This window comes from Podarcis gaigeae (genome assembly GCF_964106915.1).
Source record: "Podarcis gaigeae genome assembly, chromosome: 16".
Classification (NCBI taxonomy): Eukaryota; Metazoa; Chordata; class Lepidosauria; order Squamata; family Lacertidae; genus Podarcis; species Podarcis gaigeae.
The window spans coordinates 20085279-20156128 of NC_139693.1; the positions used below are offsets into that span (position 1 = coordinate 20085279).

Here is a 70850-nt window from a genome sequence, read left to right on the forward strand (position 1 = left end):
TTGGTGCACTGTGTAGGTTGTAGAGAAATGACATGAAGTAACCACTGATTTAGGATTTATAATGTATTATTATAATGCCATCAGTGCATGTGGGCTTTACAGAGGACACAGTGACAAGCTCCCTTCCCTGAGGAGCTTAAGCCAGCCAAAGTTTGACAGGTCATGGATAGGCTGCCAAATAAATAGCTCATATTTTGCGGAAAACGTGCTCAGTGATTATTTTCCCTCCTGATCCAGAGCTTTTGATGATTTTTGGCTAGGCGTGAAAGAGGGGCATTTGAAGTAGAAGACTTAAGTCAAGAAGGCACACCCCCACCCTCAAGACAGGTAGCAATAATGATAATAATAATAATAATAATAATAATAATAATAATAATAATAATAATATCTAGAGAGTTTCTCTAGAATCTATGGATTTTCTAGAGTGCCATTTCTAGAATGCAGATTTCTAGCAATTCTCAGAGTGTCGTTTCGACAGTGCAGTTCTCCAGATTTCCTAGAATGCAAGTTGTGCGGGAACTGACCAATATGGGTGCATGTGTAGCATTGCAGAGACACAACGGAAGATGAAGGTGGAATGTGAGAATAGCAGGGAGCAGGGAACATTCTTTTTTATATTGGAGCACACCTCTTTGTAGGTGTGAAATGGCTTTCTGCCTCGCTTGTGGCCTTCCAGGCAGCGTCTGCCTGCCTGCAAACAGAATACTGGGTTAGATCAGAGTTTCTCAAACATGGGTTTCCAGCTCTTTTTGAACCACAACTCCCACCATCCCAAGCTAGCAGAACTAGTGGTCAGGGATGATAGGAACTGTAGTCCAAAAACAACTGGAGACCCAAGTTTGGGAAGCCCTGGGCCAGAGAGACCTTGGGCCTAATCCTGCAAGCGTCACCTTCCAGGCTTCTACATGCCAGACATGGGGCAGGACCAGTGGCAAAAGTGGGTGTAGCAGTAATTGCAACCCCTTATCTCTGTATTGTAAGCTAGTTTCTGCACACACAACCATCTCCATCATCCAACCAACCAACCAACCAACCAACCAAGAGGCATGATCAGAATTCTAGGACACGTTCCAGCCAGGCCAAAGAACTGAAGGAGGAGGTGAAGCAGAGTCAGTGAGGGTGTGTGGCCTGGGGAGAAGGGGTGTGGTCTGGAAAGACTCCTTAGCGCCAGACAGAGGCTTGCAGAAGAGGCTTATTTGGCCCCAGATCTGAGGCACCCCACTCATGACATAGAGCATGCCATTACATATTTCCCAGGCGGACTTTGGTTATGCTGCCAGGCTGCCACGGAATTTATTGCCAGTCCACACCTGCAAAAATGCATATCTTTCTCTTGATCTAACAGCAACATATCGCCTTGCGACTCGTATCTGAACAAGCAGAACTGCTCCTGCATTTAAAAAAATTATCATCTGGCCGGGACAGTCTCTCCCATCAGCTCATCCCTTGGGCCCATAACAGCTGGCTCAGCTGAGCCATCACTGTCATTTCACATGCGGCAGGATGTCAGCGGATGTTTCAGTTGCTGTGTGTGTGTTAGTGAACCGTTAACACACAAAAGCAAGTGTACGCTTCATCTCTTTATTCTGAAACTAAGTCCACATTTAGGAAATGATTTATCAGATACTCCATTGTCAGAACAGAATGATAGAAGCCATTCCTTCATGCCAGGACCCCTTTAGTTAAGAAGGGAAGGGGCTGTAGCACAGCTGGGAGTGTCCTCTGCCCAAAACCCTGCCGCACTGCTGCCAGTCAGTGCAAACAGTAGTGAGCTAGATGGATCAATGCTCAGACTCAGTAGAAGGCAGTTTCCTATGTTCCTAAGCACAAAGGTGGGTGTGTTTGTGTGTTTAACCCAACATCTCTCTCCCACCCCACCCCACCCCACCCCACCCAACAGGTTAACTTGTTTAAAATCATAGAACTGTAGAGTTGGAAGGGGCCCTGAGGATCATTTCGTCCAACCCCCTGCACAATGCACGAATATACATTTGTCCCATACTGGGATCGAACCTGCAACCTTGGCATTCTCAGGCACCATGCTCTAACCAACTGAGCTATCCGAGCTGTTGCCAGTTAGCAGAAGACAATACTGAGCTAAGTATAAGCTGCTTTGGGAGCGTTTCTGGCCTTGAACGGCAAGGCACAAATTTAATTATTTTTTTAAAAATCTGATCTTGGAGTCCAGTTTTGACTGCAGGGGATGTAAAGTCAAAAATAAGGTGAGGGTCAGTTTCTGGGAACTGTATGTGTGTGTGTGTGGAGGGGGAGAGAATTGCTGTTGCGTTCAGGTCCTACTTGCATGTTTCCTAGAGGCAGCAGGCTGGTCATTGTGAGACCAGGATGCTCCAACTATAGGACAACTCTTACGTTCTTAATCAGTAGGTACAGAAGGGTGGAAAACCCCTTCCCTGCCCACCGACTGTCCCCTGAAAATAATTACACACACACACACACACACACACCCTCCATTTGCATGACATGGCAACATGTAGCTGCTCCCAATGCCCCAAATTTAAAATGTTTAAATAGAGTTCAGAGAACAAAGAGTTCAGGGTGCTGGAACGGTGTCAGTTTTACAGCACATTGTTTTGCCTAGAGCAGAAGAGATGAGATTTTCACGGGCACTGGTAAATTTCCCGCTTCCGAGACAGTCAAGATGCTTTTTGTTGTTGCAAAACTTAGAGAAGAACAGTCCACGTTCGCTGTATATAAATGTTGCAGTTTGCCCACGGATGTATAGTTGTTGATGCCTTACATTTTTTAGGGCGGTCAATTTTCTTGGGCTGCTCCGTTTTTTTTAGGAAGGAGGGAGCGCTTTTTTTAACAAAAACCGACACCAGCTCCTTTTCGGCCGGTATTTGCAACAGGGTTCCTCTCGTATCTTCTGTCCGCCCTCTTTTGAGGTGGGCGGGTCAGTTTTTGTACCGAACCGCACAAGCCCCCCCCCCCCCGCAGTAACACCCTTCCCCACCCGCAAGCAGGCGAGATGAGAGATGACGGGCAGATTTTGCAATGACTGGGGGATGTTCTCTAACCGAAGGGGAGAGAGACACCTTCTAGCGAGTGGCCGCTGGTGCAGGCACCAGGCGCTAAGGCATCCGGAGAAGATTATGAGATCATAGTCTGCCCACAGCGTTGCATAATGCGCTCTGGAAGGAACATCATATTAATTTTTAAAGCAGCGTTTGATGGCGCAGGCATTGCACTCACACCTCCCAAGTAGCAGGGCATAAGGTTTTTGAGAAGCTGGTCCCCAACAGCTCCGGTTATGATGTCATTCTCCAGACTCTGGCCTGGTGCTTTTCTGTTTCTGTTTCCCAAGGCTGATAGCAGACCTCTCTCTTCTCAGAATGAACCCAGCCTCCCCCTTTACTTCTGTTACTAGCTAGACTTCTGCGAGCACTGAGAAATCTAGGGTCAACGTTGCAGAGGTTAGTTAGTTTCCTTTGAATGAGACGCCGGAGACTTAACAGTGTGAGATTTGCAGAGCGGAGGCAGGATGCATTCCTGCAGCAGACAGCTCAGCTACTAATCCTGCATCACATTCCCTCCCAAAGAGGGCAAATGCTCTTCAAAGAATTGTTTGATCTTCAGCCCCCTCTCAGATGAAATAAAATCACAATATGAAAACACAAAATGTGTAATAAAAACAAAAACAACCCAATAACCCCCCCACTTCCCCAACACATTTTAAAAGGGCATTGGATGTCAGTCAGCCCAAGGCCTGGTTAAAGAGGAATGTTTTTGCCTGGCACTTTAAGGTGTATAATGAAGGCGCCAGGCGAACTTCCCTGGGGAGAGCATTCCACAGACATGGAGCCACTGCAGAAAAGGCCCCGTTCTCGTGTTGCCACCCTCTGGACATCTCGAGGAGGCGGCACACGGAGGGCCTCAGAAGATGATCTCAGGGTCCGGGTAGGTTCATATGGAAAGAGGCAGTCCTTGGGGTATTGCTGTTCTGAGCTATTTAAGATCTCCCTGATCATTTCTCCATTAAGACTGGCTCCAGGCTTCCACCATGCAGCTGGAGGGACATCATTGCCCCAAACTCCACATTGGAAGGACTGTAGCTCAGCAACAAAGCACATGCCTTTTGCATGCGGAAGGTCCCAGGTCGGACTGCAACTCCCATCATCCCTGACCATCAGCCACGCTGGCTGGCGTGGATGGGAGTTGATATCCCGTGACACTGAGAGCGCACCATGAAGTTTGCTCCTGGTCGAGAGTCGTGGGGAGCTGCTGCAAAGTCAGCAGAGATAATAATGAACTACCAGTGACCTGACTCGCGATAAGGCAGCTTCCTATGTTCCTAACTTCTTGATGGGTATGGCACTCCAAAGGCTGGAGTGAGGCTCCCAGCCATCAAGGAACATACGGCTTCAGGAAATGTGTTGAGAACTGTGTTTCCAAAGTCACAAACTCCAGAAGGGCGGCTTTGTCAGTCTGTTATGGCAAACTCGCCTGGCAAACGCATCCCTCATTGCCGGCTGATGACGCATTCAACAGAAGCTTCTACCATATTGAATCCAATAATTTTTGATGGTGCTACAAGACACTTTTCTGTCCCTATGTGTAGATTTCCAGAGCAAGAAAATGCAGCTCAATCAAGGCATATATTTTCTTCCCTTTTTTTCTTCAAACATTAATGTAACAGTAGATGGGGGCTGGGGTGTCAAATGTGATCAATATTGATTCCCCCCTCCCCAAATTCAAGGGCTCAGATGCTAATTCTCAGAGGGCCTTGCTCAGATATTAGCTTATTAGTTCATTTTCTGAATAATATCCTCCATCTTCATTCAAGGACCTTGAGGCAATATGCTGGAGGCTCCATCCAAGACCTCCATTTTAACTTCACCGCAACCCTGTGAGGTAGCTTAGGCGGAGAGATCATTTATGAGTGGGAAAGGAGATTTGAACCCCCGATTTCCAACCACTGTTCCACACTGGCTCTAGCTATGCAGAGTACAGTCTGAAGAGTTGCATGTCTCACCCCTGCTCTCTACTTCCTCTCAGGTCTCATTTCCACAGGTCCCATCTGCTGTAGTCCCTACTTTGCCTGCAGTTATAATGGGCTGCAATATTAGTGGATGGCATTACTCAGGACACCAGAGCTGACCCCGACCCACCAATTGCTAGCTTGCAAGCTGCTCTGCATACTGCATTTCTCAAAAGACCAGCTGAGTCCCAGCATTTTTATTACTTGCAACATGCCTAATGCCTGCCTGTAAATGGCCGCTCCCGCTTGCCGTACCTGCAGATTTTGTGCTCTCGTGCAACGTACACCAATCCTCCCACCACCCCTGTGCGTTAAAACAGGCCTTGCACCCTTTACCACTTTTGTATGTGAGCTGTATACCCTCTGCAACAAGCAGAGCCTTGACAGTTGTGGCCCCGAAGCTATAGAACAAACTCCCCCCTGGCACGGTGGAATCATCCCTCTTTTGCTTGGCAGGGCTGTGAAAAATGGGGAAAGGCTCTTGATTTGTGCGCTGGAGTTTGCAGGTTCAATTCCTTTTTGTCTCTCAGAGCAGGCGATGGGATAGGCTCCTCTGAAACCCAGGAGAACGACTGCCAGTCAGAGCAGACAACACAAGGTTAGAGAGACAAATCCTTGTGATACGGCCATTTCGCTCTGCTCCTTATTCAGCAGGCCTTGGGGATCTTGCCCTAGAGCAAGGAAGGGGAGGTTTTGACCCTCTGGTGTTGCTGAAACATAACTCCCACCATCCCTGCTTATTGGCTATGCCGGCCAGGGTTGATGGGAGTTGGAGTCCCAACAAATTCTGGAGGGCAAAAGGAACTGACAGCTTGGTTTCTTTCTAGTTATTTATCCATCTGTTTCATCTTGCTTTTAATGATTTCATATTGTTGTTATTTGGAGTGCTTCCCCTCTGTTGTTTCACACCAGGGTGGGGAACCTTTTATGCCTGAGGGCCGCATTTCCTTCTTGGTAAGCTCCCGAGGGCCACATGGCAGTGGTAGGCGTGGCCAAATGTGGTGGGAGGAGCAATGAATGTAAATTTTACCTTTGTACAGTGGGCTGGGGTTGTGGGGTTTTTTTTACACACACGCCTCTCTTTCCTCCATTGGGAAAACGAGGCCTTATCAAAGTTCAAGGGCTCATTCCAGCCAGGCAAAAACACGGGGCAAGGGGCGTGGCCTGGGGAAAGTTCCAAGGGCCAGACAGAGAGAACTGGAGGGCCGCATCTGCCCCATAGGCCAAAGGTTCCCCAGCCCTGTTGTATGTAAGCTGTTTTGAATACTTGCAAAATAAATAAAAAAGCAAGATACAAATATTTCAAGTAAATGTGGAAGGAGTCATGGGTAATTGTAGTTTTTGGGTACTTGTAACAGGGCTGCCTGCAATTTTCTAATGTGATCTGAACATGAGTTTTGTGTCATTTTGTACATGGAGGTGAATTCCATGAAACAATTCAAGAAAGTTAAGCGTTGATACCTAAGCTGCAGTCAAAAGGAAGCCACGATGCTCAACTCTCCTAGGGACAAAGCTGAGGTCAGGAAATTGCCACGCCATCGCTCAAAGATATCCAGTGGTTCTTTGGGTCGAAAATGCAGGCGCGAAACATTGTCCACACCCAGTCATGCGCTGCTGCCTTGCAAGACGCCTGTCTGGGCACGCTGCAGATTTTATTTTATATTGTATTTAGATAAATTTATAAACGACTTAATAAATAAAAAAGCCTCCAAGCAATGTACATAAGATGGTATAAAACAATTATCAATGGCTCACAGATGAAATCAACAGAAAATTAAAGAATAAGAAGTATATGTAATGAAATCATATATGCCTGGGAAGGCTTGCTGGAATAAAGAAGTTTTTAACAGGGGTCTGAAACAGTATATCACGAGGGTGCCTGCCGAATGTCAAATCAGCAGGGAATTCCACTGAAAGATCAACTCCTTGCAGACACGGAACGAACATTAATAAGTCACTTTGTAACTTTCATTTGCGGCTCAAGGTGGCTTTTTCTTGCCCTTTTGTAAATGGAATTTCCTATGCTGGAGACTTTGTACATATTTATATTGACTTTATTAAAAAAGGAAAGAAAGGGAAAGCAATTCGAGTTGTGTGTACATTGTCCTGTCTTCAAAATATTCCAAGATTGGTCACTGTAAATGTTTTCTTTCCAACAGATTGTGCAGTTGAGGGAAATGTGGGTGTAAGTCCAATGCACACCAGGAGTGCATGTTGCCTGTTTGCTGTGCATTAGTGGTGCTGCGCAAGGAATTCTGACCTCTTCCACCAACAGACAACTTTTTTCTGAGCTCTGGGCTTCCAAGGCTGACACACCAGCTTGCCTGGGCATTCCGTCAGCTGACCACCAAGGGCCAATCCCTGCCCACCGTTAAAAAGCCCAAACTTCAATACTGTGAAATATGCATTATGTGACATTTCAGTGAGTGCAAGTTCCACAGATCATGGAGAAAGCAAGGCAATCCCTTAGGGCAGCCTTTCTCAACCTGTGGGTCCCCAAATGTTGTTGAACTACTACTCCCATCATCCCTAGCTAGCATGGCCAGAGCTCAGGGATGATGGGAGTTGCAGTCAAACAACATCTGGGGACCCACAGTTTGAGAACCGCTGCCTTAGGGTCAAAGGTGCCGAACCTGCGGCCCTTCAGATGTTTCCGGACTCCACCTCCCATCAGCCCTAGGCAGCGTGGCCAACAGCCAGGGATGATGGGAGTTGTAGTCATGTAATATCTGGATTGCCACAACCTAGCCTAGACCAAGGTTTCCCAAACTTGGGTCCCCAGCAGTTTTGGGACTACAACTCCCATCATCCCTAGCTCGCAGGACCAGTGGTCAGGGATGATGGTAATTGTAGTCCAAAAACAGCTGGAGGCCAAAGTTTGGAAAACCTTGCCTTAGACTGACCACCAGCACCATCAATCCCAAGCCATCTGGAGACCTGTCCTTGTTGAGGTGTGGCAATTATTTCCAGTGGGGTGGAGGTTATATTTTAGTATGAACACACACACCAAGACTTGGTCAAACACGGAGGCACAACACAAAAACTTATTTTCCAGTGTACCTAGAGCTAAATCGGGGTAGTAGGGAGCAGAAACCATGTGCGACGCTACCATGATCACAGAACCAAGTGGAACTGCCCAACACAAATGCGTTTCCAACACAGGTTCATACGTCAAATAAATGCCACCGGTGCAATTCATTCTAAGCGCAATATTTGAAGTTTTTATGGAACTGCATTTTGGGGGATTAGGATGGAGGGGTTACCAGGAGAGGCACGGAGAAAGGAAAAGCATCACTGCCTCTCAGCCTACCTCACAGGGTTGTCGTGAGGATAAATAGGGAGGTGGGGAAATGATGCAAGCTCCATTTCCATTATAATCACTATTACAGTGGTACCTTGGTACTCAAACTTAATCCGTTCCAGAAGTCCATTCCAAAACCAAAGTGTTCCAAAACCAAGGCACGCTTTCCCATAGAAAGTAATGCAAAATGGATTAATCCATTCCAGACTTTTAAGAATAATGCCTAAATTTTACTATCTAACAAGACCATTGATCCATAAAATGAAAGCAATAAACAATGTACTGCAGTCGCACAATCAATCAATCAGTAGCTGAACTGGGTTCCACACAGTCACAAAAACAAAACAAAAAGAGCCACAAAAACACCAACACAAAATAAATAGCAAAAACAGACCTCAGCATAACACTCAAAACAGAAGCGTGGCACTCAAAAAGGAGCACGTTTGGCTTCCGAAAAGCATTCGCAAACCAGAACACTTACTTCCGGGTTTGCAGTGTTTGGGTTCCAAGTTGTTTGAGTACCAAGGCGTTTGAGAACCAAGGTACCTCTGTAGGCTTATGAAACTCTGGACGGGTGCCAGAGTCTGGGGAAGTCAGACTTAACCTCGGTTAAAACACCAGGAAGGCAAAGGCCAAAGACATCCAGCATCCTGTTTTTACAGTGGCCAAACAGGTTGCCTCCAACAGGGGAGGCACAACACTGTGGCTAGTAGCCATGGGTAGCCTTATCCTGCACAAATTTGCCTAATAACCAAGTTGGCCACCATCACAACACCTTGTTGGGAGCAAGTTCCACGGTTTAGCTTTGCAAAGTACTCCCTTTAAGCTACAGGTTCCCAGGATCTTCTTGCAGGAGCTGGTGCATCACAAGAGGGATAGCTCTGTCGGTAGAGCACGAGACTCTCAATCTCAGGGTTGTGGGTTCAAATCCCATGTTGGGTGGAATAATTCCTGCACTGCAGGGGAGTTGGGCTAGATGACCCCTTGTGGTCCCTTCCAACTTTACCGAGTCTGCCTGTCTACATGAACTGAGGAGAAAGGCAAGAGAGGAGCAGGGAGCCTTGGGCCAATACAGTAGTAGTGTGTGGTAAGATGCTAGATGGGAAGGGACCATGACACAGACACACAGTACAAAGTTCCATTTACACTGAAATCCACACACAGTGGTAGCTTGCAGGACACTCAACGTCCCCATTCAACGGAGCAAGCTTTCTTTAATATAAGTTCGTTGGCAAGAAGCTTGTGGAAGCTCCATGGAAATGCTGCTAATGTTAACAGAGAGCTTACATATCGGACTCATGGATTCAACTTAAGGGCGGTAACACCGTCGCTTAGCTTCAGGGTTACATATGAAAGAATACAACAACAAACACTGAATATTATACTAGCTCAAAAAAATGAATTCAGCTTATTATGTTTAAGGCAAACATTTTGGGAACAGGGAGAAAGACCGACAAAAATTCTAGCTAATCTAAAACAAGAAAACGAACAAAATAATACCTTTAATAAGAAAGGAAAACAACATCACAGCGACCTCATCAACGGATATAAATAACGATTTTTTTTAATTCTACAAAAAGCTATATGAAGGGCCAGAAAATATACCAGAGGAGGAGGTGGAAAACTTTTCTCAGGATATTAAACTACCAACCATTGAAGAATATAAAAAAGAGATGCTATCAGCCCCCCTGAAGGTATCAGATATTGAGAATGAAATAGAAACAATGGGAAATGGGAAATCACCTGGACCAGTTGGCTTTCCTATAAAATGGTATAAGAGCACTAGACTCTTAATCTTAGGGTTGTGGGTTCGAATCCCATGTTGGGCAAAAGATTCCTGCATTGCAGAGGGCTGGACTAGATGACCCTTGTGTCCCCTTTCCAATTCTATGATTTTATGATCCTCAATAACAGCCACCTTGAAAACAGCATCATTTAATCAGAGGAAGTGATGTTTGGCTATAAGAGTTAAAATTTCTGTTTCATTAGCCACCATGACAAATATATGGTTTGTGAGTGATTAACTGCACCCTTCCAGGACCCAGAAGCTTTTCTGATGTGCTGTTTGATGATTTCATTCCACACCTTCCTTATATATACTAGAATCCGAAACACCTAGCTGGTTGATGCAAATAACCTTTTGTACCATTGTTGATGATGCTGGAGGAAGTAAAAATCGGAGGTGAGGAGCCTGTGGTCCTCCAGGTGTTGTTGGACTCCAAGTCCCATCATACTTGACCACTGGCCACAGTCTCTGAGGATGATGGGATCTGGAGTACAACAGAATCTGGAGGACGAACCAGGCTGCCCATCCCTGGGGAAAAGGAAACTCTGGTATCTGATACTGTTTTCTCAAAAGAGAACCCCATGTTAAACACAGGGGTGATGTTGACGACCCTGTGGGCATGCAGGCCAGAGGTTATTGGTGATCAGGCTTCCCCAAATCTCATGGAAATCAGCTCTCCAGGGAACATGTAGGAAACACAGATTCCCCGACCAAACAAAAGAGCCCGGATGGATCAAACCAAAGCTCCATCCAATGCAGCCTGGATAGCTCAACTGGTTAGAGCAGGCATTCCCAACCTGTGGCCCTCCAGATGTTTTGGAATACAACTCCCATGATCCTTAGCTAACAGGACCAGTGGTCCGGGATGATGGGAATTGTAGTCCAAAACATCTGGAGGGCCAAAGGTTGGGGATGCCTGGGTTAGAGCATGGTTGTGATAATGCCAAGGTTGCAAGTTCGATCCCCACTTGGGACAGCTGTATATTCTTGCATTGTGCAGGGGGTTGGACTAGATGATCCTTGGGGTCCCTTCCAACTCTACTATTCTATGATTCAATCCCATTTTTAAAAGTGGCAAACCAGATGCCTCTAGAAAGCCCATAAAGCAGGGTGAGAAGGCAAGAGCCCTTGTTGCACCCCTGAGGCTGGTAGAATGCCTCTAGACAGAGAAGCTCCATTTTGCCATCACAACCATTGATAGGCGTATTCCCTGTGAAATATCTGTCCAAGACCTCTTTTAAAACAGTATTAACTGAGTGGCCATCGCTGAAGCATGGGGTTGCCAATTCCCTCGGTTAATTATGAGCCGTTGTGAACAGGTCCTTCCTTTTAGGTCACCCAAAACGTAAGAGAGGTGCAAACAAGGTGTTTGGTGCCTCCATTATGAACACAGAAAGCTACCTTAACACTCAGCGAGATCCTTGGACCATCGGGCTTATTACTGCCGACAGTGACTGGCAGCAGCTCTGCAGTCTCTCTCAGCAGTACCTGAGACCTTCTGCACATAAATAAGGTGCTCGGCATTCAGAAGAAAAGCAAGTGATGTGCCCATCAGATCCCCCACTCGCTTCCGAACATCTATAGGAACATGAAAAGGTGTGTAATACTGAGTTGGTCCATCACCTTTAAAGCCCTAAACGGCCTCGGTCCAGTATACCTGAAGGAGCGTCTCCACCTCCATTTTTCTGCCCGGACACTGAGGTCCAATGCCGAGGGCCTTCTGGCGATTCCCTCACTGCGAGAAGTGAGGTTACAGGGAACCAGGCAGAGGGTCTTCTCGGTAGTGGCGCCCGCCCTGTGGAACGCCCTCCCACCAGATGTCAAAGAAATAAACAACAATCTGACCTCCCTTCCCTTAAGAGCCTAGTTGGTTCTGAGCAGATGAGGCCAACGCAAACATCAAATGTATGAAGGGAGGGCATTCTTCACAGCTCCTGGCAGGTCCTGAGTGAAGATGCGAGGCTCCAGCAAACAGGAGGGGAGCAGGGTTGAAATGACTTCAGGTAAGCATACAGGCAAATGCTCCTTCTTTCCACCACCAAAGAAGGAGAAAGAGAAAAGGAAAGAAAGAGAGAGAGAGACACCATTCTATTCATCCTGTTTAATACACCTGGAAATGAGCCGAAGTGGTACCGTCTTTCCAACACCGCAAGGTCTCCACGGCCACAGAGCGGCACAGCGGGCAGGTCTTCTCCCGGTCAAACCAGAGGCAGAGACACTCTTCGCAAAAGACGTGCTTTATAGGCAAAAGGAGGAAAGGTTATTGTCATTACTATGGAACCCAGGACCTTCTGCAGAGGCAAAGGGTGCTGAAAATGCAGGATGGTGTACAATGAGCAGGAAGCAGCACGAATGTAGCAATGGAAAGGACCGCCAGGAGGGGCGCCAGAGTATTTGAACGAGTGCCCCTCTGTGGCACTGTGCGGAAATTCATTTTTTAAAAATAAAAAAATATTGACTAGTAACTTCCTGCTGCTCGGGAGCCACAAAGAAACGAGCGCTGTTGGGTGATGGCAGGTGCCCGAGGCTGCTTGTTGCTGGCGTCGGACCCAAATCTAAGGAGGCTGAAATCTTTACCCTATCCCCAATTCTTTTTTTTTCTTCCATTTTTTTAAAAAATGAATTTCAAAGTGTTGACATATGCAAAGGGGGGGGGGGAATAGCTTCCCAAGCATTCAAAAACTAAAGTACAGTGGTACCTCGGGTTACATACGCTTCAGGTTACATACGCTTCAGGTTACAGATTCCGCTAACCCAGAAATAGTGCTTCAGGTTAACAACTTTGCTTCAGGATGAGAACAGAAATCGTGCTCCGGTGGCGCGGCAGCAGCGGGAGGCCCCATTAGCTAAAGTGGTGCTTCAGGTTAAGAACAGTTTCAGGTTAAGAACGGACCTCCGGAACGAATTAAGTACTTAACCCAAGGTACCACTGTAAATAAAAGTAATTAGGATCTAAGCTTGTCCAATGCGCCCCCCCGCCCCACTGGCTGCTGTAAGACAAAAAATCCTCTTTTCAGTATTAGGAACTAACAGTGTACTCTTCCCAGACAAATCAAGAGCATGGCACTCTTAAACTCGGCGTCGTGCGTTCCAGCCCCATGTTGAGCAAGATTTCATGGAAAGTGCCATTGTGCGTGTCTGTGTGCCGCTGTGACACCTGATTTGTATGATCATTCCCCCCTCCCCCCCAGTTTGGCAAACTAAGCCCAGAGGCGACTTAGCAAGCCGGGTGAGGACAGCGCCACTTTGCCCAGGCTGCCCTGCACCCAACCAGTCTGCATTACCTGACATAAGAGGATCAGGGGTTCCCGGAACTCAGCCTGGCAGATGGCACAGATGTCGCCAGCCTCACTGCACTGCTGGCTGGTGGCACGGACCCCGTAGGTCTGGAAAAAGGAGGCAGAAGCATGTAGTCAAAATGACAGGATGACACCGTTCAGTTTGACATTTCGATCCTGCCTTCTCCCCTGTCTTTTATACCCACAACAACCCTGTGAGGTAGGTCAGGCAGCCACACACAGGCTGGGTCACCCCGTGTCGGGTGTCAGGGAATCCGATCCTCCCCACCCACCCCACAGTAGGCTGCCAGGAACAAATAAACAAGGGGAATTCTTACCACGGTCTTTTATTCAATATTCACAGAGAAAAGCAGCCTCTTGGAGTAATAGCGTTGCTCCGAGTAATCACCACCCCACTTCTCTCCTCAATCGTTAACAGCACCACCCCTATTACAGTGGTCGCTTAGGGCCATTTGTCTCTTAGCCCTTTGCTCTCCTTCTTTCAATGCTCACCGGGTTCTGGGAGAAGGGGGGTCTGGAATGCTTTCTAGTGATAACATGTCAGCCAGCTGCTCTGGCTCTGCTTCCCCCTCGTCTTCCCCAATTATTTCCCAGCTTCTCTCCTCCTCTGCCTCTGAGCTATGGCCTCCCGGAAACCACTGTTGTATATCTATACCTTGGGTTACTGACGCTTCAGGTTATACAGTGGTACCTCGGGTTAAGTACTTAATTCGTTCCGGAGGTCCGTACTTAACCTGAAACTGTTCTTAACCTGAAGCACCACTTTAGCTAATGGGGCTTGCTGCTGCGCCGCCGGAGCACGATTTCTGTTCTCATCCGGAAGCAAAGTTTTTAACCTGAAGCACTATTTCTGGGTTAGCGGAGTCTGTAACCTGAAGCATATGTAACCTGAAGCATATGTAACCCGAGGTACCACTGTATACGCTTCAGGTTACAGACTCCGCTAACCCAGAAATATTACCTCGGGTTAAGAACTTTGCTTCAGGATGAGAACAGAAATCGCACGGTTGTGGTGTGGCAGCAGCGGGAGGCCCCATTAGCTAAAGTGGTACCTCAGGTTAAGAACAGACCTCCAGAACGAATTAAGTTCTTAACCCAAGGTACCACTGTACTGTCTTCCTCTTCTCTGGAAGGCTCAGGCTGGGGAGGCGGTCTCCACTATTCCTCCTCTGTCCAGTCCCTGATACCCTGTGGGCTTCATGGCTGAGGGAGATTCGAACCCCGGTCTCCCAGGTCCTAGCTTGGGACTCTTCACTGCTATACCACACTGCCTCTCAAATGTGAGGCATAGGGTCAGTTGCCTGCATGAAAGTGACTCCAATGCAAAACATCGCTACAACACCCTGAGGGCTGCACTCCCTTCTGGACAACTTTCTAAGGGCCAGGGTCAAAGGTGGGCGGTACAAGAAATATAATTTTTTACCTTTGTGCAGTGGAATGGCTTCCCCACGCACCCGCCTTGGTCCTCCTATCCAGAGAGGCAAGAGCAGACATAGGCAAACTCGGCCGCCCAGATGTTTGGGGACTACAATTCCCATCACCCCCAGCTAACAGTACCAGTGGTCAGGGATGATGGGAGTTGTAGTCCCAAAACATCTGGAGGGCCGAGTTTGCCTATGCCTGGGCAAGAGGCATGGCCAGAGTTCAAGGCCACGTATCCAGCCAGGGCAGAAACACTTGGCTGTCAAACAGGGCTGGTGAGGGGTGTGGCTGGGGATTGGAAGCGTGGCCTAGGGAGAGTTCTAAGGGCCAGGTAGAGAGGGCTGGTGGGCCACATTTTAGCCTGTCTGTCCGCCTTTGTCTACACATTTAAGCACTGGCTGCCATTGCTTCTTCATTGCTTGCTTTGGGTCGAATACAGCCGAGAATAATTTCCTGCGATTTCCAGGGATGTGCTAACTTAGCTGGACTCTTCAAATCTTTCCTAACCGGCGCAATGCTAGAAATTCCCCGCACTCCCTGCAGCAAACCTCGTCAGTCACTAGCCGCTCCGATGGATGCTCTTCCTTGCCATTGTTGGAGCATCCAATTATCTTAATTATAGGAAAGCAAAGCAGCTGCCTACGTACCTGGGGGGTGCAAAGGACCTTCAGTGCTTTCCTCACACTTCCCACACGACCGCAGATGTCAAAAGACTGGAACAAAAAGAGGTAGAAATTCACCGTAGGATGAGGGGGCGGGGGGGGGGGGAGGAGGTGCTATTTCTGTCTTTCAAGGAAAGCGACAGCATTTTCTCTGAAGCGAGATCAAAGCTTCGCCTGTTGAATGGCAGCCTGCTGGGAGGCTGATAAAACCAACACTGGCGACTAAACCTGCACTCTAGCGCAGTGTGAATGGGCGCTGACGTCCTCACAAAGGAACACAGAATGCTGCTTTATCCCAGATCAGGCTACTTGTCTTATCTTGACCAATGTTTCCTACTCTGGCTGGCAGCAGCTTTCCAGGGTCTCGAGCAGAAAATGGTTTTTCTCATGACTTGATGGGATTTTTAAAAAAATAAAATGAAAATATAATACTACATTTATATCCCACTTTTCCTGCAAGGAGCTCAAAGTGGAGCAGCTGGTTCTCCTTCCTCCTCAATTAATCCCCACCACAACCCTGTGAGGTAGGTTAGACTGTAAGTGGCCTAAAGCTTTCCCCATCCCTGACCCTCAGGTCAACCACTTACTTTGCAGAGGCTGTACAAGATCAGGAGAATCCCCCCGAGGAAATAGCTGCTGGACGGGTCGTCCCCCATGATGTATTTATACCACAGCTGGATGGGAACCAGGGAGCGAAACAGCTGGCTCATCTCCTCAATGACCAGGTAGAACTTGCCCTGTAGGAGAGAGAGAAACTCAGGAAAGGCTACTTCCAGGCTATCACCTGGAACCATAGAACTAGCAAATCCAGGTTGCCCAGTTCCATTTATTCCTTTATTACACCCAACTGTTCACATACACCCCTCTGCAGCAACCTGGACTAAATCTATAAACAGGTTTGCCACTGTATCTGAGGTTTCAAAGGACCATGTTTAAAGCATATCATATTAAGGAAAGAAAGAGTTTTTGAACAGGTGTTTCCTGTATGTAGGACTTGCTAGGAGTTAATCTGAAGTTCTGATTTTGTTTATTTAAAGCAGGGTTTCCCAAACTTGTGTCTCCAACTACTTGGGGACTACAACTCCTATCATCCCTAGCTAGCACGACCAGTGGGAATTGTAGTTCAAAAACAGCTGGAGACCCAAGTTTGGGAAACCCTGATTTAAAGGATTTGTGCCCTGCTCTTCAGCCCCAAAGACTCCCCCGGTGGCTTACTTATGATCTGTTACAACCAGACAGTCCCTGCCCCTGCAGTCTTACAATCTAAAAGAAAAACATGACACACGAGGAAAAAGGAACAAGGAGGGAAGAGGAAAACACCAATCAAAACTCAGGCACCCATTTCTAAAACTGTTGTTCCTGTATTGACCAGCTAGCACATTTCGGGGGGGGGGGGCTGGATGAAGCCTGTCTTTCGGCAAAGCTAACAAACTGCGCCTTCTGCTTCTCGCTTCCCCTCCCCTCCTGGGCCACTAATTTTGTTTTTCTGTGCCAGACACTCTACAATACGATATACCGGGGCACATTTATCAGTAATTCCATGGCTATGGTTTTCTGTTTTCTTTTGATCGGGATTGTTTCCTACATTCGTATGAAGTTTCTTTCTGAGCATCGGTCCCTGAGTGTTGAAATAAAGAGAGTGAACGACGGACTGCTTTGCTCAGCTCCCAGGCATAGCTGTCAACGTTTCCCTTTCCTTGCGAGGAATCCTATTCGGAATAAGGGAATTTCCCTTTAAAAAGGGGAAACATTGACAGCTATGCTCCCAGGCCCCCTCACCCACTCGCAGGAGCTCAGCAGCTTGGCAGGCGGCACTCGGGCCCTTTTGAAAACCCAGGACCAGGATCTTTTCCCGTGCATCTGTCCCGACGCGCTCGGCTTTAACAGAGCAAACCGCTGCGGGACCTGCAAAGCAATTTAGATCAGTGTTTACCTCCTGGCTGGCTGGCCTCCTGGGAAGAGGAAGGCGGCTCAAAAATACAGTCGTCATATCTTCCAGTCCCAGGGGGTGCTGTGCCTCTCGCCTTTGTCCCAGCCTTCTCCTACCTCTACAGTCCTCCAGATGTTTGAGGAGAGGGTGCCCAGTCTGCTCAAGTTGTGGGGAGGGCTCAAATCAACAAAAATGTCCAGGGCAGCTGTTTACCAGCTCCATCTGGTATGCAGGCTGAGACCCTACCTGCCTGAGGACTGCCTCGCCCGAGTGGTGCATGCTCTAGTTATCTCTCACTTGGATTACTGCAATGCACTCTACGTGGGGCTACCTTTGAAGGTGACCCGGAAACTACAACTAATCCAGAATGTGGCAGCTAGACTGGTCACTTGGAGCGGCCGCCGAGACCACTTAACACTGGTCTTGAAAGATCTACATTGGCTCTCAGTACGTTTCCGAGCACAATTCAAAGTGTTGGTGCTGACCTTTAAAGCCCTAAATGGCCTCGGTCCAGTATATCTGAAGGAGCGTCTTCACCCCCATCGTTCTGCCCGGACACTGAGGTCCAGTGCCAAGGGCCTTCTGGCGGTTCCCACACTGTGAGTAGCCAAGTTACAGGGAACCAGGCAGAGGGCCTTCTCGGTAGTGGCACCCACCCTGTGGAACCCCCTCCCACCAGATGTCTAAGAAAAGAACAACTACCAAACTTTTAGAAGAAATCTGAAGGCAGCCCTCTTTAGGGAAGCTTTTAATGTTTAACAGACCACTGTATTTTAATACTTTGTTGGAAGCCACCCAGAGTGGCTGGGGAAACTCAGCCAGATGGGCGGGGTATAAATAAATTATTATTATTATTATTATTATTAAAGCCCACCGGGCAGCTCAGGAGGAAGCTGCCTTATACTGAATCCAGCCACCTGCAGCTCAGCGACACTGCCTGGCTGTGGTTCTCTCTCCCAGACCTACTTGGGGATGTCAGGAATCGAACCTGGGACCTTTTGCGTGCAAAGCAGATGCCCTAACCCCTGAGCTACAACCCTTCTCTTAAGAACGTCAGAATGTGCCTTATCAGGTCACTGGTCCATCTAGTTCAGTCTTGTCCATACTGGCTGCTAGCTATTCCGGGGGTTTCCAGGCAGATCCTGGGACCTTCTGTGGGCAAAAGAGGTGGTGGATATTATTCAGAACCATGAGGACTAGAACTTTTATTGGGGGGGGCACATCTGAGCACTAGAGCACCTGCTCTGCATGGGAAAAGTCCCAGGTTCAACCCCCAAGACAGGGCTGGAAAAAGATCCTGTCCGAAATCCTGCAGAGCTGCTGCCAGCCAGAGTTGGCAGCACCAAGAAAGATAGACCTATGGCCTGACCAGAGAGCTCCCTATGTCATCAATGTAGACTTTACTGCAGTAGCTAAAGGCCATGGCATCATCCGAAAACACTGTCAATCATAGACAATAAAACCACCGTCAAATCTGCTAAAATTACATAGGATAAGAAGCAATTCTCATACAGAATACACAAACTAAATCTCCCAAGTCCCCCTGTGCCTCCCAGAACAGGGGGCTTCACACACACCCCAGCAGAGGAGAAGCTTGAATTTATATACTGGGGGAGTTATTCGCACTGCTCCTTTTGTAGACTTGAGAAACATTTAAAAGAAAAGAGGTAAAAACGTGTTTACACGGCCGATTTCCATCCATTCTCCAATACTGGCTCCTTGCTGCCAGTGAAAACCAGGGGGATTAAGCCCATTAGGGTCCTGGAGGAGAACAGCAGGCTCGGCCCCCTCCCTCCCTCCCCCCCGGGGGTCCCCCAGGATGAGATCACCCGGCAAAGCTGTCCTCCTCGCTCTCTCTCTCTCTCGCTGAGCAAATCGAAGGGCTTTGGAGAGCTTCGGCATTTCGGATGATCTCATATCCCCCGGGAAAGCAAGTGAGGTCACGCCAGCCGCTTACTCAAGGACCCGGCCGCCCCCCGCCTCTGCCTCCCGAGGGGACCATCGCGCGGAGCAAATCTGTAATGGCAACAGCCTGAGATCCCAAGCGCAGGCCATTTAGTAGATTAGAAGGGAGGCTCTGGAGCAAAGCGTGCGGCTCTTCGCAGGGGGTAGCCGCTTGCTAATGAGGAGGCTGTCAGCGGCGTTTGGCAAGGCAGGCGGCCTGCACAAAGTCCTCTCGGCTCCCTTCTCCTCTGTTGTAGGTGCAAAGTGAGTCCTTCCTCGCTTGTCTTTCAGGGTTACTTTTGCCTTTAGGCCTAGTCCGGCCAGCTCACCAGGTAATGGCATACCCTCCAACATTTCTCCAATGAAAATAGGGACGTCCTATTCTATATTAACTCCTGCCAACCTAGGAGTTTGAAAGCACGTCAAAGTGCAAGTAGATAAATAGGTACCACTCCGGCGGGAAGGTAAACGGCGTTTCCGTGCGCTGCTCTGGTTCGCCAGAAGCGGCTTAGTCATGCTGGCCACATGACCCGGAAGCTGTACGCCAGCTCCCTTGGCCAATAAAGTGAGATGAGCGCCGCAACCACTGACCTTCTGATCGGCATTGCTAACTCTACAGAATAGGCATTTTTGTGAATATGTGTATAAGACAGAGATCCACAGACATACGTGTGAGTAGATTGATCAACAACAGGCTCGTCCCCTCTCCATTAAATCTTCTGCCCAAACAGGTTTTTCAGGTGAGAAAATATTCCATATTTTTATTACTGGAACATATTTATAGGATCACACCCCTGCCCCGGGCTTGGGAGACGATGGATCAATATCGGTTGAGAAGTACGCACAATCCCGCCGATCAATTCACATTTTCTACCAGTGTTTGCAAACAAAGCATACAGGCCAGGCATTTTTCCAAACCAGAGTGGCACCATCAAGGCAGGACTCTGGAGGCAGCTATCGGGGGTCGGCACTCAGCAGAATGAGTGGTAGGGCCTCAAAATCTAAGGTGACTGCCTTTCCTTCACACACTACTGTCTGAAGAGAGGGCCCCAATAACATAATTAGGTCTAGAGGTGTGGGACTCCAGGCCTGGGTTATGAATGTGGCCCCTCAGGCCACTCTATCTGGCCCTCAGGGCTTTCCCTAGGCCACACCCCTTCTCATCAGCCCTGCTTCACACTCTCCCTGAGTATTTGAGCTATTCCCAGCCCCTCTGCTTATCCAGATGGATTGAGAGGGGTGCGCAAGCGTGTGTGGAACTGCTGCCCAAAGCTCAAAACTCACAAGTGGTGCTCCGCCTACTCTGGCTCTGGCTCCGCCCACCACTGGGATGGGGGTGCCCCAAAGGAACTGCAGTTCACTCCAAGTAGAGCCTTAGAAAGCACAACCAGTGAAGCCCACTGTACAATGGATGTAACATTATCATCATCATCATTTCAATTTATATACTACTCTTTATCAGAAGATCCCAGGGTAGTGTACAACATTAAGAAACACATTACATAGGGTCGCCATATTTCAAAAAGAGAAAATCCAGACACAAAGGGGGTTTTTTGGGGTGGGGACAAAGTTGTTGAGCTTTTTCTTTTCTTTTTTAAGGGTGGGGGCAAAATCTCCCCCAAAATGAAGTTTTCCAGATATTTTTAAGGAAATTTGCTTAAAAAAAACCAACACTTCCGACATGGGTTGTCACACGCCCAGGTTTCCCCAGACATTTTTTGCCGATTTTCTTATATTCCGCCCGGACGCTATTTCCAACAGATGAATCCCAGATATGCCCAGGAAATCCCAGACATATGGCAGCTGTACATTACAGAACATCAATGATAAAAACATAACAAAAAGCATGCTGACAGCTTAATAATAAAATATCATAATAACAGTCCTCCTCCCCACACTATCAGAAGCCATAGATTATTTAATAGCCATAGGCATCAGTAAAGAGGAATTGTTTTTGCCTGGTGCCTAAAGTCATGTAATGATGGCGCCAGGCGAGCCTCTCTGGGGAGAGCGTTCCATAATCAGGGAGCCACCACAGAAAAGGCTCGTTCTCTTGTTGCCACTCTCCAAAGCTTTCTGGGATGGGGGACGGAGAGAAGGTTCTCCAATGACAAGAACAGGGTCTGGGTCAATGCGTATGGGGAGTTACAATCCTTAAGGTACTGAGGGTCACAGTCTCTGCTGAGTGGTGGCATGCAAAGGCACTTTGCGTGAGAACAACCATTTCCTCCCCCCCTCCCTGGCATACCTTTAAGAAACCGCAGTTATCCCTAACCTGAAAAGCCCAACGGATACCAGAGACACAGCGCTGGAGCACTTTGAAACAGCTGCGGCCCTCTCTTCCCTCAAGAGGGCCTTGGCTACACCTCTCCCGAACGCCCTCCATTAAAAACAACACAACAAGCAGATACCATTTGGGTTCAATAGAAAATGAATTAAAGTAAATTAAAACGGCCAGAGCCATGTGGCTCCTCGAGGCGCCTATTGTTGTCCGGGCGGCAAATGGCAGGTTCTCATTTACACCGCTAAGGAGCGACAGCTTGAGGGGTGTGGGTGATTAGTATTTTTTAAGGCAAGCAACAGAAATACTCGTGATGGAAATTTGGGAAATGCTAGACACCTCCTCTTCCTCCTGGTGCTTGCAAGCCTCTGAATGTGACGCAGAGAAAACAGATAGAGAAAAAGTTTTCCTCCCTCTCTCCTAACGCTAGAACTCCTAGATGTCCAACGAAGCTGAATTTTGGGAGATCTGCGACAGCTAAAATGGAAGCACTTCTTTGTGCAGCAGTACAGAGTTAAACTACAGAACTCGGCAGTGATGGCCACCAATTTGGAGGTGGTTTCTTTAAAGATTAGGCAAATTTTGGAGGTGCATGAGGTCATCAATGGCTACCAGCAGTGGCAAACTTACATTTTTGGGAGCCTGAAGCCTGAACAGTTAAGGGGCCCCCTTCACAACCAGCAAGGAGGCCTGGGTAGCCACTGTCATCTTCTTCAATGGGGTTGTTCCACAACAGATCACCACATACATACATACATACATACAATCAGATTTGCATTAAAGATGCTGTACTGGATTATCTCACATGCCAAAGTCACTGGAGTGAATAAAAATTTCCTATGCCTTATAGTTTTTTGGGATGCGGGTGGCGCTGTGGGTTAAACCACAGAGCCTAGGACTTGCTGATCAGAAGGTCAGTGGTTCAAATCCCCGCGACGGGGTGAGCTCCTGTTGCTCAATCCCTGCTCCTGCCAACCTAGCAGTTCGAAAGCACACCAAAGTGCAAGTAGATAAATAGGTACCGCTCCAGCGGGAAGGTAAACGGCGTTTCCATGCGCTGCTCTGGTTCGCCAGAAGCGGCTTAGTCATGCTGGCCACATGACCCGGAAGCTGTACACCGGCTCCCTCGGCCAATAAAGTGAGATGAGCGCTGCAACCCCAGAGTCGGTCACGACTGGACCTAATGGTCAGGGCTCCCTTTACCTTTACCTATAGTTTTTTAGTTATGTGTGGGTGGGTGGGTAGGGTGGGTGTGAAAATTAAGGGAAATTGGGGAAATGTTATATACATGCATGATGTACTTTTTCAAGCAAAATTTCAAGCAATGTGGTCTTCTGGGGCCTCTCGAGGATTAAGGGTCCTCAAGATTAAGTATTATTAGTCTAATAGTAGATCTGCCCTCGGCTACTAGCCACAATGGCTATGCTCTGCCTCCATTGTTGAAGGCAGCAACACTTCTGAATACCACGTGCTGGAAAACACAAGAGGGGAGAGTGGACTTGTGTTCGAATCCTGATTGCGTGTTTCCCACAGGAATGTGGCTGGCCGCTGTAAGAACAAGATGCTCGACTAGATGGGCCATTGGCCTGATCCAGCAGGCTCACCTCATGCCCTTATGTACAAAACAGCAGATGGCTGGAGACAACACATAGGTTTTCTGTCTTTTCTCAAAGACCATGAGATCTAGAAGCTTGCCTCTTTTTTTCTTTTTTTAAGGGATTTTAAAAACTCATACAAAGCTAACAGTTTTAAAATGTCGAATTCCAGTGAGAACACACAAGCGCAAGGCTGGTTTTAAGACACCGTCCTCAGTCTAGCACTCAAGAGGGTCTTGTTTTCAAGGTCGGCAGGAAGAAAGACGGCAACTCGAGATGATGATCAGCGTCTCGACAAAGAGAAAAAGTATTTTCAGAATGAGGCATCTGTGCTGCGAGCCATTAGGGGGCCCCTGACAGATGCAATCTTACCAGCCTCCTGGTGTGGTTGAAAAATACAGGCACAGTCTCTTTCTTCTCTGGGACAAGGATTAATGAGGACTTGGGACGGCTCTTAGACAAGCAAGCAAAGGCTGTGAACCTCTTCCAGCTCTGCAATTTGTCTTGGGCTGACGATTTGCATCGTTTGCATGTTGGATGGGTTTTTACCACCATCACCCGCTCCCCAAGCTGGATTATGCCATGACCCAGCCCATTAATCTCCCCAAATAAAATAATAATAATAATCATGATCATCAGAGGCTTGCGGTAGGGGGAGGGCGGCGAGATTCTTGGAAGACGGCCAGGGGTAAATTAATATTTCTTCTTAAGTACCCCGGCATCTAGGGACAAACCTTTCCAACCACACCTACTCGCGCAAAACCCATTTAGAATTACTTTGATCCCCTGGCTTGAAATCTCAGCACCGGCTGAAGGATGATAATTGTGTGCGCTTAACACAGAGGTCCCCATCTGTCTCCCACACAAAAGTGCTTCTGTACAAACTGGGGGGGATAAAGGTGAAACGGGGAGCAAAGGAGGAGAACGGCCACACCATCACCCCCATTTTCTCATTTCCTAATTCCATTAAGAACATAAGAAGAGTCTGCTGGATCAGGCCAGTGGCCCATCTAGCCCAGCTCCCTGTTCTCACAGCGGCCAACCAGGCGCCCCAATGGGAAAACAGCAAGCAGGATCCGAGCACAAAAGCATCTCTCCATTTCCTGTGGTTTCCAGCAACTGGTATTCAGAAGCGTTGGTGCCTCTGACCTCGAAGCTGCTTACATTGAGCCAGACCCCTTGGTCCATCTAGCCCAGTGCTGTCTACACAGACTGGCAGTGACCGTCCAGGGTTTCAGACAAGGAGGCGTTCCCCAGCCCTACCTCGAGATTCCTTTGGGGGTGGAACCTGGGACCTGCTGCATGAAAAGCAGGTGTTATACCACAAAGTTTGGACCCTTCCTCCCTGCAGAAAGATTCTGTTCTCATGGCTTGAAACAAAAGGCTGAATTAAGTAGGCAGCTACCGGGCCAGACCGTTGGTCTGTCTAGCTCACTGTGCTGGAAATTTTATTTACAACATAACATAAACTCCCCCACCCCCCCCCCAATACAGAAAACCACCCTCATTAAATGTGAACATAACATACAATGAGCATAACATACAACAATACAACCAAATAAAAGACTTCCTTTATCCTGTATCTGGCCTCCTTATTTACTTCTTATAAGATGTTTCCTTTATGAATAATTATTAAGATTTTTCTAATTATAACTTTAATATCCACAAAGTCTCCTGCAGACATTAATCGAAACAAGTCCAGGTGTGTATTTTAGGGCCCTGTTTTGTGGAGTGTTCTCTGCATTCATGCTTTTTGAAACTCTTGTCTAGTGTGATCTCTAATTGCCTCTGTTAATCTAGCCAGTTCAATATACTCTAACAGTTTGTCTTGCCATTCCTTTTTTGTTGGCACAGTTTCTTTTTTCCAATTTTTAGCCATTAGGATTCTTGCCGCTCCTGTGGCATAGAGGAATATTTTCCGATCTTCTTTTGCTATACCTGTGTCTGTTATCCCTAGTAGAAAAGCTTCGGTATTTTTCATAAAGTTATACTTAAACTTTTTTTTAAGCTCAATGTGGTCCATATTGAGCGGCAGTGGCTCCCCAAGGTTTCAGGAAGGGGACCATCCAAGCCCTACTTAGAGATCATAGAATTGTAGAGTTGGAAGGGACCCCAAGGGTCATCTAGCCCAGCCCCACTTCAGTGAAGGAATCTCAATTTGATCATCCAGGAGCTCATCTGCAGCAGCATTGCTGGTCATTCCCCAATTGGTCAGGCTCATTTGACAACAACAAGAAACTGAGCCTTAATGCCTAGTCTTGTGGAACACACTGCCACTAGAGATCCAGCAGGTGGCCTTTGTTTCAACTGCGTGCTGAAATCTTTTCCATCCTGTCTGATTTACAGAGGCAATTAACAACATGCCTTCGCATAATAGTTAAACAGCTTCTGAATTTAACTTTCATGTACAATTGTTGCAAACCGCTCTGATTTTTTATTTGTTTTTTAAATAGCAGAATATAAACAAACTCTTTGGATAACTAAACTCTTTGGAACGAAAAGGATGGGAGCCCTAGCCTGATCCACAACACCAGATCCCTCCCCATGCAGAGGCAAAAACCAAAATAAAATCATCTTAAAAATAAGATCTGCATCCCAGTCAGAGTGAGAATAGAACTCTCTCTCTGACTCTCTGTCTCTTTACCTTTGATTTCACGGCAAGTACAATTTTCGGCAACGCGACAACCAGACACTTCAAACCGATGGTGAGGTATTTGAGTACAAAGTCTGTGATCCCCACAATCCACATCAGATCGAAGAAATCCAGCTTCTCCAAGTTGGGTCTCAGGAAGATGAGGCTGAAATGGGCAGGACAGGAAGAAGCAAGTCATTCATTCATTCATTCATTTATTCATTCATTTGAACACTTTACACACCAATTCACTTAAACAGTCCACTAAGCGGTTTACAAAGATACAGCTTCCTAAACCCTGGTTTGAAATTGGCTCGTTTCAAGAGAAGCAGAGTTAAGATTAACTGCAGTTTGCTCAGTTCAGATAACCCAAGAAAATTCAAAGCTTCTAAATTCATTCCAGATGTTGCGGAAACAGAAGGGGGAATGGATGAGACTGCTGGGCAGCAGGGTTCCGGGAGGAATCTAGTTTGTTCCCATCATGCTAAAACATGGGTAGGCAAACTAAGGCCTGGGGGCCGGATCCGGCCCAATCACCTGCGGACAGTCCGGGAATCAGCGTGTTTTTACATGAGTAGAATGTGCCCTTTTATTTAAAATGAATCTCTGGGTTATTTGTGGGGCATATGAATGCATTCATTTTTTTCCTTCAGAATACAGTCCGGCCCCCCACAAGGTCTGAGGAACAGTGGATTGGCCCCCTGCTGAAAAAGTTTGCTGACCCCTGTGCTAAAACATAGCTTTATCATGACATTTAGGCAAAGTCACTGTAAAAGGCAATAGAAAGCAAAGCAGGAACTAACATATTTATCGCACAATTCTTGAGAAACGAGATTTTCCAATAGGCAGTGGAAAAATGAAATAGTAGCCTGAAATCAATATAGACGGCACACTATAGAAGAGGAAATAAATGCAAAAAGACCTTAGCAATCCTAGATCTATCTATCTATCTAGAATAAAACTCTGTTGAACTTGAACTTACTTCTGAGTATACGTGTGTCTGATTAGTATGGCAGGAGTTGATCAGTAAGGAAAAGAATAAAAAGGGTGGACATGTATGGAAAATGTCATATTTTTCTAGAAGAAGTTGTTGATAATGTCTTGATCACTTACAATTATAGCAACGGCTATTTGTATGAATAATCAGTTATATTTAGATCAGTTTTTAAGCATGCAATACTTTTGTAATACTGTTGTGAATTTATCATTTTTTTTAAAAAAGGAATCAAGGAACATTCTTCTCAATGAAGACTGAAATCTCGCCACATTTTTTTTTAAATTAAGTTTTTCGTGGTTTACAAAAGTATGAGCATTGTCTCTTTTCTTGTGTTGTAACGCCTTTTCTATATATCAGCTATATACAATGTGAGACATTAGTGTTGTTTTGAGAGTCTATTGTTCTGCAGAGTGTGGTCATGAATCTAAATAGAGAGGGGAATTCCCCCTGTTGCAATCACACAGAAAGAGAGATTTGTAGAATAAGAAAATAACAAAATTGTTTCTTGCAGGAAGTACATAATTTGGATGGAAAATTTTAAAAGTCCAACAGCCTATATTTCCACACTTTACTTTGCTGCGTATTTTGTGGTTTTAAATCTCTGCTGGGCTTCTCACACTAGAGTACAGTGGTACCTCGGGTTAAGTATTTAATTCCTTCCGGAGGTCCGTTCTTAACCTGAAACTGTTCTTAACCTGAAGCACCACTTTAGCTAATGGGGCCTCCTGCTGCTGCCGGAGCACGATTTCTGTTCTCATCCTGAAGCAAAGTTCTTAACCTGAAGGACTATTTCTGGGTTAGCGGAGTCTGTAACCTGAAGCGTATGTAACCTGAAACATATGTAACCTGAGGTACCACTGTACTTGCTCCAAAACTGGACCTTGGCATCCAGTAAATTCTCATTTGATACCTTTTTTCTGCCTTGCCAACACACAATCTGGAGGTCCTTTGCTCCATCTGCTTTAACCCCAGGCAAACCCGTTTCTGCAAACAGAGTTGCACCCACACTTCCAACAGCAACTGAACAATCTGAAGCCTCATTCCTATCACATTCCCAGGACGGTTAAGCACTGGCTTTGCTTCCTAATTAGGCAGCGACTGCGGGATATGGTTTCATGCTGGGTGGGAGCATCAACGAGCTTGTTTGCGAAGTAAATAAACAAATGGATTGGGATAAACAGAAATCAAAATACTCACAATATGGGCACATCACAATGGAAATTAAACCCTAAAAACAAAAAACAATCGAAAATGAGAGACCTCCCAAAATGAAAACCTAGCAACACAGAGATGGGAATGAAAGAAATTGATTTTTAAAAAGCAAACAGGCAGACACACACACAAATGAATCCACAAATAAATTAGATCGGGGAAACGGAAAGAAAAACAAAAACAAAATAGCAAATCTGAGCAAAGAGAAAGTCAACCAAAGATCCAGGCTGATATCTGTGCTTTCTAAGTATATGGGGTGAAGATAAAGCACCCTTCCTACCCACAAGACACCCCCCCCATTTCTATTAGATGCCAAACATCACTCAGCTTTGCAAAATATACCTGCGGATTCTCATCCAGGGCCCAGAATATCCAGATTAAGAAATGGCTTTATTTTAGATCACAAAGCCCAATGCTATGATTTGCACAGTGGAACCCATCTACACCAGCAGCCTTACACCTCTTTAAACAGCCATCGCTTCCCTCCAAAGAATCATGGGAACTGTAGTTTGTTCAGAGTGCTGAGTTGTTAGGAAGACACCCCCTCCAAATCTCTTCAGAGAGCTACAATTCCAGGAGTGGTTTAATAGTCAGTCCCCTTTCCCAGAGAATTCTGGGAATTGTAGCTCTGTGAGGAATATGGCGGCGGCAGGGGAGGCGTCTCCTAGCAACTCTCAGCACCCTAAACAAACTTCCTTGGGAAGAAGGATTGGTTGTTAAAGCACCCCGGGAATTGTAGCTCTGTGAAGGGAGAATAGGGAGAATAGGGGGTCTTCTGAACAACTCTCAGCACCCTGAACAGCTATAGTCACTGTGGACAATGCTGAGCTCAGGTGCAAGCCTTTTTTTGTAGCAGTAATCACACACCTCTTGTTTGTCGCTCATCGCAGCCATTTTGTGCTGGCACCCACATTTTCATCAATATATGAGCATGGGGACACCTTTTATTTTTTACCAAAAAAGGAAGGAAGGAAGGAAGGAAGGAAGGAAGGAAGGAAGGAAATGAAACACTGGCTAGGTATAAATAAAAAATTATTATTATTATTTAGGTGAATAAGTGGTCTGACTCGGTGCAAGGCTGCTTCCAATGTTTCAGACGCTGGAGAACTCCAACTCCCATCAGTGCCAGCTAGCATGGCCAATGGTCACAGATAGTGGGAGTTGTAGTCCAGCAGCTCCTGGAGGGATGCAGGTTCTCACACTCTTGTTTATCTGGCTGTGAGCTTTCTCCAGGTCCCTTCCAGTCACACACAAGCAAAAAAAAAGTGTTTCTCCCCCTTTCATTCAATCCCTCCTTGCTCTTCTGATGAGCAGCTGGCTACCTGTTTTTCTCAAGGGTCCAAGCCGTTTTGCTTACCTGTTGTACAACTGCTGGGAGCTGAAAGTATACAGCAAGTACAGGGTGTTTCCTGTGAGGAAGGCCAGGATCCAGAACACCACCAGCACAGACCGCTTTTCCTGAGGAGAACAACAAAAACAGAAAGCCCAATATGTAATCCCAGAGACTCCAAAGATAGTTCTCATTAAGACTACCAACTTGCTGTATGAAAAAAAGAACTCCAAGACTGCTGAACCTACTTATCCCTGTCTCTGCTTTCATTGCCTGTGGTGAATTTTAGACTGTAGATTCCCTGAGGCAGGGATGGGTCTTCTCCAGTTCTAAGGAAGTTCATAATGTAAAACAAAACAAAACCCCACACTTTTTTGTTATGTAATCACAGAAAAATAAGCAGCAAAGTTCAGCTGATCTTGACATTGCTTGTTCCCAGTGCCTTTCTATGGAGGATGTTCCTATTGGTTTGAAACCTATCTTAAGAAAGGAACTCCTCTTAGCCCTTGGGCTTCATTATGCCAGGAGTCCAGAGATCTCCCTTCAGACCCATCCACCCCACTGCCAACCACCAACCACTGTCCAGAGGACCCTTTGGGCATCCCTGTTCCGCAACTCACCTTCAGGGACACCTGTTCTCGAAGAGTCGAGTTTGCATATGCGAATGTGCTTGCCATGCCGATGCACAGAGCAATTCCTACAGAGAGAAAGAGAAACACAACCTGTACATCTACCACAGGGGCCACCAACCTAAGGCCCATGGGCTGGAAGTGACCCGTGGAGGCAATTTGACTGGCCCATGAGCTGCCCCAAACCGAGCCACCTGCCCACCGCACTAAACCACTGCGGCAACTCGCTTCCACGGTGGCTGAAACCGCGTCTGTACAGACGCCGAAAATTGTGGGTGTTATGTACTGAAGTTGTCACCCTGGGCCAGCAGGGGGATACTGTAGATAGTTCAGGTCCACATATGCAAATAAGGGATCGAAAGTGACATTCAGTGATTGGATAGTTACAGAAAATGGTTACTGTTGCGTTCTAGTGGAGCTCTATATAAGCAGGCTGGCTGAACCCTTCAGTTCAGTTCTGTTCTGGCCTGTGAATAAACAAGAGCTGTTTGAAGAATCACTGTGTCGTTTGATATGTTCACCCACAACTTAACAGCGGGCACATGCACGATCCAGCCCACGGAGGGATCTCCGTGGGACTGATCCGGCCCAGGCAAGATAAACCTTGCTGACCCCTGATCTAGCACAACAAACAACAGTCATGTCATCCTGTGCTCCTACACAGGGGAAGCAACCAACCCCATCCAAATCCTCGGTCACCATTGTGAGAGCAGGGGTGTGGATGGGAATCAGAACTGTAGCTACAGCGGGAGTGGGGCTAGCCAAGGTTTTTTTGCCCCGGGTGAAGCCTCCAGAGAGACGCCATTGAGGCTCCCAGCCTGTGTGTGTGTTTGTGTGTGCAAATACACGGGGGGTTGGGGTGTGTGCCAACTAGGTCAAAGACCTAGGTGAAATAAAGCCTAGTTTTGCCCCTGGATGGAATACCGGTATTTCTTCTGATGTGTTCAGTGGCACAGTGGTCCGGGGTTGCAGGGGGTCAAAGACACCATTACTATCTCTCCAGTAGGGTCTCCAGGGGCCTACAGCTGTTCAGTCAGCACGAAAGTAGCTTTTAATCCACTGAGATTAAGTCTTTTCACCCTCTGTACGGAGTGGAGCCAATCGGAATGAAAGGAGGTGAGTCAACAGAGGTGAGCCACGGAGGATCGGCTCCTAGGGTCACTCTGGAGAAGGTGTGTGGAAAGAACCCCAAAAATGAGTTGTTCTATACGCCCCAAAGCTAAGATTTAGGAACACTGAAAGCACCAGGTGCTTCAGTTTCAAGGGGATGGTGCGCAAGTCCTGTTACATATATAATGGACCTTCAAGGAAAACACAACTGAAGTCACTCCGAAAGAAGATATTGTAGCACTCCAAACCACTTGCCTGTGTGCATGCACAGGAAATATCAGACCTCGCTGAAAGGACCCCTTGAGATTATTGCATAATTCTAAGATTATTGTATTTTGATTATGAATATTTTATTTGGAGGAATTAATTATAAAGAAATAAAGTAATTCAGAGCAAAAAGTGGGGGGACGTGAGGAGGAAAAAAGAACAAAGATATGTATAAGAAAGTGGGGGGGGGGTATGTGTACAAAAATGCAATGTAATATACCCCCATACATTCTTATATAAATTGATATACAGTCGTACCTTGGAAGTCAAACAGCCTAGTTCTTGAACATTTTGGCTCCCAAACGATCGAAACCTGGAAGTAACTGTTCCACTTTTTGAATGTTCTTTTGGAAGCCAATTAGTCAACCGGGCTTCCGCGGTTTCCAACTGGCTGCAGGAACTTCCTGCAGACAATCAGAAGCCGCACTTCGGTTTCAAATGTTTTGGAAGCCAAACAGACTTCCGGAATGGATTCCGTTCTACTTCCAAGGTATGACTGTAGTGTTATTATCCTAATACATATGTAGATGTCAATAGCCTCCTTCATTCTGTATAAACTCATTTCAAATGTTGTCATATTTATCCAGACAAAAGCAGCGAGTGTCGTCCTAGAGTCAGTCCATTGATTAACGTGTATCCTATTTTTATACAGTCGTTCCTTGGAATCTGCTCCGGAAGTCCATTCAACTTCCAAAACGTTTGGAAACCAAGACGCAGCTTCCAGTTGGCTGCAGGAGCTTCCTGCAGCCAATCAGAAGCCGCAGAACCTGCGTCGGAAGTTTGGGTTCCAAAGAACGTTCACAAACTGGAGCACTCACTTCCAGGTTTGCGGCGCTTGGGAGCCAAAACGTTCGAGTTGCAAGGTGTTGACTTCCAAGGTACAACTGTATTGTAAGATTATTGTATGATCTTGGAAGGTTGTATAATCACAGAGGTGTGTGTGTGTGTGGTTGTGACTACCATGAAGGCCCCGAACTCCTGGATTTGCTGCTACACTACAGTGGTACCTCGGGTTAAGTACTTAATTCGTTCCGGAGGTCCGTTCTTAACCTGAAACTGTTCTTAACCTGAAGCACCACTTTAGCTAATGCGGCCTCCTGCTGCTGCCACACCACCGGAGCCTAATTTCTGTTCTTATCCTGAAGCCCTATTTCTGGGTTAGCGGAGTCTGTAACCTGAAGCGTATGTAACCTGAAGCATATGTAACCCGAGATACCACTGCACTGGACTCACCAAGTTCTTACATTTGCTCCAAGCGTCGAACCTTACCAAGCTTATGCTGGAAACAGACTTTCGCCAAGAGGATGATAATGAAGGGGAGTCCCTTCTGCAACCAGGAGACGACCGCTTTCAGCTCCGAAAGAGCAGGGGCTGGCGTCCCAGGCTGATCCTCAGGCCCCTCCTCGGTGTGTCCGTGGCGGTCACCGCCGGCCATGTGCAGCAGGGAGGAACCGCGCTGGTGGCTGTGGTGGTAGTGGTGGGGCTGCTGCCGGTGGTGGAAGGGACCTCCTTCTGGCCGGCTGGGCCCCTCCTCCCGCGAGGAAGGCATCTGGATGAACACCTCCCCGCCTCCCGCCGAGGACCCCAGGACCAAGCTGGATTGGAAAGGGGTGGCTGCGATGGTGCCCGACGGGATGCCCCCCAGTCCAGAGAAAAGCTGCTGCGGGGAGGGAGCTTCCGTCTTGAGACCTTCGAAAATGCCGCCTTCATCCACACTCGTCTCGGAGGAGATGGTTTGACTCCGGCTTCTAGTATAAACACACACACATACATCCAAGTAATAATACAGTGGTGCCTTGGCTCTCAAATGCCTTGGTTCTCAAATGCCTTGGTACTCAAACACCTTGGTTCCCAAACGCTGAAAACCCAGAAGTAAGTGTTCCGGTTTTCAAACGTTTTTCAGAAGCCAAACGTCCGATGTGGCTATTGTTTCTGGGGCACCTGCACCAATTAGAAGCTGTGCTGTGCCTTGGTTTTTGAACATTTCGGAAGTCAAACGGACTTCCAGAATGGATTAAGTTTGGTGCTTTTGTCTTTGCTATTTATTTTTCAGTTTTCGGTTAAATTGTTTTTGTGACTGTGTGGAACCCAGTTCAGCTACTGATTGATAGTGTGACTGTGGAAATGGATAAAAGCCCCCCATCCAAACAATGACTATCATCAGTGCAGGTAAGAAAAAAACCTGAATTTTAATTTTTATCATCTACAATATTGTCTTACTTATTTTATAGTACAGTACATTGATTATTGCTTTCATTTTATGGATCAATGGTCTCGTTAGTAAAATTCATGTTAAATTCCTTTTTAAGGGGTTGATTTTAAAAGTCTAGAATGGATTAATCTGTTTTGCATTACTTTCTATGGGAAAGCACGCTTTGGTTTTGGAACGCTTTGGTTTTGGAATGGACTTCCGGAACGGATTAAGTTTGAGAACCAAGGTACCACTGTAATAATAATAATAGTAACAGGGAAAGAAAGAATCAGATTAAACTAAAATTTGGTTAATCAGGTGCTAGCTCGAATGTAAGGAAAAAACTTTCTCCTCATACACCCGGTTGATTGCTGCAGTCTGCGGGAAAGTCTCTCTTGCCAGCTCCAGAGATCTCAGAAGCCCCTTGCTCTGCGGTAACTCCAAGAAGGGATAATTTCATTTTTAAAATAATTTTCATTGGTTTTACAAATACAAAGTACAGTACTAATAAACACAAACTTCACAAGAACATATCTGTGTGAGGAGATTCTCCGAATACTGAGACGTCCCTCCATCCCCTCCAAGGAGTCTTATTTTAAACATCTACAACTGCCTATTCTTCCATACTCCAATGTTTATATCAAGCCATATTGTCCTTAATATTCTTTGCACTACAAGCAGGTCAAAACCCTGCTCTTGTTTCTATCTGCTTACAGTGGTCTCCTAAATAACTTTTCCCTATTCTTTTATAACAACATTTTCCCTATTCTTTTATAACAACAGCCGCCCGGATGTTATTAGCCCAAAGTTGGAAAGAAGACAAAGTCCCTACCAGAGAAGAGTGGCAAACCAAGCAGATGGAATATGCTGAGGTGGCAAAGCTGGCTGGAAAACGCAGAAACCAAGAGGACAAAAACTTTATCCAAGAAGGGATTTTAGAGTGTCTAGCCCTGCTCTGCAGGGACGTGGGTGGTGCTGTGGGTTAAATCACAGAACCTAGGACTTGCTGATCAGAAGGTCAGCGGTTCGAATCCCCGTGACGGGGTGAGCTCCCATTGCTCGGTCCCTGCTCCTGCCCACCTAGCAGTTCGAAAGCACGTCAAAGTGCAAGTAGATAAATAGGTACCACTCTGGCGGGAAGGTAAACGGTGTTTCTGTGCACTGCTCTGGTTTGCCAGAAGTGGCTTAGTCATGCTGGCCACATGACCCGGAAGCTGTACGCCGGCTCCCTCGGCCAATAAAGTGAGATGAGCGCCGCAACACCAGAGTCGGCCATGACTGGAACTAATGGTCAGGGGTCCCTTTACCTTTACCTTTTACCCCTGCTCTGTGAAACAGCATCCCTGTCAAAATACAACAGGCGCCCAGATATATACACCTTCGGAAACAACAGCATTTTGGTTCCGATATGCTTTCCTAGCTGGATAAATGGGTCTGTACCACTTGTTAGGGTTTCAGTTTTGCTTTAAATCACAGGATCATAGAAATATAGGGTTGGAAGGGGCCCAAGGGTCATCTAGCCCAACCCGCTGCAGCGAAGGAATCACAGCTAAATGCATTTGTGGGTTTCGTGGCTTTAATTATCTCACGAGTAAATCATCTCGGGACTGTGGTTTAGAGGGGGGATTGAGAAAGTAATTGGAAGAAGGAGGTGGAGGAGGAGAAAGATATTTCAAAACACAACTTGTTAAAAGGAGAAGATGATCAGCAAAAGTCTGAAGCCACAAAGAGACACATGGGAGCTGCGAAATCTCTCCGGGTTGTGGATCCATTCCCTGCGCCCCAACTCCTCCAAGTTTAGAAACGATGTGTGCAGCCAGGCAGGCCCCCTATGGAGTTCACCAGCCACACTGGACCTCTTTATCGACTCCAAGCATCTCCCAAGTCACACAAAGCCACTGCTTCTCAGCTATTTTTATAGCTACTCCTCAAAGGCTAGGTTCACACACAAGACACACAGGGAAATAAAACGGTGAGCAAGATACTTTGTCATGTGGCTTTATGCCCCCACCTCCAAATTAACGGGGCAACTAATCAGTTCTCCCAGGGCTCAGGAATTAAAAAATAAATCACAAACACAGACATCTCCATGCTCTTCCCTGGGAACATGTGAACCACGTACAGAGCATCTCAATTGCCTGGTGAGGTCGCAACAGCCCGATCCAATACTATGGGGGTCCTCTAGGGTAACACTCCCATAGGAGGCACCCAAGAAAGGCTTGGCAGAAAGACTTCTATCTTTAAGTGGGGGGGGGGGAGCAGTTGTGCATTTACGGTTCCTTTTAACCTGACACGGCTGACTTTGCTTTGTGACATGGATTTTTTTAAAATTTTGCCGCCACGGCCATTTCAATAACACCTCTGAAATCTGCCAGCAACCAGTCAAAAACAGCACAGAAAAGTCTAAAAGAAAATATTTAAACCAACAACCCACAATATAAAAGAAATGCAACAAAACCTCTTGGAGGCTTTTGTGATGAAGCGGTGTTTACAAAACTCTGTGCAACGGCAACAGGCAAAGCAACACAGGCACAGGCCGAGTCCCGAGTCCAAAAAGGGTTCTGTTTTTACCAGTTTGCTCAATGAGGGAATTGAGGGTGACAGCGAGGCCTCCACTGGCACCAGGTTCTATAGGTACGGAGCCACCACCGAGAAGGCTCTGCAGCAATGTTCTTCAGGCCGTGCCTTCCATAGAACATAAGGGCTCATATGAAAACAGGCTGCAAGGTCTGCAGGCTTAGGCCATAAAGCAGAGAACCTGTAGCCCCCTGGATGTTGTTAGACTCCAGCTCCCATCAGCCCCAGGTATCATGGCCAATGGTCAGGGACAGTGGGGGTCGTAGTTCCCCATTCCTGCTATACATGGCTTGGGTCCATTTGGATACATAAAGAGCCACCTTTTCTTTTAGAAACCTATGTGTTGTTTAAGGCAGCACTGAGAGCCAGTGTGGTGTAATGGTTAGAGAGCTCAGCTAAAATCTGGGAGACCAGGGTTCAAATCCCCACTCAGCCACAAAGCACATTGGGTGACTCCGGGCCAGAGTCTTTTGTCTCTTAGCCAGTGTTAGAAACTCAGTTACATAAGTTAGACACCAAATGGCTCTGTAAACCAATGTTACAGTCACCAAAACAGAATGTCCAGTTGCCATTTGGGGGCAAGATAGCTCTAAAGTCTTATTTTTCAAAGGATGGACTGACTGATTGATTCTCATTTAAACATCTGGCTAGTTCAGATGACAACCTTGAGCTACGTTCGGAACTTTGAGAACTTAAAAGAAGAAAACTAACTTGATCCAGGGACAGCCCCCATATCTATTGGTCTATTCCAACCTCTTTTTCTTAATGGACCATTCATAACATTAGAATATTCTTTGCAACTGTGAGCAGGGCAGTGGGGTGAAGACAAGCTACAACAATTATCTATCACATTGTTCACTGCTCCCACTCAAGCTGCACAGAAAAAAACATATTGGTTCCTGAAATTTTGATTGTGCAGGTAAAATAGAACAGATAGAATTCTATAGGTTGGGGTATTAAGTGTGTGAAAACAGGCAAGATCCGATGATCCCCAGGCAGGCACCTCCAGATGGTGGAGACATCAGAAGCCATCCTGGCACCCAGGCATCTTCACTTGGTCGCAAATGGCCATTAGCCAGGTGCAAAATGCGCCTGGCACCTGCCTAACTGTGAACAATCCTCTTAGCCTAACCTAGAATTGTTGTGGGAATAAAATGGAGATCAGGGGAACCACATATGCCACCTTAAGCCGCTTGGAAGTGTTTACAAATCCAGTAAACAAACTGTGGCCTTTCAGATGTTGCTGTGGGACTCCAATTCCCATCAGCCCCAGCCACCATGGCCAACACTCAAGAATGATGGGAGTCCAACAATATTTGGAAGGGCACAGGTGTCTCTACCTGCATCCCTAGTGAGTTGTTGAGATAGAAGGATGCCGTACATTTAAAACAGAACTAACCTTTCAGGAGGCAGGCTGTCCGTGATGCTGCTGTGCCGTCTCTGCATCTTCCTTAAGACTTTAAAACACAACACACTCAACATTAACGTGGCAGATCAATGGTGGCAGCGAGGAAGTAGTGGCAAGGATTGGAGAGACGGCTGGAGCACAGACGGGGCCCCCATTCACTCAGTGGCAGGGAGCGCAAAACTCTTACTGGGAAGGCTGGACAAAGACCGTACCGCAAGGCAACGGGCGCAGAGCAAATCTCGGAAGCTCCACAATAACAGCGTCCAGGAGAAACAGAACTCTGGAGGAAAGTCAGGTCCTATCCTTTAGGTCTGTAGCTGCATCAAAAGCTGACGACCACACCAAGTTTGTAATGCAAGGAAGGGAAGCGGTCCCTGGAGAAAGTGATGGAGAAGTGGTGGCTGGATTGGATCGTCAACTGCGTGGTTCTCCAGATGTTGCGACCCTGAGAGATTTTGCAAAGGAAAAAGAAATGAGGCAGGAAAAATAGGAAGGAGGGGAGTCAGAAGACAAAGGGCTTCTCGCAGCACAGCACCTTCCTAGGCCACAATCATACTGCAAAGTGATTTGATACCACTTTAAATGGTTATAAAAAGGTAAAGGTAAAGGACCCCCTGACAGTTAAGTCCAGTCGCAGATGACTCTGGGGTTGCGGCGCTCATCTCACTTTACTGGACGAGGGAGCCGACGTTTGTCCGCAGACAGTTTTTCCGCGTCATGTGGCAGCATGACTAAGCCGCTTCTGGCAAAACCAGAGAAGTGCACGGAAACGCCGTTTACCTTCCCGCCGGAGTGGTACCTATTTATCTACTTGCACTTTGATGTGCTTCTGAACTGCTAGGTTGGCAGGAGCTGGGACCGAGCAATGGGAGCTCACCCCATCACAGGGATTCAAACTGCTGACCTTCCGATCGGCAAGCCCTAGGCTCAGTGGTTTAGACCACAACGCCACCCGCGTCCCCTTAAATGATTATGGCTCTCTGCAAAGAATTATGGGACTTGTAGTTTATTTAGGGTGCTGAGAGCTGTCAGGAGGCTCCTATTCCCCTCCAAGGGCTTCAATTCCCAGAGTTCCTTGGGAAGAGGGGCTGACTGTTAGGCCACCCTGGCCAAATGAGCATTCCCTCTCCCCAGAGAACCCTGAGAATATAGTCCCGAGATGAGGAACACAGATCTCTTCTAGTGCTGTTTTAATTTGTTTGCAATTTCATGACCACTGTGTATTTTTCTTTTCTTTTTACATTTTATAGCATTGCTTTGAAAACATTGTGCACCATCCAATGAACTTAGAGGTTAACAAATGGCAGAAGAATGTGTTACAAATAAATAGAGAATTTTAAAAAGCAATTCACAAATACTTTCAAGGAAAGCACAGACAGCAAAATACAGTTACTGATGCAAAAGTATTTCCAATACAATGCTATAATCATGGAGTGACCTGCAATAGTCCAGACTGGATTTCAGTTGCGCCTGAAAACCTGAGACAAGATGCATCTTCTCCAGATAGGGTCACAACTGGTATGTTGGTTAAAAAAAACAAAAACATGTCCTGCCCATCACTGTTACCTGAGCTTCCCAGTTAATGCCAAGTCTAGAATTCTTCCCCCTCATTCTACATATGGTTCTTAGCTGTAGTTTTTCACTGGAGGTGAGTGGAATTACCTTGATAACTGCAGCACCCTTCATCATACTTAGGATGTGAGAACATCATAAAACCCCCCTGCACCATAATTCTGGGAGCTGTAGTTTAAGGGTGCTGGGAATTGTAGATCTGAGAGGGATAAACTAGAGTTCCCAGCATTCTTTGGTGACTGAGAGTGTGTGCTTTTAATATACAGTGGTACTTCGGGTTAAGAACTTAATTCGTTCTAGAGGTCTGTTCTTAACCTGAAACTGTTCTTAACCTGAAGCACCACTTTAGTTAATGGGGTCTCCTGCTGCTGCCGTGCCGCCGAAGCACGATTTCTGTTCTCATCCTGAAGCAAAGTTCTTAACCCGAGGTAATATTTCTGGGTTAGCGGAGTCTGTAACCTGAAGCGTATGTAACCTGAAGTGCCTGTAACCCGAGGTACCACTGTACCACCTCTGAAACAGGAAGAGGCCCTATTCCAAGACAGACCTGTGGCCTGTCTAGCCCAGTTTGTAAACACTGACTGGCAGCAGCTCTTGGAAATCTCTCCCAGTCCTACGGACACTGGGGACATGAACCTGGGACCTTTTGCATGAAAAGCATGTGCTCAACTGCTCTTTCCCCTTGAACGCTCCCCTATCCATACAAACAAAATTTATCCCTGCACATGCAAGAACAAGCAGGTCAGGATTCTGGGTCGAGACTCCTCCCCGATGGGCTGGCTGTTTACATGCAGGTCTATATGTCCCAAACTTGGTAGGGAGGAATATACCCTAACGCCAGCAGCTAAAACAACAGCCTGAAGTGGTCCAGGCTTTCCACCTCAGTGAGATCTAGGCCCTTGATCAAAGCATTGGCTGTTCCTCTGTATTTAGAGCGAGAGATAAACATGGCATGCAACACTGGGGTGTCTTGCTGGTTGGTCAGGGGCATGAGATGGGGGCGCAAATGAAGGGGGGGCAACCTTAACCCTCCCAAGCTTAACTTCCCCCTCCATCTTTCTTTACTCCTGGCTTATTTTTATTTTCCAACCAAGAAAGGAGACGATCGTCTTGGAACTCCCAGCCACCCATAAAGCAAGAGAGCAATCAGAAATGAATGGAGGAATAAAAACATACACCATCGCCATCCCTCCACGCCTGATGGAACATTATATTACCTGGTCCCCGGGCTGCGAGGCGGATCGGCCCCTCCCTCCTTGCTCCTCCCTCCTTCCCTCCCCCGCGCTCCCCCCCCACGCACGTGACTTCCGTCTCCACCCCTCCCTCCGGAGCGTTCACAATTGGACACAAAGTAACCCCCTCGCTTCCGGGGGGAGGGAGGAGAGAGACGGAGGAAGGCAGCCGAGCGTTCCTGCGATCGCCGCACAAAGGCAGGCGAAGAAGCCCCCCCCCGCGCCCCCAACTCCCTGGGCTTGCTTTCCGTGCCATCTCCTTAATTCGGATCGCCGCTCCCATAATTCGGATCCAGGCCCTTAATTCGGATCGCCGCTCCCTTAATTCGGATCCTCGATTCGGATCAACTTGGAAGCGGGATTTTGTTTTTGTTTTTTTGGTGGGAGAGCAAGGAAAGGGACTCCTTGGCTGCTCAGAAAGTTCACCCTCTCTGAAGCGGCTCCCGGTCACCCCGTGTCTCCCTCCCCTTCACATGCCCCCCACGATCGCCCCCGGAGGCCTGCCCGGGGATGAGGCGGGGGTCTCCCGGGCTCCCCCTCGCGCCCCAGACCCCCGGGTGGGCTAGCCAAGCCAAGGAAGAGCCCGATCCGCCGCCCCCCGTTCTCTTTCCGGGTCGCCCTTGACCCCCGCTTAGTCCTTCTCCATGGTGCAGATTCTGGCCCTGGTGTGGCGGAGGCTGCTTCGGAAGCGCTGGGTCCTGGGGGTCGTCTTCGGGCTGTCCCTCATCTATTTCCTCAGCAGCACCTTCAAGCAGGTCAGTCGAGACCCCCCACCCGCCCCAACACCCCCCACTCTCTCACCCCCCCCTCTCTCTGGTTTCGTTTTCCGGCGTCTCTGTTATTTGTATCGATCGCGTTTACGGTATATATCAAAGTGGCCGACGGGGTTCTCCCCTGCCCCCCAAATTATCCTTCACACAACAACCCTGTGAAGTAGGTTAGGCTGAGAGGCAGCATTCCGCCCAAGTTGGTCCACATGTGAGCGCCATGGAGATTTGAACCCTGGTCTCCCAGGTCCTAGTCTAAAACTCTAACCACTGCGCCATCGCTGCCTCTCACCGTTGGAGGCAGAAGTGCTTCTGAATCCCAGTTGCTGGAAACCTTGTGTTTGTGTCCCGCTTGCTGGTTGTGTGGCCGCTGTGAGAACAGGATGATAGACTTGGAAGGCCCCTGGATCTAATACTATAAACATTGTTGTTGTTGTTGAGTCGTGTCCGACTCTTCGTGACCCCATGGACCAGAGCACGCCAGGCACTCCTGTCTTCCACTGCCTCCCACAGTTTGGTCAAACTCATGCTGGTAGCCATCTCGTCCTCTGCCATCCCCTTCTCCTTGTGCCCTCAATCTTTCCCAACATCAGGGTCTTTTCCAGGGAGTCTTCTCTTCTCATGAGGGGGCCAAAGTACTGGAGCCTCAGCTTCAGGATCTGTCCTTCCAGTAAGCACTCAGGGCTGATTTCCTTCAGAATGAAATAAAAAAAATTCCTTGCAGTAGCACCTTAGAGACCAACTAAGCTTGTTATTGGTATGAGCTTTTGTGTGCATGCACACTTCTTCAGATACGTGTGCATGCACACAAAAGCTCATACCAATGCCGTAGTCGAAACAAAATTTAAAAAATCATTCCAGTAGCACCAACTTAGTTGATCTCTAAGGTGCTACTGGAAGGATTTTTTTTTTTTTTTGTTTCGACTATGGCAGACTAACATGGCTACCAACCTGTTCCTTCAGAATGGATCGGTTTGATCTTCTTGCAGTCCATGGGACTCCCAAGAGTCTCCTCCAGCACCAGAATTCAAAAGGATCAATTCTTTGGCTATCAGCCTTCTTTATGGTCCAGCTCTCTTTTTGTGTGTGTGTGTGTGTGTGTGTGTATAATTTTTATTAGTTTTTTTAACATATCATTTTCAACAGTAATTAAACATAGTTTTACATCTTATTCAAATTTTTGACTTCATCAATCCTGTCTGAAAATTTTCCAATCTAATCTCTCAGTATGCATTTCTTATCCTCCCTATTACATTTGAAACTCATAACCAATATCTCTATCTTTTTCTACTTTGTAACACTTCATATATTTCTCCTTATAAAACTTCTTGTGGTCCTACTAGCGTAATTTGTTGAATTCAGTTGCTCTTCAAATAATTCATATACTTCTTCCAATCTTCTGTAAATCTCTGGTCCCGCAGGTTTCGAATCCTTCCTGTCATTTTGTCCAATTCTGCATAGTCCATTAATTTCGTCTGCCATTCTTCTTTCGTCGGAATTTCTTCTTGTTTCCATTTCTCAGCTAACAATACTCTTGCCGCACTTTATGGTCCAGCTCTCACTTCCATACATCACTACTGGGAAAACCATAGCTTTAAACATTATATTTAAACTATAAACATTAGCATTTGTATAAAGCACAACACAGCCAATGGTCTGGGAAGGTGAGAGCCGCAGTCCGTCACATATAGAGGGCACCCCCTTGGCTATCCCTGCAATAGAGCTCTCAGGGGTTCAGTGTGCTTTTCACGTTCCACCTTTGTTGAACTCTTTACACAACAACCCTGTAAGGTCGGTCAACGTGGTCACCATCTTGCGGATGTGAAGGGAGGGCCTGAGGGGCTTACCTAAGGTGACAGAGTGAACTCATAGCAGGGGCAAGATTCAAAGGGAAATTTGGCATTATGGATGACCAGCCTCTTTAGGTGCTGGGCTGCCTCAGTTCCATACTTCAAGCCCATTGTTTGGCTCAGTAATATAGTTTGAAACGAAGGAGCTACAAAGTCAATCGTCCCAACTTTTTGCAGGGGCTGCTTCACGCTACATTTCCCAGAGTGGTTTAACCATCACTCCCTCTTCATAGGAAACTGTGAAGTGTAGGTCTGTGAGGGGAGCATGGGGAATACCTCCTAATAACTCTCAGCACCCAGGGTTCTTTTGGGGAAGCCATGACCGTTTGCTTTAAATTTATGGTTGTGATGTAAATTTGTTTATGTATGCCACAACGTCAGCAAGCATACTTTTGGCCCAGAAATGGAAAAAGCAGGAACTTCCAGCAGTGGAAGAAAGGCAGACCAAGATCATAGAATACATAGAATTGGCAAAGTTGACGGGGAAGATCCGAAATCAATGCGACGATCTGTTTCAAAAGGACTGGAGTAAATTTAAATTATATATGAAAGAACATTGTAAACATTTGAAAATGTTTGAGTTGAAATATTTTGCAATGTGAACACAGGGAACTGATATATATTTAATGAGGTGAAGTTTATCAAGAAGAAAAGAAGGTAAATAAGTGGATATAGAAATGCTAAGATGTAAGTGATTATTTATGAAAGCCAGAATGCGGGACGGGGGGAGGTCAGTGCTCAGTGTGAGCAATGCTTTTGGTTATGGAAATGTGAATTTGGTAAAATGTAAATTAAATAAAAATAAAAAGAAATACATTTATGTTTTGATGGTGGCCATAGTTCAGGCGGGTTGTTGTGGTGTTTTTTTTAAGGGGCTGGATTCAAATCAAAACATAGGAGCAGTCTGGCTGAAAGAGCAACTTGCACAACCGTCTCTGTGCTCTTTAAATTGACAGATGTAGCAGCTTGTGAGACCCATGCGTCTTGGGTTTTTTTGAAATGAGGCATGGGCAAACACCCCCCCCCCAACGGAAAAATACAATGCACAAAATGACCTTTTGAAATCTTCTCCCCTGCTGCAGGTTCAGGCAGCATCGGGAGGACAGGACTGTAGCTTGCTTCCCATGCTCCTCTGTTTTCCGTTTCAGGAAGAGCGAGCCGTACGAGATCGGAATCTCCTCCAGGTGCAGGACGAGGATCACCCGATCGCATGGAAAGTGCAGTTCAACTCCGGGAATGGCAGCCAGCCCGGTAACCAGTGCCGGAACTCTGTCCAGGGGAAGTTGCTGATAACAGATGAGCTGGGTGAGGCTCCCTCTTCCAAGGGTGGTGTGGTGTAGTGGTTAGTGTTGGCATAGGACTGGTGAAACATGAGGGCTGTGTTCCATCTCGCCTGATGGAGGCTGCATGCCTCTGGGTACCAGTTCCTGGGAGTTGGGAGTTGCAAGTGGAGAGAGATTCTCATTCCATTTGGTTGGCCACTGTGCGAAAAGAATGCTGTCATTTCCTCATTGTGCCTGAGCTTTTACATAACATAATAAACCACTTCCAGTAATACAGGGGATAGGGCTGGGTGAGATATCAATAAACCAGTTTTAAATCCATATATGATACTGGATTCATAATTTTTGACAAGGTAAAGGGACCCCTGACCATTAGGTCCAGTTGTGACCGATTCTGGGGTTGCGGCGCTCATCTTGCTTTATTGGCCAAGGGAGCCGGTGTACAGCTTCCGGGTCATGTAGCCAGCATGACTAAGCCGCTTCTGGTGAACCAGAGCAGCGCACGGAAATTCAGTTTACCTTCCCGCTGGAGCAGTACCTATTTATCTACTTGCACTTTGACGTGCTTTCGAACTGCTAGGTTGGCAGGAGCAGGGACTGAACAACGGGAGCTCACCTCGTTGTGGGGATTCGAACCGCCGACCTTCTGATCGGCAAGTCCTAGGCTCTGTTGTTTAACCCACAGCGCCACCCGCGTCCCTGGTAATATACCCGCGTGACCTGGTAATATATCACAAATCATGATTCACGTTAGGGGTGGGCGATATATCATCCAAAACTGGTTTCAAGTCCATATAATGATACTGTTTTCATAATTTTTGACCTAGCAATATATTGCAAATCACGGTATGTGAGTGTGCTGTGCAAAATATCACCATGTGGGGAAAACCATGAAGCCAGCCAATTGCTTCTCCCTAGCTCCATCCTTCTTTCAAACATTGTGATATATCAGTATGTCACAATGTTTAGCTCTAACAAAGTTGAAAACCAGGTGTCTCCTGGCCCTAATAGTGGAATGTAGCACAACTTTAGCTCTTCATTTCCATGTTATTTGCAACCAGACTTTTCCTGCAAGCAGATTTCAAGGAAACGAGTGCTAAACTTGCACGGAATTTCCCTGGAAGTGGCATTTACGTCATGCAGAAGCTCAAGTGCTCAGTAGGAATTGGCAGGGGAAAGTGCAATATACTGCTGTGTAAATGCAGCCATAAGCACCACGCCACTGTAGCACAGTGGAAGAACATTGGATTTGAATGCAAAAGGTTCCTGGTTCAATCCCTGGTAGGGCATGGGGAAGCTCCCTGCTGAATCCCTGGGGAGTTGCTGCCAGTCAGTGTAGACAGTTCTGAGCTAGATGGGCCAATGACAGCACACTATGCCCAAGGCAGCACTCTATGTTCTATGGCTTTCCCTAATAAAGTACAGTGGTACCTGGGTTCTCAAATGCCTTGGTACTCAAATGCCTTGGTTCCCAAACACCAAAAACCCGGAGGTAAGTGTTCCGGTTTTTTTAATGTTTTTCGGGAGCTTCAGGTATAAACACACACACACACACACACACACACACACACACACATCCAAGTAATAATACAGTGGTACCTTGGTTCTCAAATGCCTTGGTTCTCAAATGCCTTGGTTCCCAAACACCGAAAACCTGGAAGTAAGTGTTCCGGTTTTCGAACGTTTTTCAGAAGCCAAACGTCTGATGCAGCTGTCAGCTATTATTATTTAAAAGTCTGGAATGGATTAATCCGTTTTGCATTACTTTCTTTGGAAAAGTGTGCCTTGGTTTTGGAGCGCTTCAGTTTTGGAACGGACTTGCGGAATGGATTAGGTTTGAGAACCAAGGTACCACTGTAGATATTTGTTGTCTCTTTACTCTGATTTCAAACAATCTAGAATGTCAAGTGCTGTCTCCTTCCTCAATATCTCTTCTGGTGTGTGTTTTTTTGGGGGTAGGTTACATCTGCGAAAGGAAGGACTTGCTGATGAACGGCTGCTGCGACATCAAAGCCCCTAGTGCAAAGCTCTACAGCTGCGAGAGCTGCTTGCCCAATGGATGCTGCAGCATCTACGAAGCCTGCGTTTCCTGCTGTTTGCAGCCCAACAAGGTACAGGGCATTTTGGTATGAACTCTGGGCACCTGCAGCAAAATGTTGCAGCGCAGCATTGCCACCTCCTCCACCACAGGAGTGCTTCCCTTCAGGTTGCCAGCCAGCCATGCCCTCTGTTGGAATACACTTACAGGGCTCAAGCAGACCATTCGATTTCTTTTGCCGTTTGCTGTTTTTTCAACACACACACACACCTCTATGTACATACCGTATTTTTTGCTACATAAGACACACTTTTTTCCTCCTAAAAAGTAAGGGGAAGTGTCTGTGCGTCTGATGGAGCGAATGTGTGGTCGATCGCTGGCTCCCTTTCCGGCCCCACCCCCTTGCCCAGGCCTCCATTGTTGAATGTTCTGCAGATGGAGGCTGTTTGTTTCCCCAGCGACAAGTGACTGACTCATTAGATTATCTGTTTGGAAACTGTATCTGTAGAAATGGCTCCCTTTCCTTTCCTAAAGAAGCTGCAGAACTGTGAGTTGAACCCCATAAAAACGGGATTTTTTCCCTTTGCAAAGTAAGCGCAACAATTTTGAGCTGATCCTCAAAAAAAAAACCACATGGAGCTTTTCCCCTTTGCAAAAGAAGCTGCACAACTGTGAGCTGATCCCAAAAAAAACAGGGCTTTCCTCCTCTAAAAACTAGGTGCATCTTATGGTCAGGTGCGTCTTATGGGGTGAAGACTGCATTATATAATAGATTCTCTAGCACCTGCCTGATTGCATTTCACCCATTTGCAGCCCAGTTCTCCACTTTTAAAAACATTTTTTATTAACCAAAACAACAACAAAAAGTTCATCCTCCAAAAAGTATGCAGCTCTTCCCAGTTTGTGTCATCAGCGTCGTTCTGTTTGCTCATGTTTTAATGGGGACTTCAGCGACTCAAAAATGCTTGCCTGTTAGTGATCTCTCAGGGTGAGAGGCTGGGGAGAGACTTCTTTCTCTGTATGGGACAAAAGTTAAAATTTACAGTCCTACCTTGGCTGTCAAACAGAATCCGTTCCGGAAGTCCATTCGACTTCTGAAAACGTTTGACAACCAAGGCACAGCTTCTGATTGGCTGCAGGCGCTTCCTGCAGCCAATCAGAAACTGCATCAGATGTTTGGGTTCCAAAGAATGTTTGCAAACCAGAACACTCCCAGATTTGTGGCGTTCGGGAGCCAAAACATTCGACTCGCAAGGCGTTCGGGATCCAAGGTACGAATGTGAGAGAGGATTCTGAATTCTTCCATCTCTTCTATCTTTCCCCCCCTTTCTTTTTATTATTATTCGTGTAGATTAGCTTGTCTTTTATAATATTGTGAAAACTGTTAATAAAACTTTATCCAGAAATAAAAATAGAAAATGCTTGCCCGTTGTCTGCTGCTTCTCCTTCTCCTCCACTGTGCCATTCCTGCCTTCAAACTCTTCTATTGTCACCTAACTTCCATCTTTCTTTTTTTAACCCCCAGCAACGGCTCCTGGAGCACTTTCTAAACCGAGCTGCAGTCGCCTTCCGGAACCTCTTCATGGCTGTGGAAGATCACTTTGAGTTGTGCTTGGCCAAGTGCAGGACCTCCTCGCAGGTAGGGGGAGAGGTCTGTGGGACTGACCGAGCAGCAGGTCACGATCTCCTCTGCTCCCATCCTCCTCCTGGTGGGTTAAGTTCAACAGATGAGCAAGACAACCCACCTGTCAGTCAGGCAGAGGGGATCAATAGCAACCATTCTGGGAAACCCTGTTCTAACCTGGGGTGCCGGGGATTGAGCCTGGGATTTTAATAGTAATAATAATAATAATAATGACGATGATGATGATGATGATGATAATAATAATAATTTTATTTATTTATTTATCCCACCCATTTGACTGGGTTTCCCCAGCCACTCTGGGTGGTTTACAGCATATATGAAAACATAATCAAACATCAAGCATTAAAAAGCAGAATATCTTATTGTTGTTGTTGTTTAGTCGTTTAGTCGTGTCCGACTCTTCGTGACCCCATGGACCAGAGAACGCCAGGCACCTCCGTCCTCCACTGCCTCCCGCAGTTTGCTCAAACTCATGCTGGTAACCTCGAAAACACTATCCAACCATCTCGTCCTCTGCCGTCCCCTTCTCCTTGTGCCCTCCATCTTTCCCAACATCAGGGTCTTCTCCAGGGAGTCTTCTCTTCTCATGAGGTGGCCAAAGTACTGGAGCCTCAGCTTCACAATCTGTCCTTCCAGTGAGCACTCAGGGTTGATTTCCTTCAGTATGGAGAGGTTTGATCTTCTTGCAGTCCATGGGACTCTCAAGAGTCTCCTCCAGCACCATAATTCAAAAGCATCAATTCTTCGGCGATCAGCCTTCTTTATGGTCCAGCTCTCACTTCCATACATCACTACTGGGAAAACCATAGCTTTAACTATACGAACCTTTGTTGGCAAGGTGATGTCTCTACTTTTCAAGATGCTGTCTAGGCCTGTCATTGCCCTTCTCCCAAGAAGCAGGCGTCTTTTAATTTCGTGGCTGCTGTCACCATCTGCAGTGATCATTGAGCCCAAGAAAGTAAAATCTCTCACTACCTCCATTTCTTCCCCTTCTATTTGCCAGGAGGTGATGGGACCAGTGGCCATGATCTTCGTTTTTTTGATGTTGAGCTTCAGACCATATTTTGCGCTCTCCTCTTTCACCCTCATTAAAAGGTTCTTTAATTCCTCCTCACTTTCTGCCATCAAGGTTGTGTCATCTGCATATCTGAGGTTGTTGATATTTCTTCCGGCAATCTTAATTCCGGCTAGGGATTCATCCAGCCCAGCCTTTCGCATGATGAATTCTGCATATAAGTTAAATAAGCAGGGAGACAAAATACAGCCTTGTCGTACTCCTTTCCCAATTTTGAACCAATCAGTTGTTCCATATCCAGTTCTAACTGTAGCTTCTTGTCCCACATAGAGATTTCTCAGGAGACAGATGAGGTGATCTGGCACTCCCATTTCTTTAAGAACTTGCCATAGTTTGCCGTGGTCAACACAGTCAAAAGCTTTTGCATAGTCAATGAAGCAGAAGTAGATGTCTTTCTGGAACTCTCTAGCTTTCTCCATAATCCAGCGCATGTTTGCAATTTGGTCTCTGGTTCCTCTGCCTCTTCTAAATCCAGCTTGCACTTCTGGGAGTTCTCGGTCCACATACTGCTTGAGCCTTCCTTGTAGAATTTGAAGCATAACCTTGCTAGCGTGTGAAATGAGTGCAATTGTGCGGTAGTTGGAGCATTCTTTGGCACTGCCCTTCTTTGGGATTGGGATGTAGACTGATCTTCTCCAATCCTCTGGCCACTGCTGAGTTTTCCAAACTTGCTGGCATATTGAGTGTAGCACCTTAACAGCATCATCTTTTAAAATTTTAAATAGTTCAGCTGGAATGCCATCACTTCCACTGGCCTTGTTATTTGCAGTGCTTTCTAAGGCCCATTTGACTTCACTTTCCAGGATGTCTGGCTCAAGGTCAGCAACCACACTACCTGGGGTATACGAGACATCCATTTCTTTCTGGTATAATTCCTCTGTGTATTCTTGCCACCTCTTCTTGATGTCTTCTGCTTCTGTTAGGTCCTTTCCACTTTTGTCCTTTATTGTGGAAATCTTTGTACGAAATGTTCCTTTCATATCTCCAATTTTCTTGAACAGATCTCTGGTTCTTCCCATTCTGTTGCTTTCCTCTATTTCTTTGCATTGCTCGTTTAAGAAGGTCTTCTTGTCTCTCCTTGCTATTCTTTGGAAATCTGCATTCAATTTCCTGTATCTTTCACCATCTCCCTCGCATTTTGCTTGCCTTCTCTCCCCCGCTATTTGTAAGGCCTCATTGGACAGCCACTTTGCTTTCTTGCATTTCCTTTTCATTGGGATGGTTTTCGTTGCTGCCTCCTGTATAATGTTACGAGCCTCCATCCATAGTTCTTCAGGCATTCTGTCCACCAAATCTAAATCCTTAAACCTGTTCCTCACTTCCACTGTGTATTCATAAGGGATTTGACTTAGATTGTATCTTACCGGCCCAGTGGTTTTTCCTACTTTCTTCAGTTTAAGCTTGAATTTTGCTATAAGAAGCTGATGATCTGAGCCACAGTCAGCTCCAGGTCTTGTTTTTGCTGACTGTATAGAGCTTCTCCATCTTTGGCTGCAGAGAATATAATCAATCTGATTTCGATGCTGCCCATCTGGTGATGTCCATGTGTAGAGTCGTCTCTTGTGTTGTTGGAAAAGCGTGTTTGTGATGACCAGCTTGTTCTCTTGACAGAACTCTATTAGCCTTTGCCCTGCTTCGTTTTGATCTCCAAGGCCAAACTTGCCAGTTGTTCCTTTTATCTCTTGACTCCCTACTTTAGCATTCCAATCCCCTATAATGAGAAGAACATCCTTCTTTGGTGTCACTTCTATAAGGTCTTGTAAGTCTTCATAGAATTGGTCAATTTCAGTTTCTTCAGCACAAGTAGTTGGTGCATAAACTTGGATTACTGTGATGTTAAAAGGTCTGCCTTGGATTCGTATCGAGATCATTCTATCATTTTTGAGATTGCATCCCAGTACAGCTTTCGCCACTCTTTTGTTGACTATGAGGGCCACTCCATTTCTTTTATGGGTTTCTTGCCCACAGTAGTAGATATGATGGTCATCCGAACTGAATTCACCCATTCCCGTCCATTTTAGTTCACTGATGCCCAGGATGTCAATATTTATTCTTGCCATCTCATTTTTGACCACCTCCAACTTACCCAGGTTCATGGTTCTTACATTCCAGGTTCCTATGCAATATTTTTCTTTACAGCATTGGACTTTCCTTTCGCTTATCTTATATCAGACTATATATAAACCAATAAATCAATAGAAATAATAATAAAATAAATATTATTTTATTATTTATATCCCGCCCATCTGGCTAGGTTTTCCCAGCCACCCTGGGTGGTTTACAGCATATATGAAAACGTAATAAAACATCAAACATTAAAAAGCAGAATATCTTATACAGACTATAAATAAACCAATAAATCAATAGTAATAATAATATAATAATAGCAATAACAATCCATTGACAGTTATACCCAAATTAAAACAACTGCCAACCCCAGCTAAACATTTAACCAACCCCAACAGACCCAACAAAAACAAAAAAGAGAAACCAAAATTAAAACCTTTAAAAACCTTTTAGCCACTTGCCCCAACCCAAGAGTTGTTCTAGCAATGTCCCTCCGGTCTCCCAGGAGTCTCTTTTAGCTGTTCCAGGTGAGTCTGGGCCCCGCCCCCAGGCAAGGTGGAAATGGGCCTTGCGGCAGGGAGCAGGTCTTACTTCCAGCACTGATGGCAGCAGCAGTTTCATGTATGAAAAGCATACAATCATAGAATTGGAAGGGACCCTAGCGGTCATCTAGACCAACCCCCTGCAATGCAGGAATCTCAGCTACAGATGTGTGCTCCGTCATTCAGCTGGTGGCTGCGCTCTGTAGCTGCCTGGTAAATCTGCGTCCCTGCATGTGCTCTGTCTTCTTTCCCCACCCTAATAAATATATCTCCCCCACCCTCTCTTTCTCCCCTTGCCCAGAGCGTGCAGCATGAGAACACCTACCGCAACCCCATTGCGAAATACTGCTACGGGGAGTACCCTCCAGACCTCCTGCCAGTGTGATAGCAGCAAGGGGACTGTGGCAGCAAGGAGAGAGAGACCGGAGGCGTTAGCCATTGTGGAACGGTGACATTGTGAGGACGCTCGGACACCTGCCTTTGTGCTGCGGCACCCGACTTCGCCTTACAGGAAAGAGCCTCTGTCATCCACCTGTTGCCGCCTCCCTGCAGTTCCAAAATGGGATGAGGGCAGTGAGAGACCCTCCGTCGGCTGTCGCCAAAGGACTGTGTTCAGATGCGGCATCGTGGCTACAGTCAGTCCTGCCCCCATTTTAAGATACGAACATAATAGAAGTTGTGTCTCTCTCCCCGTAGCCTGTGGGCCTTCTCTCTCTCTCTCTGGCCTGGCCAACAAACACAGTGAATGACAAAAGGTCCCTTTAGATGAGAGAGCAATGCTTGGTTCCTTGCAGGTGAGAGACGTCCTTTATCCTCCAACCATGCCGTGTAAATACATATTATTTATTGGGATGACGCTACGGCTCAAAACATTGCAGGGTGTTCTAGAAGCCGGTTACAGGATCGTGTTGGCGGCGTTGGTCCAGAGAAAGCACTTCGCTTTAAATTGTTCTCCAGGCTTTGTCATTAATCTTGTTCCTCATGGTCTGATCTTTGAATTGATTTGGCAGTTGCTTGCCAGCAGGGGGCGGTAGCAAATAGCACTGTTTCCTGGCTTTGGAGCTAAATAGAGCTGAGGTTTCTCTGCGTATCCGGGGTGGAAATCCCTGGCCTGCGGGCCTATTTGGACCTACCAGGCTTCCCCATTGGGACCAGGGAGCTGCTGTTTTACCCTAGCACCACCCACCTGGTGTCGCCTAAAGAGGCGGCTGTCGCAAGAAAATGGGATTTACAGGCATCGCTGGTCAGCTGATCAGAGCTGTTCCCACAGGGCTTCACAAGCACCGATGATCAGCCTCACTCCCCACATCGCCGTGATGTTTGGTGATCGTCATTTGGGCAGCCCCCACCCACCTGTCAAATTCAGCCAGCAGGGATTAGTGGGTTGTGGTACTGTGATTAGATGACGGTTGGGGGAAAGTAAACCAAAATACCCCTTATGAATGTAGTACATAGGGCACAGATGCTTGCAGTTCTGAATCTCTGCTACTGCCACGCCAACCCAATGAGCGAAGCAGTGAATGACCCAAGTAGTGGGATAAGAGAGGTGAAAATAATGCCAAGGTATTTGACGTCTGGCAACCAATGCACCCCTTTGGTTTTAAGTAGTACATGGGTAGACGAGTCTTTAAAATTCTCACAGCCTACTAGCAGCTATGGGGACTCATTGACCAGCAGCCATGTATTTAGCACAGGCATAGGCAAACTCAGCCCTCCAGATGTTTTGAAACTACAGTCCCCATCATCCCTGACCACTGGTCCTGTTAGCTAGGGATGATGGGAGTTGTAGTCCCAAAACATCTGGAGGGCTGAGTTTGCCTATGCCTGATTTAGCGTGAACTCTGGAAGTGTCCACTCAATTCTGACCAGGTCAGTCTCCTGGTATGTATTTCCTTTCTTGTATTTCCGGGTTGCCACGGGACGCAACCTGAAAAGATTTAACCTGAAGCAAACGTAACGAGGTATGACTGTACTATCTGAAACCCAAGGGGTGCAGTGGTTGCCAGATGTGGTTTTTTCCTGCTCTCCTACCCCACTAAAGATGCTTTTCTGCTCCATGAGTCATCTGGAGATTGGGAGGCAATCCATGTTTTGTGATGCAGCTGTTTTCCTCTCCTGTGACGTCATCAGGTAGCCTTGGAATGAGCCACCTGGGTGTAGAGCAAGCGTGGGGAACCTCTGACCCTTCAGATGTTACTGAACTACAGCTCCCACCATCCCTGAACGTGGACCATGCTTGCTGGGGCTGATGGGAACTGTGATTCAGCGGCATCTTGAGACCCAGAGGATTGTAGCATTCTACCCAATGGTGTAGCATTCTACCCAAGGGTCCTAAACTCAGCTGATGAGTTCTCTCTGACCACAGAAAGCTTTAATCTTCTACTGATCATGGAATACTCTTTGTCGCCTCTGATTTTCCCACTTCCCGTGTGAAACAAATGTCTAAATACACTCCATCACAAACTAAACTTGTTCTCCTCCTGTTTATTGAATGGTGAAATATTCCTCACAGACATGGTTGCTGGCAGGAGACCCCAGCGGTGGACTTTCTGAATAAGGAGTCATTCCTTGTTTGCCCTAGGAAGGCCACAATAGCCAACATGGTGCACTGCAGATATTCTGGATGCTAGAGACCATCAGCACAAGCCAGTAAGTCTGGGATCTTAAACCTGGAGCCTTCCCGATGTTGTTTGGACTACATCTCCCATCATCCTTGACCACTGATAGTGAGGGGTTGGGACTGATGGCAGCATGAGTCCAGTAAATGGCTGGAGCAGTGTGTTCTTCAACCTTTGGTCCCCAGATGTAGGTGGACTACAATACCCATCATCCACAGCCAGCTTAGCCTAACAATCAAGGATGCTGTGTGTTGTGATCCACACACATTTGGGGACCTAAGGTTAGAACAGCCTTCTCGAGCAGGGTTTCCCAAACTTGGGTCTCCAGCTGTTTTTGGACTACAATTCTCATCATCCCTGACACTTGGTCCTGCTAGCTAGGGATGATGGGAGTTGTAGTCCGACAACAGTTGGAGACCCAAGTTTGGGGAACGCTGTTCCAGAGGGTCACAGTTTTCCAGGCATGCAAAATGTTTCAATTGCAAGGGCTACACAAGTGAGAGAGCGCTGCTTCAGTGCTAAGCATTTAGGAACCCAGAAAAGATAATGGGCTTCGGTTTCAAGAGAATGATGAGCGAGTTCTGTTAACGTACAATGGAATGTCAAACCACTCCAAAATAAGTTGCTGGATTGCTCCATTGGTCCAGGTCCATGCGCAGAAAATAGATCTAGCTGAAAGGCAACACAGGACAATCTGCATTCATGCAAATGCATCCCTAACTATACAACCTTCTAATATTGCAGGATTATTGCAAAATTTTAGGAGGTTGTATAATCTTAGAACATTGTGTGGCTGTGGCTATCGCAAAGGGATCCCACACTTCTGAAACTGCCACAACACTAAAGGTCAAGGACCCCTGGACAGTTAAGTCCTGTCAAAGGCGACTATGGGGTTGTGGCACTCATCTCACTTTCAGGCCGAGGGAGCCGGCATTTGTCCACGGACAGTTTTCCGGGTCATGTGGCCTGCATGACTAAACTGCTACTGGCACATGGAGGACCGTGACGAGTGCCAGAGCACATGAAAACACCGTTTATCTTCCTGCCACAGCTGTACCTATTTATATACTTGCACATGGGTGCTAGGTTGGCAGGAGCTAGGACAGAGCAATGGGAGCTCACCTCATCATGGGGATTCGAACCACCAACCTTCCAATCAGCAAGCCCAAGAGGCTCAGTGGTTTAGACCACAGTGCCACCCATGTCCTTTGCCACAACACTACTGAGGGTGAGTCCCACCAGTGTAATTTACCCCAGCGTAAATTATTCCAGCTTTTTGTAGTTTGAATGGCTCTATTAGTTGCAGGGGGAAAAGCGAATAAAAAGTAAAAAGGTAAAGGACCCCGGATGGTTAAGTCCAGTCATAGGTTGGGGTTGCGGCACTCATTTCGCTTTCAGGCCGAGGGAGCCAGCGTTTGTACACAGATAGCTTTTCGGGTCATGTGGCTAGCAGGACTAAACCACTTCTGGTGCAACGGAACACCGTGACGGAAACCAGAGTGCACAGAAATGCCATTTCTTCCCACCACAGCTGTACCTATTTATCTACTTGCACCGGTATGATTTCGAACTGCTAGGTTGGCAGAAACTGGGACAGAGCAACAGGAGCTCACCCCATCGCGGGGATTCAAACCGCCGACCTTCTGATCAGCAAGCCCAAGAGGCTCAGTGGTTTAGACCACAGCACCACCGACTTTCCTTCGGTGAATAGCAATGATGTAGCAGAGGTGAGTGGCAGAGGTTATCTTAAAGCCTTCTCTCATAATACTAGAACTCTGGGCTGTCCCAGGAAGCTGAATTGCTGGAAGCTACTACAAGGTGCTTTTGTGACTGCAGAAGAAATGAAGATCTTTCGCTCTCAAAGAAAGGATGGGAAGATGCTCTGGGAAGTTGCTACGCTGCCCTGTTTTCTTGCCCTCTGACCCACCAAGGTGAGAGTCATTTGGCAGCCACTTAATCAAATGGAGATGTTGATTTTTCTGTTAACCCAGCTGGGACGACATCTTCTGCAGGCCGTCATCGTGCCAGATAACAAATGGCTTTCCAGAATCCCATTATTCTCCCACTGGCAGGATCTGCTCCAGGAAAGGGAGATGGGAATGGATGTGTCATTTTGGGACAAAAGGGGACGTCAATCCCAGTTATCGCTGCTCTAGAGAACTGAGCAGCTGTGAGTTTATTATGCAAAAACTCCAAATGTGGTATCGGATGGATTTCTGGTCACACAGATTTCCCCACCTTGGTTTGTTTATAATATTTATATACTGCTCTTCAACAATAAAGGTTATGTCCAATATTAGACCTATTCAGAGTAGACTCATTGATTATATTTTATTTTATATTAGATGAGTCTCTCTCTCTCTCTCTCCTGGCACACCTTCCCTATTAAAGTGTGGTGCTCCCCACTTTACATGATTTTAACATATTTTTTGCTCCATAAGACGCACCAGATCACAAGACGCACCTAGTTTTTGGAGAAGGAAAACAAGAAAAAAAATATTCTGAATCCCAGAAGCCAGAACAGCAAGAGGGATTGCTGCGCAGTGAAAGCAGCAATCCCTCTTGCTGTTCTGGCTTCTGGGATAGCTGCGCAGCCTGCATTCGCTCCATAAGACGCAGACACATTTCCCCTTACTTTTTAGGAGGGAAAAAGTGAGTCTTATAGAGCAAAAAATACGGTACTTTATACACACTGGGGCCTGGAACATAACCCCCACATAAGTGGCAGGACACCTATATCCCCAATGCTGCTTCCACAGATGGAAGCAGTAGTGCTTCTGAACACTGGAGGAGAGAGTCACTCTTGTACTCCAGTCTTGCTGGCAGGCTTTCTGTTGGGGCTTCTGGTTGGCTACTGTGAGTGCAGGGCTGGCCCAGCAGTTTCTCCTTATGTTCTTATGCAACCTTTCCTCATAGGGGAGTCGCAAGTTGGATCTCAGCTGAGACATCGGGTACTATCCCATCAGTGGCGTAGCGTGGGGGGTGCAAGGGGGGCCGGCCGCACCGGGCGCAACTTCTGGGGGGGGGGCGCGCTCGCTGCCTCCGGAGTCGCCGAGGAGCCGCTGCCTGCCATGCCGTCCTGGCTGCTTCAGCCGCGTCCGACAGCCGGCTCGAGACTCCTTCTGGCCTTGTCTCCCGACAGGGCGCTGCGGGCGGAGGCTCCGGCACCAAGCGCCACGCCGCCCAGGCTCGGGTCGCTGTCTGGACGCGCGCAGCCCGCCAAACGCGCCACCGGCGGCGAATGAAGCGCCCAGCCGGAGCCACCTGCGCTCTAGTGCCTGCGTGCCAAGACCGCCCACCCGCCCCGGAGGCCGGCCGACGCACTGGCCCCAGAGGCGCCCCCTCCCCGCGCCAGAAAGAAGCCGCGTCAGGGCTAGCCGGGCCGGGGAGGGAGACCGAGAAGGCTGCGCCGCAACGCCCAAAGACGCGCGTCTTGGCGCAAAGGGGCCCGCGGCACCCAGACGCTGAAGGGACCCTCTCCCCCTGACCCGCCACTGAACTGCAATTCCCAGCTCCCTTGGCAAATCCCAGTCCCCAATCCCCAAGATGCTTTATTTGAGGCAGGGGTCCTTTAATTGCAGAAACAACACCACGGAGGGCAGCAGTCACCACGGAGTTTGCCCCAGAGTAGAGCCGTCAGTATTAATGACCATGGTTAGGGGGTAGGGGGCGCAAGTTACTTGCCTTGCCCCGGGTTAGGGGGCGCAAATTACTTGCCTTGCCCCGGGTGCTGACAACCCACGCTACGCCGCTGTATCCCATTACCGGCTCTGGCAGTTAACAATGAAAACGATGATTGTGCATCCTTTTCTTGTGTGTGCAATTTATGCCAGGGATTTGAAATGAGAAGGTAAGCCACGAGAGCTACCAGGCAGACTGTAAAACATTTATAGGGAAGCCTCTGCGGTGCCCTGTTTTACCAAGTGAAAACGCAATGGAAATTAAATGTGAGTTGGGGATGTTATGAGGATGAATGTCTCCATTGATTAAATGAGCCGCTGATAGACAGGGAGCAGCAGCTTGGCTGCCGAGTTTTCCGTCGCACATTATTCATGCGGTATTTAAGTAGCAAGTGATGGACATGCCAGAATTTCCCCCTAATTGTTGGCATGAAGACTGGGATTCTGTCTGATTGGTCTGTTCACAAACTGCTCTGGTAGGAAAATGGCTTTATCCAAGGATATATTCCAAAGGTTGGGGTTTATAGCATGTTGCTAAGTGTAGGGGTGGGGGGTGGGGGGAGGAAAGTGCAACTCACAGTATATCTGCCAAATACATAAAAATGTAAGGCTGTCGTCATGCTGCAGTTTGCATGGCCACCAGTAGGCGGACACCCCAACTCCAGCGTAACAACAGGATGGGAGGCAGGCAGATGAGCAAGAGAGCAAGCAGTGTGGGCGGCAGTCGGCCCAAGCAAGCTGTTTAACAGAGAGGGGAGGCAAGCTTGCCAAACCACTCATAAAGCATGGGTAGGCAAACTAAGTCCCGGGGGCCGGATCCGGCCCAATCGCCTTCTAAACCTGGCCTATGGACGGTCCAGGAATCGGCATGTTTTTACATGAGTAGAACGTGTCCTTTTATTTAAAATGCATCTCTGGGTTATTTGTGGGGCATAGGAATTCATTCATTCTTTTTTTTTTCAAAATATAGTCTGCCCCCCCCACATGGTCTGAGGGACAGTGAACCAGCCCACTCCCTGCTGAAAAAGTTTGCTGACCCCTGCTCTAAAGCATCTCCCACACTCCTTTTAAGGGAGCTGGAGTGAGCTGTGAGGGGATAGGCAATGGGTGTGTGAATGAGGCATAAAGCGAGGGGTGTTTGGTCAGGTGCAAAAAGAAGACTGGGTGTCCAGTTGTGGGGCAAGTGGGTCAGCAAAGGGGTTGGCAAGCGGATCATGGAGTAGCAGCAACCCCTATAGTATATTACAGGAGTGCTTTCCAATACAGTCATGTAGATCCAGAGGTCTCAGTGAATTTCAGCTCAGCAGAACCCAGAAGATGTTTTAAATCTGTCATTCAGTTCTGTTCCCATTTCTGGTGACCAGCAGATGTTTTGGCTGATAATCTCCATCATTCCTACTCACTGGCCATGCTAGCTAGGACTGGAAGACATTCAGTTTCGCCATGTTGTTATGACACACTGGCAAAATAGGATGGAGTTCAGGCACATTAAACTTGAAGTGCCGTTATAAAACTACCCGAGTTACGAATAAATTCCACATGTAATCCATCTGCAGCAGTGACAATAACTGTTAAGTTTCACACACCAACAATACAGGGTTGCCTGGCTCTGGTTTGCAAGGTACAACTTTTTGCAGCCATGGGTTCTAGTTGTTGCACATTCCCATTCTTTCCCCGAAAGAAGCAAGCTGCTGAATCACATTATTTAAGTGGTAAAGGACTTATTCTGGTTGCCAGAGAAAGGATCAACATAGCTGATAGCAAATAGGGTGTGGAACAAGATTCTACTTGTCTTGGTAAGCAGCACTGTCGATGTATGGGCATGTCACAACATTAAAACACAATTTTTAAAATGGTTTAAAAAGACTTGCAATCACAAACATGAGGTGTCCTAAGAACATACAAGTTAAATGTCCAAAGCCAGGGCAAAGAGGTGAGTCTTCAGCATTTTCCAGAAACGGTACAATGAAGGTGCAGGGTGCACTTCTGTGGGGAGGGAGTTTCACAACTTAGGGGCCACCACAGAGAAGACCCTCTCCCAGGCTGCCACCCCTTAAGCCAGGGGCGAGCAACCTTTTTCAGTAGGGGGCCAGTCCACTGTCCCTCAGACCTTGTGGGCGGCCGGACTATATTTTTTGAGGGGGGAATGAACGAATTCCTATACCCCACAAATAATCCAGAGATGCATTTTAAATAAAAGGACACATTCTATTCATGTAAAAACACGCCGATTCCCAGACTGTCCGCAGGCCAGATTTAGAAGGCGATTGGGCCTTAGTTTGCCTACCATGCCTTAAGCCAAGAACTAACCAGATGGAATCCTCGGCCAATCTTAGCGCCTGAGAGGGTCTCTAGGGAAGGATGCAGTCTTTCATATACTTGGGGTCTGAGTCGTTTTGGGCTTTAAACACCAACATTTCTAAATCCCTGGGAATCTGTGGTGTATACCCCAAAGGACTATTGCTTTCTCCACACAGATACAGCTAGGAAAAGCAGATCTCTGATTCTTGTATTTAAATGCAAAAGAATCCAAACCTTTAAGACGGTTTGCACCCCTCTGCTGCAATCCCATCATGACATACCGCATTGGCCCGAATATAAGCCGCACTCGCAAATAAGCCGCACCTTTAAAATTAATAATAATAAATTTTATTTATATCCCGCCCTCCCCAGCCGAAGCCGGGCTCAGGGCGGCTAACAACACCAAAGTAGTGCAACATTATAAAAACATTATAAAAATTAATTAAAATCAAAATTGATGGCAACCATAAAGTTTTGTAAAGATTGCTAAAGGAGGGAGTCAGGCTGCGCCCTGACCAAAGGCCTGGCGGAACAGCTCTGTCTTGCAGGCCCTACAGAAAGATGTCAAGTCCTGCAGGGCCCTTGTCTCTTGTGACAGAGCATTCCACCAGGTTGGAGCCGCAGCCGAAAAAGCCCTGGCTCTAGTTGAGGCCAGCCTAACCTCTCTGTGGCCTGGGACCTTCAAGATGTTTTTATTTGAAGACTGTGGGGCATACCAGGAGAGGCGGTCCCGTAGGTACAAGGGTCCTAGGCCGTATAGGGCTTTGAAGGTTAAAACCAGCACCTTAAACCTGATCCTGTACTCCACCGGGAGCCAGTGCAGCTGGTATAGCACCGGATGAATGTGATCTCGCAGCGAAGACTCCGTAAGGCTTATTTGTGGATGCGGCCCGCCTCCCGGCACTACCTCCCCAAGCCAGCGCCAAGGGAGGCATGGGAGTGGCAGGCGGGCTGCACGCCATAACCCCACGCTCCTGGGCTGCTTCCTGGGGGGGCGAGCTGCGCCGCTTTGCCAGAGGCCTCCCCCACTTCCCCCTTCCTTACAGTGGCTCAGGACAGGCGACATTGTCCCGCACCCCCGACAGCCCTCGTGGGTAGCTGTTTCAGCAGCGATACCGTAAGGTCACAAATATAAGCCACACTTAAACTTTTCACAATCTTAATTTGGAAAAAAGTGTGGCTTATATTCAGGCCAATACAGTACATTTCCCAGGACTTCAGACCAGGCTGTTTCCCGGAACACTTAGAAAAAACCTTTAGAAAACAGGAGCGGCATTATTTTACACTTATTCCTGGGTCTATGTTCTGCTGAGCACAATTGTGTTTCCTATTAAACATGTGTAGGATTACATTGTGAGCCAATCTGTCTCTCTGTCTCTCTAGATGTCTTTCTGCACCAGCCATTCAAGGTGACCACAAAAATAACGAATCAATACAGTATAAAATGATGAAAAAAGAAGTTTAAAAGGCTGTATCACCTTAAACAAAATGAGGATAAAGGCAGGCATTGACAGAAGCCAGATATTTTATTAGCAGGGCTGCAAAGGGCAGGCCAATCTGCTGTTTCGGGAAGGCAGAAAACCTGAAACTTCTCCAAAGAGTGGAGAGGCCACAGATAAAAATTGCACCTTTTACTAGGTCATTTGAGCAGTCTCTGCAGGTGGCCTAATAAACACAGCAGGGGTGAATACGTCATCCTGGGGTGCTAAAGGCATGGCCTTACTTCACCTGAGAAATGTTCTGAAAGTGTGGCAGAATATGCTTTTGCAGAAGGAAATGAATACAGAGGACAGCAGGTGGAGAAAAAAAATTATTTGCAATGTGCAAGAATGGAGGGGCCTTAGGTTGTGATCCTTGGTGAGATTCGACAGGGGGTGTTATGAGGCTGCATGAGCTTTGCTATTTTCCTGTGTGAAACGGGCAAGACTGGTGGTATGCTTACTATAAGTCAGTTGTTGTTGTTTTAGTCATGTCCGACTCTTCGTGACCCCATGGACCAGAGCACGCCAGGCACTCCTGTCTTCCTCTGCCTCCCACAGTGGTCAGACTCATGTTAGTAGCTTCAAGAACACCGTCCAGCCATCTCGTCCTCTGTCGTCCCCTTCTCCTTGTGCCCTCCATCTTTCCCAACATCAGGGTCTTTTCCTGGGAGTCTTCTCTTCTCATGAGGTGGCCAAAGTATTGGAGCCTCAGCTTCACGATCTGTCCTTCCAGTGAGCACTCAGGGCTGATTTCCTTCAGAATAGATAGGTTTGATCTTCTTGCAGTTCATGGGACTTTCAAGAGTTTCCTCCGGCACCATAATTCAAAAGCATCAATTCTGCCAAGAAAGTTGTGTCATCTGAATATCTGAGGTTGTTGATATTTCTTCTGACAATCTTAATTCCAGTTTGGGATTCATCCAGTCCAGCCTTTCGCATGATCAGTTATTGGGGTGCAATTAAGCCTTACGGTCAGCAGGTGCCGCTATTGATGTGGCTTACAAACTGTTACGTGAGAGAGCCAGAAAGAGAAACTGCACAGTCCAATAGAGAGGGGTGGAAAACACACAAGGCAGAACAGTTTGTTCCAAAACATTTTGCTCTGCAATGGGGTCATCTATAAATTCTGGGATTTCCTGTTTTCTCAACAGCCAGCCTTAGACAGCAACCAGGGTCTCTTTCTCTCTCTCTCGCTTGTCTCAGACACCCTCCTTTATCCAAGAGCTGCATTTTGCTCTCAGAAATCAAACAAGCCACAAACTCCTGCCTCCTGCGGGCTTTTCAGGAGATCCTGTAACACAACACACTGCACTCCTGCTTGTCTCAGCGCCAGGCTTTCATTTCCTCTAGGTTGTGTCATGAAATCATGGGATTTCTGTGGCTTTCCACAACTGCTGTGTAGAATAAATGGGAAAAAGCAAAAAGGCTTGAATGTACATTTCTAGCATCACTAGGAAGTTCAACGGGTCTAATGGGAACTTGAAGTTGATTTCGGGCCAGTGTGAGAAAGGGCTAATCCCTTTTATATATTTTTATTTGTTTAATGTACCGTATTTTTCGTCCTATAGGGCGCACCGGCCCATAGGACGCACCTCGTTTTTTGGGGCGGGAAATGAATAAAAAAAATTATTCCCCCCCCCAGCTGCGGCTGCCGCCCCAAGCCTTGCACACGCCTGCCCGAAGCACGGGGCACCCTCCGGAGGGCTCCGCGTGCTTCGGGTGGCAGGCTGCTGCCCCAAGCCTCGCACGCCCGGCGGGAGCTCCTGCCGGGCGTGCCAGGCTTGCAGACACTCGCCCGAAGCACGGGGAGCCCTCCGGAGGGCTCCGCCTGCTTCGGGCAACAGGCTGCCGCCCCAAGCCTCGCGCGCTCGGCGGGACCTCCCACCGGGCGCGCAAGGCTTGCGGACTCTCACCGGGGCTGCAGGCTGCTGTCCGCAAGCCTCGTGAGCCCGCGGGAACTCCCACCAGGCTTGCAAAGAGGTTCCTGAAGCCTGGAGAGCAAGAGGGGTCGGTGCGCACTGATGCCTCTCGCTCTCCAGGCTTCAGCGAAAGCCTGCATTCGCCCCATAGGACGCACACACATTTCCCCTTCATTTTTGAAGGGGAAAAAGTGCGTCCTATGGGGCGAAAAATACGGTATTTAAATTCTGTCTTCTCCCCAAAGGCAGGTCCCAGCTTTTAAAATGCATCATTATAAAACACACTGTAGTAAAAACAAACTAGATTAAAAAAAAGTTAAAATGCATTAAAACCCAGCAGTTAAAACGCAGTTTGCCCTGACAGCAGCTCAGTGGTCAGTCCAAAGGCTTGTGTGAGCAGGAATGTCTTAGCCTGCTGCTGGAAGGATAGCAAAGGGGGAGCCAGTCTAGCCTCTCTTGGGACGGAATCCAACAATGGGTGAGCAGCCACAGAGAAGTTTCACCACCAACTGTGCCTCTGATGCTCACCTGAGGATTTCAGCACCCAGGCGGGTTCATGTAGGGAGATACAATCTCGCAGGGAATCTGGGCCCAAGCCACAGAGGGCTTTATCAATCATAACCAGCACTTTGAATTGAAACGGACCAGCAGCCAGTGAAGTAAAATGCTCCCTGTAACCAGCCCCTGTCAGCAATCTGGCTGCAGCATTCTGGGCCAGCTGAAGCTTCTGAACACTTTTCAAGGCACACCTACCTCTACCTCAACTGCCGCTGAAAGGGTTCCCAGAAGACAGGGTGGCTACTGTTCATGATTGCCTACAGTCTATACTCTGGGATGATTGTACTAGTACTTTCAACTGTTCTTGGACTCAGTGCTTCTCATATGTAAAACGGATGCATGTTTTCTATGATTTATCAGATACTGTATTTGCATGACTTGGTTCCCCCCCACACCCCCTTTTTAGGTATTTGTTCTTACATGCATATGAGCCAAGTGATGGGTGACTCTGTCAATGGGTGACTCTTAATTCTGGCTTCTCATCTTCCCTATATTAAGTTTAGTTCTATTTCCACATCAGTTTGCAATTCTTTTTCAAAAAGTCCTCGTGAAAATTCATAAGCAATTTTGTGTGGATTTAACCTAATACACACATTCTTCCCCAATTACACACTTTGCAAGCAAAATTCCCTAGTATAATGCTATTTTTGTATATTGTTTCCATCAACATATGCATTTTATAACCATTTCACCCTAATACATACTTTTTTCTTTTGGTTATGATAAACATGACTTGGCTAGAGAACTGCATTTCTTAACTCGGGGAAGTGTGGCTTTTGAATAATAGCTGCATTTTAGTTTGTAGAATTTGAAGTGCGAGCTAAGCAAATTCCCCTTTAATGGTGATCTGAAGGGAATTTCTCCTCTATTCCTTGAGCCAATCTTGACTGGAGTATAAATATTATAAATAAATAAATAGAGATCCTGCATTCTGATTATGCTGCTGTATTTAGATTGAAGAATGCTCATCTGTAGAAAGGCTGCTTTGCACTCATGGGATCTGCTGCTACAAGTTGAGCGTGATATATATACACACACAAAAATATTTTATTTTTGTTCTTTAAATAAATCCATGTACTTTTTGCCACAGATACCACCTTTACAGCTCAAAAAATGGCAATACTTTTTTTTTGCTGATTAAAGACAAAATGAAAATTCAATGGCAATGATTGTAAGGTACAAACTTTGCAAATATTTTAATAAATAAGGAGTTTTAGTATAAGAATAGGAAATGTATTCAAAGGTAGCTCCCAAATCCGTCGTCAATATGGCTTCAATCCGAATAGCAGCATCACTCTTTCCTCAATCCAGTAGCTATAGCCTAAATTACACAAAAGCACAATTAAGAACTTTGTAGAGTAACAGGCGTACAAGAGTAAAGTAAAAACATAAAATGGTTCTGCTACTTCAAACACATAAATGAAGAAGGAAAATACAAATAAGATGGAATGCAAAGCGAAGCAAATCCTAGAAGTAACTTTCATTGGTTGGCATCAACAATTGTTCTAAAATGAAGAGCTAGACTTAAGTATAAATCCATGCAAATGTCTCATTAATTTAATATATTGTCATTACTATTTCTAAAAGCTTCTGGGGCGCAAGGCCTTAACTCAAAGCTCTTAGGGTGGGTGATCAACATCACCAAGCACCAACAAATATCTACACTGAAAAGCTAGCATTAACTTGAAGAATAACAAGTCATTTTTCTTCAAACACATGTGCAAGTTGAACATTCCAATCTGAAGTTAGAAAGCTTGAACGCAAGAACAAAATGCTTTAGTATTAAAGTACGAGCAACTTTGCAACTGCATTCTATATAGCAAGAGTTGGTTTTGGCTAGGAACATAGGGGCCATCTCACGCTGAAGATTGTGGGTGACCGCGATGAAGGGCTTCAACTTTGCTCATTGACTTTGTGGGGACCCAGTCCCCACAAAGGGGGTGGAGCACCCATGGCCCCCTGAAGTCTGCTCAAGCAGCTAGGAAAAAACCTCAAGTCAGAAGCAAGAGGAAGTGTGCAAGATGCCAAACATTTATTCCAGAGTTGCTTCTGCTCTTTTCCTCATCATCACTCAACTCAAGTCTGCTATTGGTACATGCATGCAGCTCCTGGGCACACCCACAAAAAGACTCACTTGATCACTGACATGGTATTTGTTCCAGTTGTGAACTAAAACAAATTATGCGCTTAAGCGTCAGGAATCAAGTAGCTGTTGCTTGGGGGAAATCTCCCACGTGGGGTATGGACACATCTTCAGTGAGTCACTTACTGGAGTAAAATTTGCCATCACTCAATATTCGGGTGAAGCATTTGTTTTACGATTCCAGCTCAAATGCTGACTCTGCTCAGTTCAATGTAAAGTAGTTGGAATTCTACAAAACGTAGACATCTTACAGAATGTTATTACAGAAGTTCTACTGAAGTCAATAAGCCTGACTCCTGTGTCTATGCCACAGTGAATATGGAAAGACTTGCTTTCAGATAAACACGCTTAGAATTATACTGTAATTTTGCTTACTAGGGAGGTATTGATACTGTCCATTCTGTAATAACAGAGATGCTGTTGACTTGGAACTACACCCACCCCAAATACAGTGGTACCTCGGATTACATACACTTCAGGTTACATATACTTCAGGTTACAGACTCTGCTAACCCAGAAATAGTACCTCAGGATAAAAACTTTGCTTCAGGATGAGAACAGAAATCGTGTGGCAGCAGCGCGGCGGCAGGAGGAGACCCCATTAGCTAAAGTGGTGCTTCAGGTTAAGCACAGTTTCAGGATAAGAACGGACCTCCAGAACGAATTAAGTACGTAACCAGAGGTACCACTGTACTTCTTGGTCAAGAATCTTTGACACTGAAAATATTGTTGTTCTCTTGCTATACAGTTCTAAACACTTTTTATGTCTATTGCTCATCTTCTAGGGTTTTCAAAAGGCTAACAAGTCTGATTCTTTTTGTTCAGAGGGAACAGCTTCCAGACATCTATGGTGCCTTTTTATTAAGTCTCTTCCCTATCTGTGTGCAAAAGTATAGCATTCTCTATTTTTAAAAAAGGTAAACCCCTGACAGTTAAGTCCAGTCGCAAACAACTCTGGGGTTATGGTGCTCATCTCACTTTACAGGCCGAGGGAGCCACCGTTTGTCTGCAGTTTTTCCGTGCCATGTGGCCAGCATGACTAAGCCACCTCTGGCGAAACCAGAGCAGCACACGGAAACGCCATTTACCTTCCCGCCGGAGCGATACCTATTTATCTACTTGCACTTTTGGCAACTGCTAGGTTGGTAGGAGCTGGGACCGAGCAACGAAAGCTCACCCCGTCACAGGGATTCGAACCACCGACCTTCTGATCGGCAAGCCCAAGAGGCTCAGTGGTTTTTAGACCACAGCACCACCCTATTCTCCATTTTATACGGCAGCTAATTTTTCACCCACATTCAGCAAGACTTTTCTTGGGTGCTTAGGATATTATAATCCCAAAGCCTTAGGTGGTAGGTGTTTAGTTTTATTATCCTAGTGCCAAGATTTGGGGTCAGATCTGTTGATTATTATGCTGTCTAGAGCCACTAACCTCCTCATAAGTTTTCATCTTTACTGTAACTTGACTTTAATAGATGTTCTTTCACTTCCTTACTCTCAATGTACATTTCAGATACCAAATTGCAGGGAATATACCCTTTCTTTCCTTCACATTCACCTCGGTAAAAGCCATCAGCATCTTGGTGACCAATCACTTTCAGAATCTGTCCCTCTTTAAAAGATAGCTCCTCCTCAGCTGCATCAGAATTAGGTGACATAGTTATTGGATCGTAGTCAAAAAGTGCTACAAAAAGCCTTGTTGGGTCATCATTAACCCTTTCTCCTGAAACAAAGCTGCTCTGAGGGCCTGAATTAGGCACTGTTTGGTCAGTTCTGGGGCTCATGGTTATAATTTTATCTTTTGCCAGTTCTGCAAGGGACACTGGAGTCTCCTGTGGTTTAGGGTCTTCTTGTCCAGAAATGTTAATCCTATACAACTGGTTTTCCTCTTCCTCAATATCTGAAAGATCTGAAATATGGTTATGGTCACCAAGAGGAGTCTTCCAGCTTTTAGTTCTTGATATTTGCTCTTCCTTCATTTCAGCATCAGACACGCTCAAGTTGGAGAGTTCTTTGCATAACTGCTTAACATTCTTTCTGTGGTTCTTTTCAGAAAGATGACCTGGCTCTTCCTGAAGACAGAAGTTGCGCATTCCTGCACCTCTGCAATTGCCCTTCTCTAGTTCAAACTCTGTGGAAGAAACAGTGGTTGCACCCATAATGTCAATATGGCATTGAAAAGATGAATCTTTGGCATTGGTATGTTCGGCCATTGTATATACCTTGATTTTGCTGTTGTCTGGCTGATTCTTACCTACAATCGTTTTAGTCAGAGGATGATCTTCTGAAATTTCTCTTCCAGTGTCTCCAGTAAATACTGGCAATGCGGCGCTGGCTAGTCCTTTGTACTTTGAAGTAGGAAAAACATGTTCTGAGGAGTGCTTTCTAACAGACGTGTGTAGAATAGAATCACCCTTGTCTTTATTTCTTGCATCGTGTGAAGTTGTCAGTGCAGAAGAGGTCCTATGATTCTGAGAAACATTTACTGGCATAGAAACTGCTTCTTCTTTGTAATCAGACATGAAGTGAATAGTGAAATCGGTGTCTGCACCAGCCAGGCACATATGGGAGAAGACAGATGAGGACATACTGGTTGTGGCAGAGATGTGCCCATCTTCAAACTCTAAGAATTCTTTGAAAGTCATCTCAGAGGCATGACTGGGGGAAAAGAACTTTGACATTAAAGAATTAGGAATTTCCAAATGAGCGGATGGAATTAAAGCTGGCACAGAATCCTCAGATTCCCCAAAGGGGGACACAGTTCTCACAGAGACCTTCCAAGACCCTTGGAACATATTTAGCTGAGACATTGCTAATGATATACTTCCAGCTGTCGGTGATGCAACTTCTGTGACTTTCTGTCCATTGATATAAATTGCATAGCCAGTGACTTTTACTCCATTGGATGATCCTGCTGCATCAATTGTTACTGGCAACCAGCTAACAATTAGGAACTCTGCAGAAGAACTAGGTTGTACTTGGACATCGAGTGGAGCATGAGGCGGTCCTGCTGGTGGAGTAGTGAACATAATTGCTGCTGATTTCTGCTCCAGATCCCCTTGAGGAAATATCAACACTTCTTTAGGAGGCAGTGTTTCCACTTTTACAGTGTACTGAGTGCTGGGGCTAAGATTCTGGAAAGTATACCAATATACCCCTGCCTTTGTGACATCATATTCCATCTCATTAAGGTACACTGCATGAGTGTAGTTACTGTTGCTTGGCAACCAAGTAATTTTTGCTGACGTTGCAGTAATGCTCCAAAGCTCCAGGAGTGCCGGTGCAATATGGAAACTGTTTCCTACAAGGAAAGTGCATTGCATCTTATCGGAATTTCCTTTGTCTGTCACACTTTGAACTGAGATGCGATAAGAACGCAGCTCTAAATCTAGGTTCTCAATCACTGCTTTCATCTGACTGCCATACTTCACACTGTGACACAGATCTGTATTGACATAAATGTTATAGCTGTACACTTTGCCCTGGCTATCTAGCATGTGTGGTGGGTCCCAGCCTATAAGGATGGATCTAGCAAACTGTTTGATAAGAGTCAGGTTCTGGGGACAAAGCACTGCTGCCTGGTCATCACACAGCTCCCCTCCCAGTCTGTTAGACGGCAGATTAACACACATGTCTTCATCAAGGCTGTCACTTTTGTCTTCACTACTAGCACTTTGGCAGGGGAAACTTGTTTCACGGTATGAATGGTAAGAAACATCATTTGGCTCTGAAGGGGCAAAACTTATTAGATCATTACCTGAAACTTCTTCAACTAAGTTTGAGGGGATCAGTCCCCTCCTACCATCCATCAATTCCCCTTCATAGAAACCATCCTCATCCATTCCTCCATAAATATAAACATATTCCCCAGCTGTCAGTGGAAGTTCTGCTTCAGGGTTCTTATTAGGGCCGTGAAAAGGGTCATAGCTATACCGTGCCAAAAAAACAGAAAGTTTTGAAGGACCTTGATTTTCTAGCTGTTGGCTTGTAGAAACTTTATCTGTCTCTAGGTCTTCTGTTTCACCTGCTGTATCTTCTTCGGGATTTAGGCAAGATTTAGAGCTGTTCTGTATGGATTCGGATGCAGATGAGTTTGACTGGGATTCTAATGCTTTAGGTTTTTGGGGCAAGCCAGAAGAACCCACAGATGCAGAGTCTTCATCACTGATGCTTTTATTACAATGGTGATTGTGGCCAGTACATTGTTCCCATTTTTCTGGGCAAATTATTGCTTGGGAATTGCAAGTTGCATGGGATAATTCTGATTCTAAGAGCCCAGATGTCTTAACTTGCTCAAGTTCTTCAGTCAGGAGATTAAAGTGTTTGGTCTGACTGTGATACTGGTTTTCCAGCTCTTTCACTTGAGCTTCAAGCAGCTGTACTGCCTCCTCATGCTCTCTTTTTATCTCTGTCTGCATCTGATGCAGTTGTTGTATTTCTCCCTCTTTCTTTTGCAGCACCAGTAAAGTTTTCTCATGTTCAGATTCCAACTGTTGCCATCCTTCTG

The 70850-nt window shown here is 46.7% G+C and overlaps 3 protein-coding genes across 4 annotated transcripts in view; 1 reads left to right on the top strand and 2 right to left on the bottom strand.

The window, feature by feature from the left end:
• Positions 1–12172: 12172 nt before the first annotated feature.
• RNFT2 (ring finger protein, transmembrane 2) lies at positions 12173–40413 on the bottom strand. The gene is made up of 10 exons (XM_083717432.1): positions 40362–40413; positions 37564–38017; positions 32666–33144; positions 30011–30087; positions 29418–29518; positions 25864–26017; positions 16057–16206; positions 15455–15520; positions 13371–13472; positions 12173–12322 (listed from the first exon to the last, which is right to left on the bottom strand). Exons 2-10 carry the CDS (start codon positions 37644–37646, stop codon positions 12188–12190), a joined length of 1347 nt encoding a protein of 448 aa, XP_083573558.1. The 5' UTR covers positions 37647–38017; positions 40362–40413; the 3' UTR covers positions 12173–12187.
• Positions 40414–40467: 54 nt separating this feature from the next.
• SPRING1 (SREBF pathway regulator in golgi 1) lies at positions 40468–54111 on the top strand. The gene is made up of 5 exons (XM_083717744.1): positions 40468–41131; positions 44142–44298; positions 46236–46387; positions 47840–47953; positions 51945–54111. Exons 1-5 carry the CDS (start codon positions 41021–41023, stop codon positions 52026–52028), a joined length of 618 nt encoding a protein of 205 aa, XP_083573870.1. The 5' UTR covers positions 40468–41020; the 3' UTR covers positions 52029–54111.
• Positions 54112–65369: 11258 nt separating this feature from the next.
• Positions 65370–70850, bottom strand: part of LOC310833852 (peripheral-type benzodiazepine receptor-associated protein 1-like) — a 7860-nt gene continuing 2379 nt past the window's right edge. The window contains exons 1-2 of one of the 2 annotated variants that reach the window (XM_083716821.1): positions 67902–70850; positions 65370–65521 (exon numbers count right to left, since the gene is read on the bottom strand). The exon at positions 67902–70850 is cut by the window's right edge and continues 2379 nt beyond it. In XM_083716821.1, the coding sequence (XP_083572947.1) occupies positions 65463–65521; positions 67902–70850 (3008 nt within the window). In that variant the 3' untranslated portion in view covers positions 65370–65462. Of the gene's footprint in view, positions 65522–67775 lie in introns of both variants that reach the window. The other variant, XM_083716820.1, reaches the window with a different exon arrangement.

Bases quoted from the DNA above. Each gene is read 5' to 3' on its own strand.
- SPRING1 (XM_083717744.1), top strand. From the start codon at position 41,021: ATGGTGCAGATTCTGGCCCTGGTGTGGCGGAGGCTGCTTCGGAAGCGC. The intron at 44,299-46,235 runs GTGAGGCTCCCT...TTTTGGGGGTAG, and splicing joins GCTGATAACAGATGAGCTGG to GTTACATCTGCGAAAGGAAG. The intron at 46,388-47,839 runs GTACAGGGCATT...TTTAACCCCCAG, and splicing joins GCTGTTTGCAGCCCAACAAG to CAACGGCTCCTGGAGCACTT.
- RNFT2 (XM_083717432.1), bottom strand. From the start codon at position 37,646: ATGTTGAGTGTGTTGTGTTTTAAAGTCTTAAGGAAGATGCAGAGACGG. The intron at 13,473-15,454 runs GTACGTAGGCAG...TCCTTTTTCCAG, and splicing joins AGGTCCTTTGCACCCCCCAG to ACCTACGGGGTCCGTGCCAC. The intron at 12,323-13,370 runs GTAATGCAGACT...TTGCCTATAAAG, and splicing joins CCCTGATCCTCTTATGTCAG to CACGTCTTTTGCGAAGAGTG.